The 72,089-nt window shown below is 37.8% G+C and overlaps 3 protein-coding genes across 3 annotated transcripts in view; 1 reads left to right on the top strand and 2 right to left on the bottom strand.

Annotated features, from left to right (window-relative positions):
• Positions 1-6,248: 6,248 nt before the first annotated feature.
• On the top strand, positions 6,249-59,024 carry LOC139719508 (transcription factor IIIB 90 kDa subunit-like). Its single transcript, XM_071630926.1, has 15 exons — positions 6,249-6,331; positions 11,539-11,795; positions 12,655-12,732; positions 13,512-13,685; positions 15,381-15,412; positions 17,286-17,358; positions 42,480-42,629; positions 47,253-47,346; positions 48,034-48,160; positions 53,007-53,109; positions 54,438-54,887; positions 56,452-56,513; positions 57,343-57,424; positions 58,171-58,235; positions 58,656-59,024. Exons 2-15 carry the CDS (start codon positions 11,609-11,611, stop codon positions 59,022-59,024), a joined length of 2,046 nt encoding a protein of 681 aa, XP_071487027.1. The 5' UTR covers positions 6,249-6,331; positions 11,539-11,608.
• On the bottom strand, positions 27,785-33,925 carry LOC139719538 (BTB/POZ domain-containing protein 6-B-like). Its single transcript, XM_071630951.1, has 3 exons — positions 33,873-33,925; positions 32,123-32,818; positions 27,785-31,396 (listed from the first exon to the last, which is right to left on the bottom strand). The coding sequence occupies exons 2-3, from the start codon at positions 32,665-32,667 to the stop codon at positions 30,364-30,366; spliced, it is 1,578 nt and encodes a 525-aa protein (XP_071487052.1). The 5' UTR covers positions 32,668-32,818; positions 33,873-33,925; the 3' UTR covers positions 27,785-30,363.
• Positions 59,025-67,638: 8,614 nt separating the features above from the next.
• Positions 67,639-72,089, bottom strand: part of LOC139719473 (cap-specific mRNA (nucleoside-2'-O-)-methyltransferase 1-like) — a 22,852-nt gene continuing 18,401 nt past the window's right edge. The window contains exons 16-20 of the mRNA XM_071630887.1: positions 72,046-72,089; positions 70,346-70,462; positions 69,388-69,500; positions 68,919-69,027; positions 67,639-67,956 (exon numbers count right to left, since the gene is read on the bottom strand). The exon at positions 72,046-72,089 is cut by the window's right edge and continues 48 nt beyond it. Coding sequence (XP_071486988.1) covers positions 67,818-67,956; positions 68,919-69,027; positions 69,388-69,500; positions 70,346-70,462; positions 72,046-72,089 — 522 coding nt within the window. The 3' untranslated portion in view covers positions 67,639-67,817. The remainder of the gene's footprint in view (positions 67,957-68,918; positions 69,028-69,387; positions 69,501-70,345; positions 70,463-72,045) is intronic.

A 72,089-nucleotide genomic window follows, 5' to 3' on the forward strand; every position in this document is an offset into this window, starting at 1 on the left:
GTGAGTGGCCGGCCAGCTGGCCGGCTGGCTATGCAGTACCTAGATTTAGCGCGCTACGCTGGCGTGGAAGCGACGCGAGGCGAGCTAGCAGTCGACGGTCCTCGCCTCGGCCTCACTCACATGCACGCTCGTGCCGTTACATGCATACTACATCGAGAATTGAATCTACGCCTGACTTGCTGAATAATTAACGTGTGTTTTACAACGCTTTTCAACAGCGATGTTGTGGGGTAAGTTTGATGTCTGACTTCTTGTGATCGACATGCTATTTTTCCGGTTCAAAATGAGTATTTTTTTGCCGTTTAAATAGTATCTCGAAGTTGACATAGTATTTTTCCTCTTTCAAAACATTCCCGTGTTTATAGCTGGCTGCTGACCCATCTAAAAAGAGGATTGATGTGACTTTTTGTTCATCAGGTCGGCAATACTTCGTGCTTTACGCAGATACCAACATCGACGGTGCCCTAGAAGCATAACTTGTTAAAAATTAGGCCTGAAGATTGCATCTTTAGAGGCCAAATAATGTATTCTAGTCCTCCGGAAGGTCACGTGACCGCATCTAGTGCGGAAGGGGACTTTTTCGGACTGTAAATGCACCGTTGTTAACGATCTCTGCGGAGGTGCAGGGTCAGTCCCATATATTGAAATTAGCGTTGTTCATTCGCTCAATTGGAACTTCGTGATATCGTGTGTTGTGTACAGTGAGTCAGTGTAGGCCGGTGGCGGTAGGCCTACAATTGTATGTGGCGATGGCAATTTGTAAATTTGAATTTACAACTTATTCACAAAAATTGTACAGTGTACAATGTGTATGCTGTCTATAATAAACAGGGTCTTAGTCTTCATCTCTTAGTAGTTAATTATTATATGATTTAGGCACCTACTCATCACTTAATACAAACAAGAACAGTATAGATTCAATATTATTATTATTATTAGTTTTTTTCTTTCGCATGGAGAAAGAAGGCACAAGAGCGATTCTAGTATTTGATGTAAACATAATTTTCATGACATGTTTGAGAGTTGACCCGGCTGCAATGTTAACACTAATAGAGTACCAGGCTATTTGAATTTTTCAAGTTGGTATACAGGTTGTCAGTAAATATAGAGATGTATTATTAGTCTTCCGCATCTACAATTTGTAACAATAAAGTTTACGAGGATGTCTGAATGAATGCAATTATTCTCAGAATAATATGAAGAGTTTGTTCGCAAAAACCGATAAGTCCATATTTGCCAAATGGAGATATTTGCGATTAAAGGTCAGGAAAAATAAAGAGAATACTAAGAAAATTTTTGCTTCTTTTGACCATAACTTCAAAAATGCCCTTTTATATGTAGTGACCAATATCTCATTTAAAAGGTGTTATTTTGTACTTTGACAGAGACCGTACTTGAAAATCTTCAAAAATGGACTTATCGGTTTTTGCGAACAGACTCTTCATATGTTTACCATAGTACAGTGCATGTCTGTAGTTTCTCTCTGCTTGAATTGGGGTTTACTCCAACATAATGTTTTCGGACATGTTATTGTGAATAATGGTTTATAATATCATCTATGATTAATTTTCTCTATTTGTGTCACATTGTATGTGTAGGTATCCCCAGTACCTGACATCACACCGATGGAACATGCATATTTAAGGTGATTCTCTTCTCTGTGGCCTCCAGGAAAATCTGCATGACATAAACGAGAAGATCTACACTGTCAGTTCTGTAGTGTATTTTGTTTTCTTGGATGCACACGTACCATTCAATCTCTGACAGATTTTTATCAAGGAGAGCACTGCTGTTTTGCAAGCGCTGAGTGACTTCCTCACAAGAATAGAAACAACTGATTAGTACACCTGTCAACTTTTTCATTTCATTGAAAAACCTAGAGCAGTATGTGATCATGATAACCTACCTCAGAAAGGTGCTAAATATGTGATATGATACAATAGGAAGAATGAAGTTGATATACAATTGTAACATATTACAGTATGTTACTGTATATCAAGTTCATTCATCTTTACGGTAACATTTTTAGTAAAGAGGATGTACATGTATATTCTTTGAAAAGCACGGTTGTTGTAGTAAATGTGAAGTTCGACCATTACAGATACATCAATGTGTGGAACTATGCAAGATAGTATATGTTAAATTATGTGCATTTAAATTACTTTGGAGTTTGTACAGATGGCAGAATTATGAGCCCTGATTAAACTAAATATTATCCTTCATGATATTCTTGATAAATGTTATGGAAGCAAGTACATTGTACAGTATGAAGTAGTATCTGGACGTACATCCATTACTCGACAGGGGCATGTCTTGTTGCTGAAGGTATGAATTTAATTTGTACATCATCACTGAAGCACTATAGGAGGTTTAGTTAGTACATGTATGCATGTTTTATTGCTAATATTTTGGTTGTGACCCATTTCAGAAGAGGTTTCAAAGATGTAAGAATTCTGTTCGATCAGGAAGATACACAAGGTATGTCATCAAAAGGAATTGAACGGTCAAGAAGGGATAAGGAAGATGAAGATTTTGACACAACAGTTAGATAGATGATACATTACATTAGTACTTCCCCCAAATCAACCAAAATTTTGAACATGTTCGCATTGAACGGGCATGCTCTTATTAGATACCTATAAAGAAAAATTGTGGACCTTGTGAAAGGTAAGATGAGCAGATTTTTATAACACCTGGGGGGTTTCATGTTGGCCTGTAGTCTCCCCCAGGGTTGTCGAGTGTTGTTACTGGTAAGGGGTTCGAATACACATTTGTATCATTCACTCAGTCATAACCATGAAGAGAGTGACACACAGATATTTTAAATGTGTATGATACTGCTTGTGTACATGTACTGATACATGTGTATTCAGTTGACAGAGATGTTGGGATGATTAGTTTGCCTTTTGACATTTCAGATAAAATTATATACAGTCAATGCTAAAGTTGGGAATGAAAGATTTCTTCACATAGATGTTTTGCAAGATGCTATAAGGCCAAATCTAATCTGTCTGCTTCAATTTCCAGTAATATTGATGTTTTAAAGTTACTTTAAATTTTTTATCTGTTTAGTTTCCAGTAAGTGTACTTCATACATTGGCGGATCCAGTTAGGACCGCAACTGGTGCACGCCCCCCTTTATTTTTTGTTTAAACAAAAGAAATTAAAAGAAAAAAATGGGGGGAGGGGTGCATGCGCCCCCCTTTAATTTTGTAAACGCGTCCCCTCTTTACGGAATTCCTGGATCCGCCCCTGCTTCATATGTAGTATGTACACTTCTGAATTGTTGATGCAGCTGCCAGTTCATGTGTTTGAAACATTGGCAGTGTGACCAATAGATACATTGTACTTGCCTTCAAAGTATTTAAGGGCATATGTACACCTTCAAAACATTCTCTGCTGTTTGGACTGTCGATGAAGTTTATATATTTTGTACATGTTTCATTTTGTTTCCAGTAAGTACACTTCATATGTATACATGTACACCTTCAAATCGCTCTTGCAGCTGCCAGTTTACTGTCACCCTCTATTCATGTGTGTGAAACCTTGGTGATGTGAATACTATAGTAGATACACGTATGTGTACCTGCCTTCAGAGTACTCAAGGGCATTTGTACACCCTCAAACATTCATGCAGTTTGAACTATTAATGAAGTTATCTCTGTACATGTATCATTTGAGTGAAACCTTGCCAAAAGTGTAGATGGCATGTAATTTACAGAGTATTGCCTCAAAACATTTGTGGTATTCTTGCTTGATTTTATTCACTTACATAACATTCAAGCCATATTCACAACTGTTTCATGTTTGTGCAACATCGGTATCAGTATAGTTTGTTTATTGCCAGTGTCAAAATTTGCCGGCATTTTATTTGTACAGATCTGCTCAATACAATGTAGCTCTGCAATTGTTCAAACTACTTGGTACTTTCATTTGCTCTTGTCTTATTACTGAGCTTCACCAGAAGATTTTTTTGTTGAAATGTTCACTGTACATCACTGTTGTAGTCAAGACAGACTGATCCTACTCGCGTTCCTACATGTACTCACAAGACCGCTGACAGTTGTACCTTTCGCAGGTCTCTTACATGCCACTTGGCTGGAGACTGAGTCCAATACCACCACCAAAAAATAAATTAAAAATGATTAATAAATGGATGAATAAATAAATGAGAGTTATAAATAAAAAAAAATAAAATGATCTAAAACTGCATTTGACTATACTGCTAAAAAAAGTAGATAAAACTGTAGACTGCTTATGCAGCTCTTACTTTAGGTATTATTTTTTTTGTTATGTGTGTGATACATTGTCATGAAGATTGGTGGATACCTTGAAACTTAACTGCAATGTAGTTCTTTCAACACTTACATGTAATAAATAAATGTATATATATATATATATATATATGGAGATGTATATACATTTATAAAGAAAAAAAAACTTGTGGATTGTGCTCCTTTCTCTGTTGTTATTAATGAAAAAAAAAGGTATTTTATTAATTGATGAGAATGGCACGTGCAATAATGTATGTAAATTTCTCTGCCTAGTTAGGTAGGCCTATAGTAATAGAGTGAAGTAATGTAGTGAAGTCCTTGGGATCAACAGCTTTCTTTTGTTATATCAAAATGTTGTTATAACCAAGCATGTAAAAAAAAGTGGATAATGTAAGCGGAATTTCGATATAATGTAACTGTGTTCACTTTAGCGGAGTGAACGGGATAAGTAGTGGTTATACAGTAATGTATTTGAGTGGATGCTTAGGATGCTTTGAATTGAGAGAGAGAGTGATGTGAATGATTGATGGCAGAATGAAACTGAGAATCAAACACTTCCTGTTGACGGAATCAGAAGGGTGGACAAAAGCAAACAAAACAAACATACATTGTATTATGAATAACAAGAACAAGACATATAATCAAAAAAAGAGAGGGAGAGAGAGAGAGAGAGGGAGGCCCAGCAAGAGGCTGTAGACTATTAGTACGTAATGTCTAATGACAAACACAAGTACAGTATATCACAGCTAGACGCTCGAAACTGACCACGTGTATTTACGCTGGGGTCGCTCATACAGTAACACACACGTACAAAGGCATCGAGGACACACGTCAATTTCTATATGTGGGACAGTACAGTACTTCGCGATTTCGTGCCGAGAAAAAAAGGAATGACATCCCTATGATATCAGCTGGCTGCTGACCCATCTACAAATCATCACATTACACTTTTAGGTATCATCTTAAAGCTGAATAAATTTCCTTTTACATGATATAACTTTTGTTGGTGCCCACGATGAAAAAGAAGACTTTTAGGAGAATTTTAGAAGAATATCTGTATCCATTATTTCCGGAACATCTGCAATTAGTTAGCCACGAAGTTGATAATCTTTCATGTCGTTCTTGGAAAAATCAACAAGATAGCATCCAAGTTTTAACCTTTACCTATCAAATAAAAGAAAAATCATGTGAAAACGTAATTCAGTGACCAAGATATGAGCATTTCAAAACGATTCTCCAATCGCGCTCTCTATGACTTGCGGGGTCAACTCGCGTGCGAGGACTTGGATATTCTAGACGGGTTTTTTCGGTCTTGCCGACTGACTGGCTACTCAGTAAATCTAGGTACTGCATGCATAGCCAGCCGGCCAGCTGGCCGGCTACTCACCTCAGCTCAGTGCTAACAAAGTGCCATGGCACTGTAACTCCTCTCAGACTGGCGCCACCTTTTGGCCGGGAAAAAAGAGGAACGTATTTTTTTGTATCAGAGTGAAATGGTTTTATCAGAGTGAAATGGTTTTATCAGAGTGAAATGGTTTTAGCGCAGTGAAATGGTTTCGTCTGAGTGATATGGTACGCCAAAGTGAAATGTATTTTTGTGAAGAATGAAATGAATTTGTATCTAAAAGTGAAATGTATTTTTATGAAAAGTGAAATGAATCTTTATGTAAAAGTGAAATGTATTTTTGTGAAAAGTGAAATGAATTTTAATTCAAAAGTGAAATGTATTTTTGTGAAAAGTGAGATGAAGTTTAATGTAAAAGTGAAATGTATTTTTGTGAAAAGTGAAATGAATTTTAATTTAAAAGTGAAATGTATTATTGTGAAAAGTGAAATGTATTTTTATAAAAAGTAAAATCAATGTTTGTGAGAGAAATGTATTTGTTAAAAGTGAAATGAATATTGGCTGGAGTGAAATGAATTTTGTATTGTTTCCTTAATGGCGTTCCATAAAGCACCGCAAACAAGATAGGCCTACAGTTTGTGTGTATTCCAAAGATGACCGTTTCAAATCACTAGCCTTTGACGGTGTATATTCTATTGACCCTCTTCATTAGGTATGTATTACCTTGATCTTGGAGTTTATGCAACGTAAAAATAGCCTCGGAATGTACAGGGCACCTCTCTTTTCAGTATTTCACGTAAACTTACAATATTTTTAGGCGATGTGCCAGTTGGTATTGGTGTTTAGTCCCATTCGTTCATATTTGTGCAGTAGGCCTATGGCTATGTAAACAGTATTGGTAGCTAAATCGAAATGCTCTCTGACGCTTGACGAAAGGCAACAAGTGTAGAATATACATGTACATTTGTTACATAATATTACTAGTTCTCAATATGTCGGGATACACTTGGAATACAGTGCACACTTGAAATACAGTGCACATTCAGAGGAAAATGCAAGCTACATTGTATATTAGTCGTGCAAAAATATCCACTTTTACAGTATGACCTGCCACAACAAAAGTAATTGACCTGCCACAACAAAAGGTTCAGAAAGTCGCTGCTGATGGCTGAGGCGAGAAAATTGAGTTTGAAGTTGAAATCAGATCATAAAAATTGGTCAAAACCATTGAATTTCTGTTGTTGGCATGATGTTGTAGTGTAATGTTTCATTTATCATCTGCTGAATTTTCGCAGCTAAATGATGAAAGGAAAGGCAAGAAATTAGCATTTTTCTGGGCCATGATTTTCTGACTTTCAACGGAACAGAAACATGTTCAAAGATTTAGATTTAGGGCCTCAGCAGATAGACTTTGCTCTTAGCAACGAGGGAGTGATCCTATTGGTCAGTGGGTGGCATCCTGGTTACTGATTGGTCGTGCGTAGACTGCTGGCACTAAGCTTGAATGAATATTGCGGAGGTTGCTATAAGTGGACCTATTGTCAGGAGGTGAAACTGTCTTACCTCACCTTGATCACGATTGGGTTGGAAAGAGAACTTTGAAGGCGGTTCTCTTGAAATGCTGATTTCTTAGACCACTCAACATGGTCTCATAACATCATCAATATCTCAGCAACCAAGTACCGGTACTTTTATGAGTCGTGTTATACTGTAAAAGTGGATATTTTTGTGCGACTAATTTTTCGTGCTCAGCTGGGCAAGAAGTGTTTTGCGTATTTTTAATTTTTAATCAAGACATCACCTCCTGGAACATACGTCAAACTAAAATATTTGTGTGCTTTTATTTTCACGCTACTTTCTGGTTGCGTGAAATATGCAAAAATTTCAACACCGCGAAAATTTCCACTTTTACAGTATATTAAATTTAAGTGAAATAGTAAGGGAATAATGTCATGCCATTTTCAGAAAAATGACTTCCCTCGACTTTCGGATCCTTTTGTTGTAACGGGTCACATAAGTTTGTATGTACATGCAAGTTAATTAAAAAAATAAAAAATTAGTAGTGCGTCTGCCTCTTACCCAAGCGACCCGTGTTTGAATCCAAGTCTGGACTGAGCAATGCTGTGCGTAATCATACCATTTCCTCTAGCAAGAGGCAAAACACTCTGTCCCTACAAGTAGGATAGGACATAAAATGGAGGTCCTGTGTGTGAGAGAGTCACAACTCATGCACGTAAAAGATCCCGCTTCATTCATTCATCGCAAAGAGCAGGGTGTTCAACCCAGTGAAGCGGTTCTGCCTCACATCCAACTGGACCCCATGGAAGACCAGCTTAGCATAGCTGAATATGGGCTATCCAGCCATCTTCGCAGATGGAAAATGAACAAACAAACAAACAAAGTTAGTAGTCCATGCCCTACAATGTTTGAGATGGGATTAGGGTTGGATTTGGGGGTTTATCAATAGTAAAAGTGATTCCAAGTTCTATGGTTGGGATAGGGTTAAGGTTAAGATGTTGCCTAAAACAAAAATTTTTATATTCTGATTAGACCTTCAATTTGCTATTTATTGTATCTTCATTGAGAATATTGGAATGTGTTTTGAAAAAGTCAGTTTGAGTAATGTAGCGCTGCATTGCTCATGGTGTATGCTAAGTAAACAAAACATGTAAGAACAGATAAATGAGAAAGGAAGATGCAATATTTACTTAATAACAACTCACATTCATGTAAAACTTCAGTGTATTTTATCAAGATTATTTTTCTTTTGTTGACAAAATGAAGTACTATGTTTCAAAGGTTTTCAAAGAATGATCCATGCACATGTGTTTTGCCATTGTCATGGAATGGGATTTTTTCCCCCTGAAATTATGATCATCATTATTGTGTAGAATATATAACCTGATAACTTCATAAACTTTTCATTAAAAGCATAGTAACTGCAACACAGTATCAACTTAAAAAAATGCATTATTAATTCATTTTTTTTTTTTTTTTATATCAAGTACTTACATATTCTCGATATAAAGTCTGTTGAGGCTGAAAATAAAGCAGTTTTGTGGTTGGTTGTACACCACTGTGATTTATTGACATTGCACTCATAATCACAGATGATTTATAAATACTGGCACATTGAATGTAGTTGTAGTTTCTGTTCAATAAGTTCATATAAGGCACTTAGATCATAGAAAGATCTACCATTATGTCTTATGCAAATGCTACATGGTGTCACCACTCTCCTCTAGTTATTCACTAAGTGAACTCCTAAACTGTTTATCTCACAACATCCACATTTGTGGAGCTGTTTATACAGAGTTTGGAATTGGTGACCAGTAAAGATTACTGAAATATGTGACTTTGAAATTCACTCATATCAATCTCCACCAGCGTTAACTTGTGGCAAATAATGTAGGCACTACCTGTGTTGCTGAAGGTGACAAAGAGAGCCATTACTGCTTTGACGCAATCACATGTCATGTTTCCATTGAAGGCAATATAATAGTGTACGTATATCCACGGGTCACGGGAATTGTTGCTCCTTGAAATGATAATGCCTCTAGCAAAACGCAGACATAACTAGAAGCATTCAAAGAGTGCAGACCTCTGCCAAGCAGCACATTTCCCCCAATATACACTTATGCTGAAAATAGCCCTGTTGCCCAATTGTAAAGAGGCCTTTCTAGTGTCTCTGCGTTAGCTTTCTGCTGCACCTCAAGTGTGCTCAGTCTGCATATGCGCACCTCAAATATGCACAGAATAACTTTTCTGGCATTGTTATGATTCAGGTCATAGATGGTAGAAGACAGAGTGTTGAGGTTAATCATATTGTGTCCAAGGAGTTTGAGATACTGTGGGGTGTACTCCAAGGCTCCTGCTCGAGTCCCCTTCTTTTTACTTTGAATGGGAATACATGTAGGCTGTTCACCGAATTCAACATGTGTCATACCTCCATGTACTCGGATGATACCATGAAATACACAACCGTCTATCCTCTTCACCTATTGTAGCAGATAAGAATCATTCTATGGCCATTATAGAGCAGTGTATTCTTCATCTTCACAATGAGTGTTATCCAACAATCTATCACTTCAAGATAAGAAAACTGAATTTCTGATATGTTGTAGTCCAGAGCAAGTTTCAAAATTGTGTACCAAAAACATCAAAGTGATTAATGCTCACTTTTTTATACCCCCGCCAAACAAAGTTTGAAGGGGGTATATAGGAATCAGCGGACGGTCGGGCGGTCGGGCGGTCGGGCGGTCGGTCGGGCGGTCGGTCGGGCGGTCGGGCGGTCGGGCGGTCGGTCCGTTGCAAATCTTGCGTCGCGAACTACTTCCTCAGTTTTCAACCGATTCCCATAAAACTTGGCACAGATGTGTGCCTTGGGTTGTAGATGTGCAAGACGTATTTTTTGACAGTACCCAAAAGTACGTTGCCATGGTAACGGCATATTATGGGCAAAAATGGGTACAAATCTTGCGTCGCGAACTCCTCCCACAGTTTTTGATCAATTTTTATGAAATTAGGTACAGATGTTCGTCTGAATATGTTAATGTGCAAGACACATATTTCCGCAGTGGCAAAAAGTGCGTTGCCATGGTAACGGCATGTTATTGGTAAAATATAGGGCAAAATGCTTCATGGCAAAACTGCTTCATCAGTGTTCTTCCAATTCTCATGGAATTCGTATTGAATGTTTGTCTTAGGATATAGGTCACCATGACACATTTCTTGACAGTGACAAAAAGTATGTTGCCATGGTAACAGCTCACATATTATGAGCCAAAATGATGGAAAATTTTGTGTTGCAAACTACTTCCTCAGTTTTTGCCCAATTTCCATGAAACTTGGTACAGATGTGTGCCTTTGGTTGTAGATGTGCAAGACGCATTTTTTGACAGTACCCGAAAGTACGTTGCCATGGTAACGGCATATTAATGGCAGAAGATCAAGGAAAGATCTTGCGGATTTAACTACTTCCTCAGTTTTTTGACCAAAGCTTATGAAATGTGGCACACACCTTGATCTTGGTGGGAAGATGTGGAAGACATATTTTTCGGACGTGTCGGAAGCTGCGTTGCCATGGTAACGGCATATAAATGGCAGAAGATCAAGGAAAGATCTTGCGGATTGAACTACTTCCTCTGTATTCGACTGAAGCTCATGAAATGTGGCACACACATTGGTCTTGGTGGGAAGATGTGCAAGACATATTTTTTGGACGTGTCGGAAGCTGCGTTGCCATGGTAACGGCATATTAATGGTGGAAGGTCAAGGAAAGATCTTGTGGATTGAACTACTTCCTCAGTTTTTGACAAAAGCTTATGAAATGTGGCACACACAATAGTCTTGGTGGGAAGATGTGCAAGATATATTTTTCGGACGTGTCGGAAGCTGCGTTGCCATGGTAACGGCATTTAAATGGCAGAAGATCAAGGAAAGATCATTCCTTGGGTAAGACTGTCGTCACGGGGCGGGGGTATTAATCACCTTAAGTGATATTTCTAGTTTTCTGTTGATTCTGCAAGGAGCGCGGAATTACTTTGTCTCACACCTAAATTTTGACAGACATAGTTATCTCTTATGTAGGTAAGAATTAATTTGGCTATTTACGTAACATTACACATACATTCCTCCACTGAGGTCTCAGGAACTTAGAAAAGAAATATTGTGCAAGAAAATTCCTGGCTCTCATACTGTAAGAATATCTGTAATCTATCTGAAAAGTATTTTCAGATATATATAATCTGCATGAAGTTTCATGCAGATTTTGATTGTCTCTAAAATTTTAATACCATCTTTTAGGGGCATATACATTGTACGTGGAGATGACCATGCCAATCAGATGTAAAGGTGTTCAGAATCCTAAATCTCTTGTAAAATGTGTGTGTGTGTGTGTTTTGTTTTTTTTAAATCCAGATCTCGTCACTCCAGGGAGAGTGACTCCTCAGATGTGGACAGCTGATATCACTGTGTGAAGAAGAGGAGGATGTCCAAGGCTAGCGTCTGTAGTAATTGTGGAGGGAGTGACATAGACACAGATCAGGCCAGGGGCAACGCGGTCTGCGTAACATGTGGAGCGGTCATCGAGGACAACTTCATCGTCTCTGAAGTCAGCTTTGCAGAGAATACTCTTGGAGGGTCATCCGTGATAGGCCAGTTTGTGTCTTCTGAAGGTACCCATTTACACATATTTTTCCTTTAACAGTAATTTAAAGTAAGGTTGTTTAAAGCACATCAAATGGTCACCATCGTGTAGGCTTTATGAATTTATTTGTCACTCCACAGTTGATCTCTTACTGGTAATAATGATTATGTGGGGTGATGTGACCCTGAAGCAATTTATATCACAGATCCATCACAATTTATGCTGTGCAATCAATTGCTTAAGGAAATTGCTGCATAAATGGTACTGAAATATCAGTGGCATAGTGCTAATTAACTCTCAGTATGAATGTTTGTTTAATATACAGTTTGCTTTGGCAGTGTTCCTCTCTGTGGGATGTTGTCTTGTGTGTTCCTTTGTATTTCTCATTTCATACATTTCAGAACTTTTAAAGTACATGGTGACTTTGGTATTTTTGACAGATTTGCTGAAAATTCAATATGAGACAATGAATCCTTATGTCATGTTCTATTGTCATCATGCAAATGCATTGAGAAATAGAAAGAATCGTGACTAAAAAATTGGAAGAAATATTCATGCAGTCTGTGTATTTCAGACTTCTCCCATGCTTTAAATGGAAGTTTGCAATGTATCACCCATAGCCGTATAGACACTAAACAGAAGATTCTTGTTGTAGAACAATTTCTTGTTCTGTTCAGTGCATTCAGTTTATCAATACTTTTGAATCCTTGACTTCCTGAGCACATATTACACAAACAGAAATTCCTGTTATCATTGCAGTCAAATTTATTCAGTAATCAAGAACCCTGCTGTGCATCTAAAAGTACATTATCAACAACAACAACAACAACAAACACAAAGTTTTCATGTACTAAACACTTGATTTTGTCATTATTGTGACTTTGCAGGTGACAAGGCTAATACTCTGGGCAACAACTTCCGGCATGGCTTTGGAAAGGAATCACGAACAGTCACATTGCAAGCAGGTATGACAGATTTTTTTTTGTTCTAAAGTTCATATTTATCTCTCATATAAGATGCCTTATTTTGGCAAATATATACAGTATGTCGACAGTGTGACATGGAAAGCTTATGATATTGCTGGAATCATTGTCAACATACATTCTCTTTCTCCAAATGTCATTATAGAAGAGAGAAAGAAAGAAAGAAAAAATGAAATGGCAGTTTAGCATAGTCTCTCATGAGGCCATACCCTCAGGTTTCATGTTTACTAAAACTACATTCAGAAATACAAACTTACACGTACATTTAAATTGTATTACTAGCTGTGGTATTGATCAAATTGTTTGCACAAGTTCAATGCAGAATCTTAATCCCTAAAATTGATGAGTTCAATGGTTGTTCAAATTATTCAGGAGAGAACCGCAATCAACTCTGCATTATTATGACCCACTTCTGAACTTTGAGGATTTTTGAGGAATTCATCTCAATCAGCAGTTGAAGTTACTAATACTCTTATTGAGATTGGGGAAAGAAGGCATGAGCAAAGTAAACACATAAGTGGTCATTTGTTATTGCTATGTTTATTTTGAGAACAGGGTGGTGTAGCAAAAAGTCCTGTGGACTCCTTAACAAGACTCAGCTAGTTCAACCTATCCTTAGCGGGTCCATCCGTAGGCAGGGTGTTTTCCTGTTTTAATAGATGGGGTGAGAATGACAGCAAGCTCCACCGTGGGGGCAGTGATTAGGCTACCATGGTTAAATGGACTCTGATATCATTATCTTTCTCACGATACATTTATAGGAAAGAGGAACATTCTCCATCTTGGGGGGCAGCTGAAACTGAACCAGCAGCGCACCGACATGGCATACAACTTTTTCAAGATGGCGGTGCAGAAGAAGCTAACCCGTGGCAGGAAGACCATGCACATAGTCGCAGCATGCCTCTACCTTGTCTGCCGAGTGGAAGGCACTCCTCGTATCCTTGCCTTCGATATATCAGTCGCTAAGTTTCGTCTTAATTATTTTTCTTTCAGACATCTTTTAGTCACTGCCTCTTTGGGTACATATCATGTACAATATGAAAAAAAGTATGTGTCAAAGGTCAATGTCGGGTTCTATTTTGGGAGCAAAAGTAGTACACTTAGGAATTATATAGATTTATTTGATTGTGTAAGGTGAAGTATGATAGGGCAAGTACTTTATCAAATATGGGTCAAAAATCTGTTGCGGTCAAAAGGTCAGAGTTGAGAATCATTTTAGTTTTTTAGACTCGTCATCAAAATTTTATATATAAAATGTGGAACTAACATTACAGAGTACTTCAATAGTGCTACTTATGGGACAACTTTGTCAGCAGTTTTAGTTACAATTTAATATAAAAATTACAATTGTACGATCTTATTTCAAAATTCATGAAATACAGCTGCAGTGTTGAAGGGTTGAAGGGCATGAACAGTGTAGATATACTGTAAGCAAAGCTTACAGGCATAAACTGATGGGGAGTGTACACTGTGTTTTAGTCTCAAGCACAAAATTTGTAAGACAGGCCTGCTTTGTAGACCTATTTACTAATGTATCGTTGGAGTGTATGAACATGAGTGAATAAAAGTAGAGACCTGGGGTGGTATTCTGAAAATCTTCCTAAGTTTCTTCCCAAGTTTCTTCCTAAGTCAGAAACTTGGGAAGTGCCAGGGAAAGACAGAATTGCTATTCTTAAATTTCTTCCTAGGAACTTCTTAATGCAAATTAGGCCATCCTTATCCCCGCCCACATCTTTTTGAACTACGGCAATACGAACTGCCGTATCATAAGGAACCAACCAATGACAATCGCATATTACTATGACATAGGGTTTCGCGCATCAAAGTACATGTGCGCGCAGTGAATGACAAGCGTGCCTATCATGATGTTTGCAGCTTGCTATTCTTAACAACGTACTTAGGACAGGGGTGGAGCTTTCCTAAATATCTTCCTAGAATTTTTTCCTAAGTGCATTCTAGAATACCAACTTCTTCCTAAGTCAGAAATTTGCATACTCCTGCCCCCTTCCTAAGTTTCTTTCTAAGTTTAGGAAAAAAAACCCTTAGGAACAGACTTAGGAAGACATTTCTTCCTAGGAAGGATTTCAGAATACCAGCCCTGCTTTGTAGTCCTGATCATAATGTATTGTGAAGGTTTTATGACTTGAAAAGGTGAAATAAGAAGTCTTTCAAATTAAATTTGAAAGATCTATTATTCAGCATATTGTAGTGTTTTGTGTGAATTCATTATCTTCTCAATTTACTGTAGTTACAGTAAAAAATCACTGCAACATAGGTGTGCATCATCTCTAGGAGGAAATAGGGATTTGCATAGTGTTCTAAATTAATTCATTTGAAATGCAGTGTAAATGCAGCACAAACAGAAAAAGGTAATACAGCCAAATGTCTTTTTTCGCAGACGAAAATTACTGTTAGTTCTTTGCCACGCAGCTCACATCCCATTTTTCATTTCCTTATCATGTGGAGATGTCAACACACTTTCCAGCAGTGGTTTCGCTATGATAAATCATCTCAGAAATTGATTGGAAAAAAAAAGAGAAAATGCCGTTAATTCATAAACCATCATTAATATTCATGTGACTGTTATGTATATATGTTGATTATTTTCCTTAGACAGTAAATCAATGCAGACATGTTGCTTGATCTTAGTGACTTGTTGCAGGTAAGCTATGTTCTGACTTTTTATGATAAAAATGTTCGTAATGTCATTTGCAGAACCCCAGGGTCAATTACTTGGACAAATGTCACATTCATTTCATTGATTCTATTAAGGTACTCAGAGCCTAAAAATGTCAATACTGTATGTATGTACATGCCTAGCTTCCATTCATCAAGCAAATATTTTATCCACAAATCAATGAATGACTGCGCCATGGCACTGCTGAGAATATTTCATGACTCTGTTTTCTGCACAGAAACAAGTACATAGTACTAGTGTGTTGTATCCCATAGTTCTATCCACACTGTGCATTTTAGAGTTGTGTCATATGTACATTATTCAAAGTATTGATTCGGTGTAAAAGGTTCCAATCATTTTGTCAATTGTACTAAGCTAATTTATTTTATGAATTACCTTGCTTTGTATAATAAAGATCTAGTGATCAAGATTGCCATGCAATTTCATATGCAGTTCACACATTTGATTGAATATTGTATGGTCTAATATGAGCTTCTACTTTTTGTCATGATTTTCATACCATTTGAAGAGAACTTTATGTATTAATTGTTCCAGTTACTCTGATGAGAAAACATTGCTCATACTTATCCAAATTGACAGCTATTTGTATTTATGATTTCTACTTTCGTCATCTGAAATTATTTTGTACCTTTCTTATGATTTTCATCATTTTTTTAAAATCACATGATGTAGACTTCAATTAATGTCATGTGATTGTGTAGTGGAAAACAATCAATGGTCAGATTTGTAATCCAGTCTAAAGCAGTGGAGACAAAAGCTAAACCACATCCAGTGAAACCAAGCAGCTGAAAAAGGGACATTCAGTAGACATGAAGAGAGTGTTGAATGTGACTGTCAAGTATTCAGTATTTCAGTTTCTCAAAGTGTATGTCTGTGAGGGAGCAGCATAAAACAGTGTTGAATACCACAGCGCTGTTCTGCAACCTGCCCAACAATGCATTCCATTGATTTAGGGGATATATAAATCCCATTATGTAGAACTGCTGCCGTACTCCCTGCCAATTACATGAGATGAGTTTGACCTTTCAGTTTATCTTGGGACTTATATGAAACCCAGCTTGTTTGTGTTTCCAATTTAGACGTCATGACGCAATGTGAAGTGAATGTCATGGTTAGCTCAATCATTGGCAAATACTGGCTGGTAAAGTAGCAAGAGACTTAGCACTTTGGCTTGTAGTTTTAAAGATGAGCAATCAACTGCTTTGCTTTATCAATTAAGTGCCTAATTTTTAAAAAGGCCTAATCAATTTAGACTTAAAAATTTAGTTTGAAATGGAATTGACGTCAGGATCTGGAATTATCAAATGCTTTCAGATCTGTTCACCTGGTTGTACAGGGCTGGCTGGCTGTGTATATAAGGCATAAGATCAGCATCAAGGGCTTAGTCAGGTTTTATCATTTAAATTTTTTATTCTGTTGGAGTTAATGAATAGTGTAGATTGATTTCACATCTTCACAAAATGAGGTGAATATTTACGATAACAGGCAACTTTGTTAGTTGTTACAAAGACGCTGATTTATAAATTCCCGTTAAGAAATTAAAGTTATCCCCATATGTAGTTTCTGTACTTCTTTAGGGTTGTGTATTCAAACAATAGAATTGACATTTCCATTTACAAATTACTCATTTTTACTTCAATCCTTGTATCTTATTGACAATCATATCACATTCCTTTAAAGTTGGTATTTATGCGAAAACACAAGAAAAGTAACATTTGCAATTGGGATTTTGTGCTTTGAACTGGGCTCTTTAATTATTGTCACTGATCATTTTGCCTGGTTGAACTGGCCTTAGTAATTGTAGTCACTGATCATTTTGCCCTTATTATATTGTCAGGTGAATGTATATGTCCTGGGTAAGACCTACCTCAAGCTGTGCCAAGAACTTCTCATCAATGTTCCCGCTATTGGTAAGTTTTCATTTAATTTTTTTTCTGTAAAAGTCCTGCTTTGCAACTTTCCCATAACAAAATACACATGTGAACTTATTCAATTACCCGGTATACTATTATGTTTGTGGAATATTACAAAAAAAAAAAACACACCGTGATGTGTTGGCAACAACAACAACAACAACAACAACAACAACAACAACAACAACAACAACAACAACAACAACAACAACAACAACAACAACAACAACAAAAATGTTCAGTTGACTACTTACTCTCTTTTTCATTCAGATGATAATCTACTAAAACAAAATGAAAATGCGAATCCACTGATACGTGACATCTTTCAGGTGTGAAAGACAGGTGTGCGGGTGTTGCATAATTTGATTTAAATGACAGTGAATGATTGCAGTTATATTGCAGTAAAAGAAATGAAATATGCCACCAATAACTGCCAGCTGTTCCTATTTCTATATTTCTTGGAAAGGGAAACCTTTATATCAAACTTTCTGTTCCTATTTTTATGACAATAAATTAACAGAGAAGTGAAGTATGGGAGATTGATGAAAATTCCTAAATTCACAAATTTTACTTACATTTGTCTTTATCATGTTGAGCTACAGTGTTACCAGGAATTTTTATTGTGTTACATTTTATTTACATAATGAAATGAAAATTGATGTGTGATGCTGGCAGAATTGAATTAGAGGCGCAAGTATATTGATGGCAAGAATGCACTTGTGCAATCTGACCATACATAACATACCAATATTTTGACCATATAGCTATGAGAGGGGGCTTTAGAAAAGAAAGAGATAATGGTGGGCAGTTCTTTTTACCCCAGGTCTCGTTTGGGTGCCAGGTTTGAGTTCCTTGATTTACATGCCCTGTAAAGCACAATTCAACACGATGTTCAAGTTTGCTTTAAAGCAATTTAGTTAACCTGTTGGAAGCCGAGTCTCGAGTATACTCAGGCTGGTGTTTTTGGGAAATGCGTGTTAAGTCCTTAAGTAATGGGTTAACTCAAACAAAGAGAATGGAGATTTCATCAAAAATGGATCTGAAATGAGAAAGGGTTATAGAATTTGATATGTTTCACATATTTTTTTTTTTTTAATACTGATTTATTGGTAGCAACCACATCAGCAAGTAGATTTTGTTAGATAAGTTTAAGGATTGATGTCATGGTTTCGCATTAACCTACACTCAAATTTTAATAAAAATGTCCTTTTTGACAATGTATATCCTTGACGTAATTGTGTGTGTGTTTGTGTGTGCTGCAATAACTTTGCAATGATGACTTTCAGGGTGGTTGATAAATCATTGACCAAAAACACTACATCTGTGGTATTTTTGTGCATAAAGCAATAGGAGAGTTAGCAAGTTGATGACATCGACACCATAGCTAATTGCCCTATGTGGTTTCAAACAAGATCAGTATTCAGCAAAACTTTATGAACTTTAAAATGCCATAAGTTTCTTATGTCAGGTCCAAGTTGGAGACTCCTACCATTCTGCTTATCTGCTGTCTAATTGTCACTTAACCCGTTGAGGATGAATCCCGAGTATACTCGGGCAGGTGTCTATGGGAAATGCGTGTTGTAGCAAAATCAGTCCATCCTCAACGGGGTAACACTTACTGTGCTCTGGTCACTGATTGGCACGCACACGTTGGAGTGCTTTCTTCACCAATTGGCTTATGTCTAAAATTGAATTGTTATTGTATAGAGATTACTTAATCCCCTTAATCCCTATCTGGTCACAATGGCCTTCCTGTAGGACTGAGGCAGGCTACTACACCTGAATTGGTATGCTAACCTTACAGCTAGGTCAAATTTTGAGGGATTACTGAATGCTCTTGAAAGCTTAACACATGGAGCTGAGTGTCTTGGCACATAAAGGGTTGAAGTCATCGAATTTAATCCCAGTGTTCAATTTTACTTTGTTGTTTGCTAAGAAAATTGATAAATAGATAAATTTGATTAATGCTGATTGAGAATCATGACACATTACAGAGACTCCAACCCAAAGCACCTTCTGATCTGGAGATTCTCCTGCCTGAAACCCCTAGCAAACGGGAGATTCCAAGTTGATGTGTGCAAAGTGCGAAATTCCCAGGGTTCTAGATGCTCTCTGGTGCTATCTAAGGTTGTTTTTTTTCAACATACGATAGCAATAAGTAAGAAATCCTTTCCAACGGGAGACACAGAGCCAGGGCGGGAGAAATTAAATCATAAGCGGGAGAACGGGAGATTTTGCAAAAAATGGGTTTTCGGCGGGAGATCTCCCGTCGAAAACAGGAGAGCTGGAGTCTCTGACATTATGCTAAATGAATGTATACTTGTCGCACATTGATTTTGCTGTGTATGTTGTGAAGTGAGAGATTGCATAATTGCTATCAGTCTGTGAGTGCTTCTGAAGACCCTGCATTGCAACCATAAATGTATGATGCATGTCTAACTATAAACCCGACTAAGACCATATATTTGGTTGACAGACATGCTTGCTTCGGTTTATCAAAAATGCCTGGCAAAGTTCCAAGTTTTACATTGAAATTAGTTCATAGACCCTTCAGTAACATATTTTCCATAACTTAGATTAATATTACACTGCCATAAAAAACCAAAAACCAAAAACCAAAAAAAGAAAAAAAAATTAAAATATTTTTCAGTAAGAACCATGAAATCAAGAGTTGTCACCACTGACAACTTGTCAGTGTCTTCCAAAGCTAAGAGGCAATGTACTGGTAGTAAGGAAATCACTACTGCTGTCAATGGAGCTGAACCTCAGACCTCAAGTCTGTAGTCCTTTCCACTCAGTCCCAATGGCTTGTCACTATTTGTTTGTTATTATTATTGTTATATATTTTTTAATTGTTATTATTATCATTATTATTATCATCATCATTTTTATTATTATCATTATTATTATTATTATTATTATTATTATTATTGTTATTATTATTATTATTATTATTGTTGTTATTATTATTATTATTTTACAGGTGATTATGCATTGATTTACAAGGCTGAGAACTTATCAAAAATGTTTACCGTCAACAACCAATGTTAGCGTTTTGAAAAATATTCAATTGGATCATTATGAAATTCACAAGTATTCCAAAGGGGAAAACCTACTAATAAATATGACTGCATCAGTAAACTGGCTTATTAAAGGACAAGTTCACCCTCATAAACATTAAGATTGAGAGAATGCAGCAATATTAGTAGATCACATCAGTGAAAGTTTGAAGAAAATCTGACAATCCGTTCAAAAGTTATGAATATTTTAAGTATCTGCGCAGTCACTGCTGGATGAGAAGACTACTACAGTGTATGATGTCACATGCGTACAACTTTATAAGGAAAATAAAAAGAGAATTTCACAAAACTTTACTTTCTGAATAAAGTGCACATTTCTTCGACTTACTACTGACGTATGTTAAGGGTAATATTATTCCCCCTGCCTTCTGAAAGAGAGAAGTCGAGTGTTCTTTTGTCATGCGAGAAAAATGGAAATATGTTGAATTTTCTTTATTCTTTCTTTATATCGTTGTACTCATGTGACATCACAAGCTTACTTAGTCTTTTCATCCAGCCATGACTGAGCAGAAACTTCAAAAATTCATAACTTTTGAACGGATTGTCCGATTTTGCTCAAACTCTCACTGATGTGTTCTACTAATATTGCTGCATTCACTCAACCCACATGTCTATGAAGGTGAACTTGTCCTTTAAATATTATCAATACTGTTCTACCAGAAAATTGAATAATGGAAAACAGTAATCAGTAAACTGGCTTATTATTATCAATGCTGTTCTACCAGAAAATTGAATAATGGAAAACAGTAAAATGACAATTCGTACCCCATTTCCTCAGGGTGCACAACATGGAGATGAGAATTGCAAATGATGGGTTGTAGTCCCTTAAGGAAAAATTGTTGTATGTAAATTCAATAACTTGCATAATAGGGTTACTTTCCTTGGTTCTAATTTTTTCACCAGGAGCAGTGCTATGTATGCCGTAAGTGAAGGAGGGGGTGGGGGAAGTTGATACAAATCAGCCACTATATTCCAAAAATTTGGCTTATTTTGAATATATGGCATAATATGATAATATCATGGTTGTATGACATAGTTGCTTTATTCTAAGCCATTCTTTAAGCACTTTAACATTATTTTAAACAAAAGTGTAAGATACTTGTAGAATATGTCCATTTCCTTTTTATAATGCCAGATACTGTTTGATCCTACTTTGTTACATGTTACACTGAATGCTGTAGGGTTTGTAAAAGAGGACTATAACTAAAACCACATTGATGGTTTTGATGAGTTATTAATGATGAGTTTAAGAATGAACTTCATTGAAGAAACATGATTTCAAGGTCTTCGTAACCTCTCTCACTTTAGTACATGTTATAGAAATACAGCAATAAGATGAAATAAAATGTACCATGACGTGTTTGGCAAGGACTTAATCTGATTTTCATGTATTATGTGATTTTGTCAAATTTCAGTATTTCATGAAAATATGAAATTTTATGTAAAGTGCAGTGATATTGAAATTGCTAGCATTTTGTTTGTTTGATTATTAAAGTGAACTTGAACATGAAATTGCTTTTTACTTTAGATGTTAACTCAACCAATTCAACAAAGCTCGAACATCAAAATAATTCTGCTGTTCCCAAAGTCTGCAAATTACATACACTGTAGGAAACTACTGCATGCTATTTGAGAGCAGTGAAGCAGACGGAATGTTAACTTGTGAACATAGTGAACATTCATTGTTATGAATGAATGAAACATTCTCGGTGCTGAGAAAAGAAACGCCGATAATTATGGACGCAATTGTACTGCTGGCTATTTACTGACACGTACCTGATGAATATAGCAGTGTTGTGGTTTAGCACACAATCATGGGGAAAAATTGTACCTCTGATGTGTGAGCTTTTCAAAGCTGTATTCTAATTGCCCTTTATGTGGTACCAGGAATCTAGTAGCCATTGCGCCCTCTGTTGTCAAGAAACTAGTCACATTGCCTTTGTGAGTGTGGTTGATCTATTCATCATATAGGTTTTAATCATCATCCAGGGGCATCCCTAAGTTGCTCTTATTTGTCATGGCCACTCGTGGTATGCCCCTTCGGTCTTGATTTTTATTATTATTATCATTATTATTATTATTATTATTATTATTATTATCATTATCATCATCATTTTATTCATGTAAGTTTTGATGAATAAGTTGCAAACAGGACTCAAGTCCCTCTGTGTCTTTGGAGAGAAAACTTTTGATTGAGGACCATTTTTGTACCGTAAAACAATATCACAGCCAAATAAGCTATCTCACAATACCCTAATAAGCCAATTTAAATGGCTTGTTGACCTTCAAATGAATGTACATTGTCATAAATTTGTCCAATGTCATTCGACAAAGGCGTAATTCTGTTGCTACTGTTGCATATACTGCTGCTGGTATAAACATCCCCCCCCCCCAAAAAAAAAAAAAAAAAAAAAAAAAAAATTGGTCAAAAAAAAGGTAATTGGTGGTCACCTTCTTTCTTTGTATTCAACAATGAAGTTGTATTTGAGTACAGTAAGCATACTCTTTTGTTTATGAACCCATGACTCATGTATTTGCAAGTCTCTGGCCTGTTCTTTCATGAAGCATACACTGTTTTGTTTGTATATAGATAGATCTAGATCTGTTGACCACAGACACCACAGGGAGGGATAGGAGCATTTCCAAAAAGAGAGTGATGCAGATTTCCAAAACGTGGCGCATGATGCAAACCTCTCTGATGATAACCTCTCTGATGATAGGATCTTGCCCAGCCACTTCTACTTTCATTGCAAAAGGCACATGACTCAGAAACCACACCATCACATCACCAGACTGTGTTTCACAGGCATATATCTAATGTTATCACTTTTTACTCTCTCCAGGGATTTTTTCCCCTTTTTTTTTCTTCTTCAGACTCAATTTTGTCAAATTCTAATGAAAAATGAGATTTTTATTGGCTTGGTGAACACCCAATAGAAGATGACAAAGGGATAGCTCTGCTGTAGACGCATGTTCGCCAGTCATTGGTGCTCGCAACACAAAGGGATGTCATAAACTTTAAAGGTCCAGTTCACTATGCCACATCTGTGATAGTCATGCCCATCTTCATTTTTTAGTTTTATGTGATGCCTGCAACAAGCATGACAAGAGATGAAAATTTTGTTCCTTTTCTTTTTCCAAAGTCTCAATGAAATTACACATAAGCTTCAGTCACTCTCTCCTAAATCCTGGTTCTGTTGCATAGGTGATATAATTCCTCTTGATCCTCGTCTTGTCACGTAAATGATATGATGAGCTGGGTGTGAAAGTGCTCTCACACTCAGGTCATTCTGCCAATTGAGGAGAGTTTGCTAGCTTCATGATCATTAATCCTGGCCATTAAATTTACCATGCTGAGCACACCAGACCTTTGTCAGTGCCGATCACTGGAGAAGGGACAGCCGCAGGGGCACTGCAGTCTATACTCTTACAGACTTTTCCCCAACTGTCTGAATAAAGAGACAATATTAGTTGACAAAAGACAGCTTTGTTACAGGCGTTTATGTTCTACATTGTACGATGTAGGCTGGTTGGGAAATTAAGTGGATAGTTAATGCATATTTTCGTTTCGCGATACAGCACATAACGGGAACAAAGACTGCACTACACATGCAACTGCAGCTGTTTAGAGCAGATGGGGGAATATAGTCAAAGGGTCTGGATGAGTAGACTAGCTATATTGGTTGCACAAACAGCAATGGGGTCTCGCCCCCCCAAGCTGTAGGTATGACTCATTCTGACTCCACACACCAAACCTCCCAATTCTTTCCTTCATTCCTCCACGCTCCCCATGGAAACGAGAGGATGTAGGTTGTATAACTGCCATGCATATCGTCTCTGTGAGGGGTCAATATTTTGACAGATCTATGAATCTTGGTTTGCATGGCGTCACTTTTTGAGAGCTGGCTGCAGAGGGATGGGCTTGATTTTGAAAGGGCTCTGTATTCCAGCGAGCAGGGCTATGATTCACTTCAGGCATGTGAATTTGGATCAGGTTTCACGATGGAGAAGGGACATGATGCACAAAAGGATTTATTGCATTCAGTTTCATATCAAGTTGAAGAAGAATGCATCCACTCCAGAATCACTTTCTGATTACTCAATACATGGCTATTGTATGCCAACCCTTGGATAGATATCAAAACTACACTCTACACAACCAGTTATCAAAGATAAGATTACAACCTTGTCAGTCACAATCAGTGTCTGGTGCTACTGACTGAAATGTAGTTTGTATGGTTTCTCAATTGCATTACTGAAACACAAAGGATACCACAGTGAAGCAAGATGAAAATAAACTGCATTGTATTGTTTATCTGTAAATTAGTTCATTCTCACAATATTGTGAAAAAATATAGAAGTAACTTGAACATGTCTTCAGCAGAATGAAAAAACTAGATATATCGCTACGGCTACTGATATGCCTCCGCCATAATGCATGGTTCTCCTAATAGGTCTATAGTACAATGTCTTGACAATGTGTGATGACAGTTTCACACAATTGGCAAAATATTAAAATGACAGGTTTGACACAAATGTGCTGAATGTTCACTTTCCTAGAACTAGGTTCAATTGGATGAATGATTAAAATGTCAGAGTGCAGGTATTTGGGGAACTGATGATTTTTACTTGACTTTTGACCCTTTTATAAGTCTATGCATTGAGTAATTTTGAATGTATTGAGAAAAAGTATAATTTCAGTATCAAATGGGAAAATAGCATTATCTAAACCTGGCCTTTGACCTTTGACCTCACAGATCCAAAGAGAATCACTGTTAGGTTGAACATGCATAAATATGTAAGTTTCATGATGATACCTTGAGTTACTTTCAAGATATGGAGGAAAAAGTGCAATTTAGCATTTCCACTTGACCTTTTACCTTTTGACCTTTGACCTTTTGGCAAGAAACTTCCCCCAAAATATATATTGGGTAATACATGCCATACATCAAGTTAAAAAAACAAAACAAAAAACCTTCAGGCATATTGCATTTTAAGGAAAGTGGTGATATTTTGAGGAGCTGACCTTGACCTTTGACCCCTGACCTTTGACCCCTGACCTTTGACCCATGACCCCCAACTTCCCTAGATAATCACTGCCCATCGGTACAAGCATATATGTGACCCTGCACCTCAAAACAAACAAAAAGTCGCCAGACATGAATTTTTAGTTAAGACCATATTCTGAAAGAGCAGACTTTAAGCTTTAAAATGATGTATAACTCAAATCAAATGGACTCTTTTAACCTATCTAAATATTGGAAAGAAAACACACACTCAGGAAAAGTGTGAACTGAGAAAAGAGGCTCTGAAGTACAGTGTCTATTCAAGCGCTTAATCTTTACAAACCGTGCTGGCTGTGCGATGAATGGGACAAAAAAAACAGGAAGTAAACCACTAGAGTGACAACAATGAAGGGATTATTAGATTAAACTGAAATTAAGCATGCCTCATCAACACATTCTGTCCATAATTAACGCCAACTTTCAAAGCAGTAGCACTATCTTTTCAAAAGTTATTAGAGTTGAAAGTGAAGAGTGTGGACAAAGTTTTTCAGAAATGAAAAAGGGATTCTAAAGACACACCTAATCACACTATTCTACCAAAAATGTTCGAGACAAACTGCTAAAAAACACACTTTCCTGCCCGTTTTACATTACAAAATTTTAGCATAATGTAAAAGAAGGCCCGCTCTTTCAGAAAGTATGGAAAAGTCAAGTTCGGCTAGGTTGACCCTATTCACTTATTTTCAGTCCTCACGCAAAATCAGTGTGTGCGACTTTATGTTCGTTTTGAGGTGCACGGTCACATATACTAAGTTCCATGAAGATACCTTGAACCATTTGTAAGATATGGAGAAAAACATGAAATTTCAATTTTCTTTTTCACAAAATAACCTGTGACCTTTGACCTTTGACCCTGTGACCCTAAAATCCACACAAAGTATTATCCCCTAAGGATATACCCTCATACCAAGTTTGATGTAAAACCACCACATGGTTCTTGAGATATCGACAAAAACAAAACGGGACGGACGGACGTACGGACGGACGACCCGAAAACATAATGCCTCCGGCCACTTCGTTGCGGAGGCATAAAAAAGTTCTCCATTGGAAAACAGGAGCACGTTAACATGGCAGATACTGGGTAAGATGTTTTGAAATGCAAATGTCCATCAGTTGTAGTTCCTAGAGAGCTCTTCAGTGGTAGAAAAATATGTCACTTTTAGTATGAATAGAGTGGGTACTAATGTGTGTGCAATATGAACCACCTAATGACCAAATGAAGCGCAAGAAATAGTGAAATGAAATGATGATGGGTTTAGTTTTTTATTTAGTGTAAATGTTATCCACAGTCCAATGTAAACCTGTTAGGATGTGTGATCAATCTTTCTGAATCAGGTATAGAAGTCATGAGAAATTTATGTTGTCAGTTTCCTTTCATTAAAATGATCGACTTTAATGCAAAGGATTGATGGGGGGGGGGGCATTATGGGGTGACCATGTTGAAAATTCACAAGGAGTGGCTCTGTAATCACACACACACACACACACACACACACACACTGATTCAAGCTTGCAACAGCATATAATGCACACATGACAATACTACTACTTTGTATACTAAAATTTCAGTGGGTTAAGTCTTTCTGCGTTTATGAATTAATTCCAATGTAACAAAGTGTATTGGAACAAATGCCTGTCTTTTATACACAGATGTTTGGCTCAGTTCATAAACAACCAAAGCTGTGGTGTGGTTCTCTTAAAATCTCACTGCACTTTGAGACATAGCCCAAGGTCATGAAACAGTCTGACAAACTTCCTAGAAAGGTTTAGCATTATACAGTACACTGTATATGTTTGTCCAGGGAAGTTGGAGATATACCTCCTCCCTGGTCAGTAGGCTTACGTTGGAAACGAATTAAGTTGATGCTTGCTCAGAGATGGAAGGAAATCAAGCTAACAAAGTCTAATTGAAAGTAGAAGTCAGGAGAATAATGTGATGTACTCTCTTTATCCCAGTTGATTCGAAGTCAAAGTTCATAAAATATATTGCAGTTGGACTACTAGTGTATACTTTTCTTGAGATCAAAGGCTGTCTGTGACAGTGTGCTATACCATGTACATGTAAGTATGGATGTTTATTATGAGTCCATCCATTCTTCATGACAAGATCGCAAAGTGCACTAAACAACAGCAACAACAAAACAATCCCTTCATTGGCTTTGATAGATTGAAGTGTATCAGGTATATTAAAGGTGAGATTTGAATGTACAGCTGTATGTCCTCTGCATTTAAGAGAAGGTTAATACCAAATTTTCCGGGAGTCTAGTACATGTATTACATGTATACATACAAAACAACAGAGGGCTGTCTCCTCTGCTTTGTATGAGTTTATTTACCGGTAGACGTTTGGGTTTGTAATCAGTGATCACTGAAATATTCTCTAGAGTTTTCTTGACTTCAAAGTGAAATGGCAACATTACAATACTGCACGATTTCAACAAGGTTTGACAACAAGGTTTAACCATCTAGGCACATCTTGTATTCATTCAGTGCTTATCAGTATTCAGTTCCTTTCACAATTACTAAAAATAAACTTGCTTATAAGGTGTACATGTATGCAGGGCATTAAAAAAAGATCCATACTTTATTCCTGAACAGACTGTTCCTAATGCCTCATTACTCCCAACATCTGGACTGTGAATCATGATACTTTAAATGCATGCTTCATGAGAGAAAGAGTTTGGCATGTGGTAACTACAGTTTGATGGTATTTCAAGATGCTAATATACAGCCTGTCCATATTGAAGTCCTCAAAATATCTTCAACATGCAACTTCCTCCTCCTGGGTAAGGTGGTGCAATAAACATCCGTGGTGTAATATCTCCAATGCACTGCAGGGAAACCTGCAATCATGTGTTATCTAGCTTACCCGGCAAACTGGCTCTCCTTGACAAGCCATGATATCCAAGATATTGGAAAGGGGCTATAAATATAAATAGCCCTGCTGTCTGATGCAAACCATAACCAAATCTGCAAAGAAATGCAATATACCAATAGTGCTGGACAGGTCCCTGCTTGCTACATATATGATGTACAAAATGCACACTGGTAGCGCTTAAGGCTCCTGGATTTTGAGGATACCTCAAAAATTGTGTATAACTGAACACTATTAGTAATCCTTTGATACATTCATACAAATTGTATCTCCCTATAGAAGCATTCTCAGCTTTAGTTCACATTAATGGCGCATATTCTGCGCTGAAATTAGATTTGTATAGACACTCTAAATGAAATGTTTTTTCTCCACTTCAAATGTGCCACAATATCTGTGTATTTTGAAGATAAGTGACTAAATACATTATGTAACTCATCAATGAAATCATTTTGACATTTGATGCAATACTAGGAATAAATTCATTTCAGAATTCATTACTCCTTCTACAATCAGATTTTTTAAGAGGGTGTCAGAATGATTCTTCCTCTTTTCAAAAAATGGATGGAATAATGCATTCGTGGTGTTATAAATACAACAGAATCATCCAAGACAAAAACTTATTTGGAATGAAAGAGCTACTAGGTAAGTTGCATAGGTCAAATCACTATCAGACATATAGAAAGGAAGGACATGTGGTTAAAACATCCAGAAGTCAGTAGGTCTCTTATCACAGTGCCTTGCAAGCCATACCAATTACAAGTCTGTAGATGTTTCTAGGATGTATGTTACTCTGAGTCTCTCTTCTCCTGTGCTTCTCTTTTGGCTTGTATTCAAGCCAACCAATTTATTTGTAAACATGTGTCCTGATTTTGTATTCTGGAAATATTGATTTCATTCCCATAAAAATGTACTGGTAACTGGTATGTATTTCAAACTGATTTCCTGTATGCCGATATACTGTAGTGCAGTGACAGATCAGTGCATTCTTCCATCAAAATGGTGAAATAAGTGACAACACCACTTGAAACAGTTGAGGAGTACACTGTACAATGCAAGCAAAGTCACATTTGAATGATTTCCAAAAATTACTTGAAATTCTGACATTAAATGGTTTACCATACTTATATTAGCCTTATTTTGCCTCAATTCCAGCAGTTGCTACCATTGTAGATGCGCTACTTTCATTCCAAATAAATTTCTTTTTGGAGCAAATTCCCTCTAATAAGAGCATCTACATCTTGATAAAAAGTTTTATTGCCTTTATTTCTATATAAATACATGGTAGTACACTTGAAAGCTCAATTTAAAAAGTGACATAGATACTGTGTGTGCACTTGCTATCACATGCTTTCATCTCAATAGTGGAAGTATGAGGTAAGGCATCATCTGCTTTAACACTGCTCACAAAACATACAGTAACAGAATATTAATATCCACGTAAGGGAAAATAAGGTTACAATACTGACTCATTTCATATGATCTACAGATACTTGTCATAATACAAAGTGAACTTAGGGTGCCAAATTTAGACTTAAAGGTAAGGGGGAAAGTGTTCTGTTCAGAATCAATTTTAAGAGTAGATACATGTAATCAGGGAAAAAAAATGATATTGATCTAGGAGCGATCACACAAAATGATGCTATGTAAGCTGTGAGATGTAATACTCCTAAAAAATGATGAAATCAATTGCCTTGGAGTATTTCATAATAACACAAAAACTCTGGGAAGTTTTAACCAACAGCAAGTTTGTAGAAGACATCTGTTATCATCAGTCCTTAGAAGCATCTATCACCTGCACCTAATTCAGTAACCTGTAGTCATATATAAGTCCATATACAAGATCAACTATAAGTTCTAGTTTCACTGAGACTCCAGGTCTACATGATGTGAATGATACACGGTAAATTAGATACAGCAAATAGTAACTGGTCTGAAGCAAACTTTATCAACCACACAGTCTGTCAGCTACTCAAGTGATATGTTAAGCATAGAATATGAGTTCTGGAATTTGGCCTCCCTGCACTCCTGTTCCATTGGTGCTTTCTGGAGAACACTGAAACTGAAATGTCACATCATTACTGGTGCTCTCTGTGAGCCCTTCCTGTCCAAAGAAACTCAGCTCACCACCAATGAGCGTGGCACTGGCTGTATAGTACACATGTGGCTCAACCTGGACAGGATGTGGGAAGGTGACCGCAAACGTTTTACTGGATCCATCAGAGAAGAATTTAGTGTGGTTCTCTGCAAGGCATTTGCCAGCTCTCTTCAACTCAATCTTGACCTTGTACTCTGCTCCACCTGAACTTGACCCGTAAAGCCCAAAACCTGCGATAAAGATCCGACGGTCCACTGCAAATTGGATGCTGTCACACCTGCCCCTGTATCGCCACTGATTACTCCGGTATGCAGATGACTGAAAGCGATGAACAGTGCAAGTGCGTAATCCTGTACGTTGTTTGCATGGGAAGCTGAGCTGCGGCTTGCAGTCTGCAGTATAGTGCAGAAAAATGTCTGTAGTTTCTTCTAAGGTGATAACACCACTGCGAGCCACATTATTTGCAAATTCCTTAAGAGGCATGGTGGGTATACGTATGAGATAGAGGGCTTGTCCCAACACCTTTCGGAAATTGTCTGGACTTGCCATAAGTCCCTTCCTTCGACATTCTGCTTCTGCCCATTGCATGGCTGCATGGAAAAGCACAAGTTCTTTCACATTGAGTGTCTCCCTTTTAAGGATACACTCCAGGGTTTTCTGGTCCACATCCACAAAGCTTTCAGAGCTTAGAGCTACTTCAGCTTGGGCATCAATTACTTCCCAGCAGCGCTGCATCAAGTCGGGCTCCTCAAATAGATGGCTCTGGCTCAACAGAACACAAGCATTGCGAGCACTAAGACTACGCTCCAAGTACTCCACACAAGACCGAGCCAAGTGAGGAACCAAATACTTCTTGGCTGCATATAGTGTGTCAAGGACATTGTCTGGAGTCAAGTCTATTTCATCACAGTACATGTACCTGAAGGAAAACAAAAGGAACAAATAACACATTTGAAAGGCTTATGCTGGTACACTGTGCAATGATATAGTGTATTTTCCTTACTGAATATTTGCTTATCCTTCATGCTTATCAAAAGAGACAAATCTTAAAGTTTAAGCCAATGGCAAACGAATGCTTATGATACTATTCTTGGCAAATTGTGAAAGCAAAAACACTTAAATTTCGCTTATGCCTTTTCTCATGACAGTGCACTTGTACAGCACTATGCTCTCAACCCCTTTCAATCATATGGCATGTAATCAAAGTGATTGTTGACATATTAGCACAAATTTCAGTTAAGCTTCTTTGAAGAGTGCAAGAGTCCAAAGGTCAACAAGCATACATGTACATGTATACATATTCTTTTGAGTATGGGATTATGAAATTGACATTGTGATACCGGGTCACGCAATGTGACCATCGGTCCATAACTATCACCAATCTGATCTTACAAAGTTAAGCTGCACACAAATCATTCAAACACATTCACAACTTCACCATTCAAAAGGCATGGTCAAATGAAATTCCAGGTGAAAGATCTAAGTTCCCACATACATGTATGTGGGAATGTTGATATGACAACAGGCACTGAAAGTCTCTGATTAACATGTTTTCCAGCAATAGTATAAATACATGGACATACAGTGTACATTCAAAGGGACACAATATGAACAGCAATGCTATAAAGAGAGAAGTGCTACTTACTTCAAGAGGGTCAAGAAAGCTTCTGGTTCCACATCAGGAGTCACAATCTCTGAGGTATTTTCAGCCAACTCTCCATAAAACATGGCGAAGAAAACAGAGCTTCCAGTTGCCAGCACATACTTGTGAGCTGGTATCCTCTGTGCTGCATTCTTGGGTCCAACAAGGAAAGTCACATCGCTCATCAGCTCATTGTTGAACATTACAGCGTTTCGATCACGGACCGTGGCACCACGATGCCAGTTGTCACATGACCAAAGAGAAGATGAGGTAGTGAGTGTGGGGCTGTCTGGCTGAATGATGTCCACAGTCTCACTGTTCATTGGACTACTGACTCTGCCATCCTGCATATTCTGACACAGCTCCACTGAGTTGGAGACTTGATTGGTGAGGAAGCTTGATCTCCTGCAGGTGCGTTGGTCTACATCATGCTTCTCCGCACCAGGGTTTTGATTGTTCATTTCCATTTTCTTGATAACTTTTTGTTTCAGTCGTGACAAACTACTAAGGCAGAGCTTCAAACTCTTTTTCTTGATAAACCTTGGCATTTATGCACTTAATCACACTAATTTCAGCACATGGTGCAGCAGTTTGTAACTTATTGGCACCTATTTGTCACACTTGGCTCTGTGTAGGATATGCCAACATTGGTTTTGATCATCATTATCCAGCAAATGTGTGGAAGATCACGCAGGTCTCCTACAGGCAAAGAGAAAAGAAAGAACATAATGAGCCACATTTTATCACTCAACATTGTACGGATCTTCAATATTGCAATTATGTCACATGTACTACGTGGGATTTTCATTTTTATTTTAGTAGGGATGCTTCTCTGTAGTCACATGTATAGTTACCTATCACCCTATCTTAATTTTGAAACCATGTAGCCATGGCAATTGACAAAAGCTAGAAAAAGAGACAAACTTTGCCATCTTTACATTCTACTTTTAAAAACATTGGGGTACTGATTATGAACAATGTATGCTGAACCCTCCATAAATTCACCTTTCGAAATGCTGATAACAATTACCGGTATGCCTTTCATCACTGTTCATTGTGGAACCTTGCACAATATTGACCAGTGGCAGTGTTAACAAAGGTCACAGTAGAAATTTGAATTGAACTTGCCACTCATGGGCAGTGACTGACATGAAGACCTCACACTGTTTCATGAAACTTGTCAGCCCCGACAAGTTGTCAGTTTCTGACAATTTAATACCATAGTATGTACGTATTAGTATTAACAGTCAGTGACCAGAGCTTCTCAGCCAACAAAAACCAAGGATTTTAATGAAATTGTCTGAGACTGACAATTTGTCAGAGGTGACAACTTTCATGAAACAGTGCCATGGACAAGGTGAAGTACTAATTGGTACATTATATGTATCTGGGTAGACGTAAACTTACACATGTACCTCGATTAGACGGATTAGACCATCTCTATCTTCTGCAGATTACAATACCACTACCATTACCAGGTTATACTCGGCGAATCCAGGAAACTTAATTAACCAGTAAAATTTGCCATTGTCTCAACTCCCGCAATTTTTCCTGGGTGTGATGATTGTGACTAGCTCAGACATGCATACATATTCTGTTAGATTTTCATGTAGGCCTACCTTAATACTTGTACAAAAAAAAAAAAATGCACAGATTGCAGTTAGAAATGCTAGAAATGATCCCTGTAACAAAGTTCGTATTTTTGTGTGTACAATTATAAAATTTACTAAAATAGCATGAGTGCTACGCTTACCAGTATGATCACGGAGATACAGGTCCGAGATAGCTTGTCTAGAAAAATGTAACGTTACACAGCCACCCGCGGCATCCGATCCAGTTCAATGAGTTCAGTTCCGCTTCTTGGCCATCATGACGTTGAAATCAGTAAATAAACACAGAGAAGTTAGACGCTGATAGAGTGATAATGGAGTTGTGTGCACTACCTCTGACTGTTATTTATGTTTACCACCGAGTGCGGATGAGAGAATTTCTGAGTGTCTGTTGTTGTTGACAGCAGCATTTATTGCCGAGGTTCTCCTGCTGATAATACCGTGCAGCGAAGCGTAGACTAGATGATATGTCACATAATAGTCACCTTTTTTTAGGTTTCTTCATTCACCATCACAACGCAAGGCAATGGATCCAGGGAGGCATCACCGCACCGATATAAGAATATCAATCCAGGCTAGGTGGTCTGTATGAATGATAACCAGTCAGTCTGTGTGTCTGAGTGACTATACCAATATGGCAATAAGGCAAATACTGGCAATAGGATGGTGTCAGCAGCCGCTGCGGCAGAGCAGGTGGAAATCTTTTGTAGTCCCTTCGCCTCGATTTTATCAATCATACAGACTGATAATATTTCAACAGAAAACATGTACAATCTGCAAGACCCTCCTACAAGGCAACATTCCTGATACAGCTCATTCATACACCACCAAACTTTAGTACCACACTTCAGTACAGCACAGTAAAACTGCAGTGTGTATAGTGTGATGTACTGTATGTGCGGCGCGATCGTACCGGTACGGACCGTGTCATGTGTTGAGTAGTACCGCGCGACGCGCGGGCTGTATCCCCTGCTGCTGTTGTATGTGCGCAATGTAGAATGGGCCTATGCAATACACTGCTGTACACAAACATAGGGTCTTGCACACACTGGACGGTGTAATGGAAGCCGCTCGGTCGCGGTACCGCTTGAGGTGAGCTTAGGAAAACAACACAGCTGTGAGCGCAATCAACAAGAGGCAAGCTTCGCTGCTCTTAGGCTCGAGTGAACAAAGCGCGAAGCCCTGGGACGCGAGTGACCGAGAATGAATGACTCAGAGAAGATCCCCAAAAGAGGAGTTTTGACTCCTTTAATCTGATATTGAAAAACGGTCTTTGTCGGTGAGCCACTGAAACATATTACTGAAAGTTTGAGCGAAAGTGACAGTATCACGCTCTTCTTCTCCCCTCCCACGGAACGGAAAGATGAAGATTTACGGATGGGTTTGATACAATAGTCATAACATTTAGTTTATATTTCGTGAAGTGGAAGCGGATCGACAACACTCGATAGTTAACAATTATTATAAACACGTCAAAACCCTGCTCATGAGCAGTACAGATGTACTAACCAAGATGGGGAACTATGTCGTAAGATTATTTCATAGTTCTGGCTTTGCATAATCGAGAAACGTTACAATTGGTTGTCAATCAAAAACTATGTTTTTGTTTTTGTTCTTCTTCTGATTAAGTCTGCCTCCTTCAATAGACTGAAGATTCTTGCAGACTGGTGCTATTTACATTATGATACAATTTATTTACAGATATTTACAAGCACATAGAAAATATGACGAAAATAACTAGCCACTGTGATCAACCGTTAGACAGTTTCGAAATGATCCCACAGATGGCACTGAAACAATTTCTGACGACAGGGAATTCCAGTTCCTTACAGTTCTTGGGAAGAACGAATGGCGATGCGATTCAGTTCTCGATCGAATGGTACCTGATAGGAGTGTGGTTGCGAGGCTCTCGTCAACTGAGTAGCCTGTTTGATAATATAGTCCTGTGCTGAAAAAGGTGTAAGATTATTGTGTATTTTGTACATCATAATTAGCCTGTCATTTTCTCTGCGCTGTTCCAGAGTGGTCCAATTAAGTTCTTGTAGCATTTTGGTGACACTCGAGGTGTTATGATAGCGATTTAAAGTGAATCGCGCAGCTCAGTCTTCTCTGGACCATTTCCACTTGGTGGATTAGGTTCTTGGTAGATGGATCCCAAACTGTGGAAGCATACTCAACAATTGGTCGAACCAACGTTTTGTAAGCTGTGGCTTTAACATCAGAAGATTTTATGCGAAGATTGCGTCTTAGAAATGCAAGCACGTTATTGGCTTTATTGACAGTATTGTTGATGTGTTGGGTCCACTTCAAATCAGAAGTGATGGTTACACCCAAGTACTTCACGGATTCAACAGATTCAAGAGGGGCGTTATTTAGATGATACACGTGTTGCACCTTTCTTCTTTTCCTGGATATTGTCAAAACCTTATGCTTATCTGTGTTCAAATCCATCATCCATTTTTTCGCCCAGTCACCAATTTTGTTTAAGTCCTCTTGAAGATTTTGCGTATGATGTTGATTGTCGAAGGTCAGAAATTGCATCATCGGCAAAAAGGCGAACCTTTGACGCCAGACCATCAGGCAAGTCATTGATGTAAAGCAGAAAGAGGCAAGGCCCAAGAACCGACCCTTGAGGCACTCCAGATCCCACCGCTATTGGAGAAGATTTAACACCATCCAAAACGACCCTCTGACTTCTTGTTTACTCAGTGAGATTTTGTTCCACTCAAAGCCGTAGTCCCTGTTCCACAAAAAAAAAAAAAGGAGAAAAGAATTATATACAGATGTTGTATATCGATAAATATCATTTTAGCGGTAACGACAGATATCGTATACTTACAAAAATTGAAACATCTTCTTTTTCATTAAACTCTCCATTAATTGCTGAGCAACATTGTTTATATTTTTATGTATTTTGGACAAATTTTATACTATATTCGTATTTCATTCTCCGCCATCACTCCCATTCTTGAAGCATCTCCTTATTTTGGATAAGAGAGGAGGTGCAAATAATTGTAGTGGTAAATTCTGTATGCAACAAACTTACGTACTGCAAGTAATGTATCACTTAGAGAAGGAAATAGAAAATGATTAGCGTTGAATAGGCATACATAATACAGGTGCCTGCATATATATCTTTGTATAGTCCACTTCCGTAATGCTATTTTTAACTTCGACACATCACACTACAAGTGACCCTCCTGGTGCTGTATTATAATGTGCTAACATTCCCATCAGGCGCGCGAACTGCATCCGTCACATGCAGATTCCTCGAAGTATAGGTTCCTCAACCTTTATAGGCCTACTTTTTCGCGGAGGAGTGCCCTTTCGAACCAGTTCACAAAGTTTATTTTTATCCATCGATTATGTTTAGATATTTCTTATACTGTCTTACAATTCAAATCTAAGATATAATACACACATATATTACTGTTCGATTCGATTCGATTTTATGAATGCGCAGTGACTAAAGACGGCGTTTTCCTATACCTCACTTCGCGTCAACGCAGTATAAAACCTTATAGCGTATTTGAAATAAACATCTGCCACCATTCGTTTATAGTCGTCCAGAACGTGGGCCCGCTATTATTTAGCCAATGGTGATTTCAAATTTTTTTGGTCGTCATAGAGAGACAAAAATCTCCCATATAAAAGCCGATTCAGATCTGATAATGACAGAATGGAGAAAATAATACAGTGTATTCTTCCATGATGTATACTGATTTTATCAACCTTCTCACCAATAATACCGCACCCACTCTCCAGGACGTGTAATAACCAGTTCTTGTACCGCCAGTCAGCTCGCGTTGCTGTGTAAAATTTCAAGAAAGCAAAAATGAAATAATGGCGAGTATAGTTGCAGTATAATTGATTTGCCGTCATACCTGAGATGGAAAGTTTTTGAGAGAGAATTGTATTAAGTCAACAGATAGTTTGCGAGCAAGGATTCAAGAGCGAGAGGTCAGTTTCTAACAACGTCCCGCGGTGTGAATGTTGGCTATAATTATTGTCTTCCAAAATGGCATCTTGCATATTTGAGACCTTAACGTAATTATACGCTATAGGAAATCTTTGTAAACGTCCTGGCATTGAGTCTTTCGTTGAGAATGGACACAGGATTACGAGTGAATTAACGTCTCAAAACAAAACAAACGAACACGAAATGAACTAGTGGAATTCTGCTAGTTATGAACGAATAATATTGCATCATATCATTTAGATAATTACATACATAAACACCAGCGTCCAAGTCTTTGAGATGATCCGGGATATTGCAGTACAGTGCATGGGTCCATAGAAGTTCATATTCTCATACAGTAAGCCTGTTGGGCAAAATTGATGTAATATATACATTTTGGGCAACTTATATACTTCGGAGTTAAAGGACACAGTGTGTGTAATGGGGCGGAGGGGGGGGGGGGTCTAGATCAACCACACATGCGACTAAACTGTCTGGATTCGAACAGAGTTCCCTTGTCCTATTCAAAGTCAAACAGTCAATCTTGCAAAGATGACTAACCTTGAAATATCTCAACCCATCCCATGACCGCAGATATGTTATGATGGGATATGCTATGATGCATGCATGATTTATTGTTACGTGTTGAGGAATGTCCTGGACATCATCCGAGCGAAGAAACTTGACAACCAGCGCATCGAGACGTTGTAAGGACGTTGGCTATTGTCCCGAGAGAAGAGAGTTGCATGGTAGTCTTTAATAGAATAAGATGAAAGAATATTGTAATCCTATCAGTCAATGCCGTGTTGATCTGTTTATTGGAAAACAATACCCCGTGTATAAGTATAGAGTCCCCTTTACCCGGAGAACCGAATGGAGAACCTCTGGAGGATCAAGTCGACTGCTGTCATGAACATGCATGAACGCAATCAACAAACGCAACAATAGTTTACTGTCATGTGGGCAAAGCAAGGCGGTTCTACGCACATTCGATCACAGTCACTGTCTTTATACCAAGACAATTAGGGCGTAACTCCTAACGTATTATTCCTATCAGTTATACAATGTACTCTCTAAAAAAAAAATCGAGTGAAAATTTTCACTCTTGAAGGAGTAAATACAAAAAAGAGTGAATTTAGAGTGAAATTGGAGTAAATTTTGAGTGAAAATGTTCATTTTCACTCATTTTGGAATGACCTCAGGGATCACTCGAAGATTTTGAAGTGATCCCTTACGTCACTCTAAAACAATTCACTCCAATTTCACTCTAAATTCACTCTTTTTTTGTATTCACTCCTTCAAGAGTGAAAATTTTCACTCGATTTTTTTTAGAGAGTACGATAAGTTGCCCTCTGCTCGCTATGTTTGTGACTTACTGACATTCAGAATCTTATTTCATTTTTGTATAAACTAACCATCGGCAGAACGAACCTTGTTTCATTTTCGAATCGGAGAATCTTCGGGATGACGAACCTTCGGCAAGAACCTTCGGAGTAACGAACCTATTTCATTTTCGGATTCACGAATTTTCGGAATTACGAACCTCGACATGCTCGACAAGAACCTTCGGAAAAGCGAATCTGCGGAATAAGGATGTGTAACTGAATTATTCATTCTTTGAATCGTAAACATAAATAATTGCATGTATATGGCTACCTCCTGTTTAAAAATGCTTTAAAAATGAAAAAGACAATGTCCATGACATCGAAAAGGCTGTATTTAATAATGTCATATATAGATTTATTTTGTTTTGTATTTTGTTTCTTTGTATAAGTCCGTTTTAGGACCCCTATCCATGTTTCATCTAACAGTTTTCGCGATTCACCCACTACAGGTTGATTCATTCTCGTCATGATTAAATTGTAAACCTTAAATTTCGACATACGATAACTATATTATTTTCGTCAGACTATCGTGCGCCCGAGGCATCGTTCAGTGCTTTTTATCCATGCGCCTCACTCTTATACATGCGCCCGCATTCTTACCTTCTTCTTTTTCTTTAATCTTCAAAGGGCTATTTAGCTTATCACGAAATATCAATAAAACTGTTCATGTAATTTGTTGTGTATTCATACAGTGATTTTAGAAAAATGTGAAAATTACCGAATCAAGAATCAAAATTAATTCATACACAATTATCGCGTTATCAAGACATATTACATTGTATTTTTATATACAAGGGTGCGCTAAAACGAGGAAAAATGACTTGCGAATAAATATATATATGGCCCTTCATTGAACCATAGCAAGACCCTTTCCGTATATACTATAACGGAATGTCAGGAGCGTTTCTCACGTCACAAGTGGTGACTTTTTACGCATAATAGTCATTCACTCTTTGTGTCCCCTTTTTATCTGAGGGTCTATAGCTATATAGTTCTCTGATGATCGGGGTCTAGTGATGTTTAGATCAGGAAGGTGCATTCGCCCTTTTGAGTGACTGTGAATCCAAGTAAACATCAGGATGATTCTCACCCATTGTACTGGACTTGAAACAACAACAAAAAGAAAACAAAATAGCGGCTGTGCATGATAATTTCATCCCCATCTCCCTCCCGACACAGATCCGTTGTTGTACAATGACATCGTAATTTTCTCCCTTGAACGTCACGCTCCCTCCCATCATTTCCGTTTCCACCTGTCGTGGGTCAGTGTCAAGTGCCTCTAAAAACCTTGGGAGTATACTCTAACGTCGTGTCCAGCCCTGCTCGCCGCTTAGGAGCGAGGGGTCGGACGACGCAAATCTCAGATGATCTCTGATCTTATTGGCAATTGTCACGATTGTCTCGCGCATTTTTTAAGACCATTATTCGTCCTCTAAAGGAAGAGTATTGCGGTTTACAAGTACAAAAGCCTGACGATTTGGGGGATAGAATATTAGGAGAAAACCGTCTTTAAGCAGCTTTCATGAGTGTATCGTGCAAGCTAACCCTGGCACGAAAGAGTATAGCCCTTGCAGCTTTGATTGAAGGTTCAAAGAAGCTGTTTGTAACATATTCAGCGATGCGAAACAAAATCCACTCAATACGAAAATCCGTTTGTCGTCGGCTGAAAAACAAGTTTAAACCATGTGTTAACGGCGGTGATTTCTGTTGACACGCTACAATTCTACATTGGAAAGGTGAATAGGCCTCACATTTGTGTAAAATGTAATATCGTTCGTTACCGTTGCGAGTGATTATTGTGATTATTTTGAAAACCATTCGTTTTTCCGAGTGTCTTTCTAGGTACAGCATACTTCAAGACTGAACATCCAGCAAATATTTTTCCCACTTGCGCTGTTGAAACCATGCAGTTGTCTGCCGTCCACATGAGTATAAATTGACACAACTCCAAAAGAAAGGAAATGAAAAAGAAATCTACCCAATCATTGCTGCACCTAGGTTTAACCTCCCTGGTTTTAACTGTACACGATGTGTGTTTCGTGCATATAGACTGACATCCGGCGTGCTGTCATGAGAAAAATACGATTTTTAATTGGAGGGCAACAGACCCTACATCCTTCCGCCTGAAATGAGATAGACATGCCGTCATCAAAAACACGAACTATGGGTCGTAGAAAATTAGTTGAACCCAAAATGCTGCAAATCATAACACGGCAAGGGAGGACAGAGATCCAGACGTGAGAGGTGCAGACTGTTCATAGCTCGGCGATTAAAATCACGATACGAACGTGTTCGTAATCAGACGGTAATTACCGATGGTGCATTTTGCCTCGGGATGAAAAATGCTTCTCAGAGTGCGAATGAATCGCGTTAATCATTTCGTGGAAGAATGTATTCATGGAAGATTTCCCCATCCTTGACGTAATTGGTAGGCCTGTGTTCAACAATGCCTATTACACAGTGAAACACATTAAAACAATGTAAAACCGTGGTGTAAAGAAAATAATTCAGATTAGTTGATTATTCAGCGAAGCCTTAATTGTTACTTTTCTCAAAAATATATCGAAATCATCTTTTCAAATTATATAAGAGGAATAAAGTCTGACACGACAGGGAAAGCCCTTTAGAATTGTACAAAGAATAATGAATGTTATGAAATCTTTCTTTCTCATGTTCATCTTTCTTTCACGACATGATAATTGGTGGCTGTCATTTTTATGCAAAACAGAACTTACAGATAAGTCAGTGGCGTTATCTGACCACTCTACTCTCACTTTAGTGTTAACGCAAACAGAAGAATCAGTTTTCTATCCTGATAACCACAAAGTCGCACAACTTTAGAATGGTATGATGTATCTGTGTGCACGTCATTGAGAGACTGTAGTGATGTAATTTTCACTTAATTTGCATGTGTAAAATTACCGATATCACCGTTCTGTTGCATTAAACATATGACATTTTTTCATTCCAACTCTTAATGTTTTTTTGTTAATCTGCTTGTAATAAAATTGTAAATGTTGTATTGGTTTTCACTTTTTTCATTCAAGTTGACCAACATGTCATTGAAGTTTTTAAGCACTTTTCTTGTTTCTGGTTTAATTCTTCTAGGATAAGCAACAATATGCCAGATTTCTTCATATTTTTTAAAAGAAATTGTAGATCAGTTTTGTAATGACTTAATGAATGCATATAGATGAATATTTTGTTGATAGTCTTGATAAAATTCTAATGGTTGAACATAAATAACAGAGATTAGTATTTTGCATGTCTGTGGAACCAAACTCAAAAGTTCTTTCTTTACTCTGGGTACTCTTGATTTTATGATGGTAAAATGTGAAAAAATGCTCCTGTGTGATAGCAATGAAAATATCACCATTTTCCTTCTGTATTATTATTTTTTGTTTCAGATCCATGTCTGTTCATCCAGAGGTTTGCTCACAAGTTGGAGTTTGAGGAGAAGACGGATGAGGTGTGCTCCACCGCTCTGCGTCTGGTATCCAGGATGAAGAGAGACTGGATGCACACTGGGAGAAGACCCTCTGGTCTCTGTGGAGCAGGTGAGACATCTCAGCATCTCCCATCAGTCTCCGGGGATGACTTGTTATGCACCTGCCTGTTCTATTCATGTTATGACATTTTATTGATTTTGAGTCTTTGTGTTCATATGTGTGCATGTTGGTATGACTGTGTGTTACTGTTTATCTGATGAGCTGTTTTGATTCTTTTTTTTTTCTTTGTGAGGTGCTTTTATGTGAATTCTCTACTCACATTTGTTTGAGATGCACTGTCTATGTGTTGCTTTGGCTGATTGTGATATGAAACTGCAGAGAGGGAGGGAGAGCGTGTGTGTGTGTTTGATTAATTGATAAGTGTGATGAAGTGTGTATGTTTGTTGATGTTCTGTGTGTGTGTGTGTGTGTGTGTGTGTGTGTGTGTGTGTGCTTGCAACACAATATTGACTGAAGTTTCCTTCAGGGTAAACTCTATTCCGTGGGAAAATTATTAAAAGAGATCAGCAGAAAATTGAGCATTATTGTGCAGTGCTGAGAGAGAGAGAGAAAGAGGTGGAGGGGTTGACCATGAATGTCAGTAAGTCAGCAAAGTGGTGATAAGTGTTCACATCACAATAGTTTTGTTGGTCATATGACTTACATCACACTTTCAGTTCATTTTCTTCATGGAATTAAAAGTGGTATTTTTTCAATTATTTCCCAGAATGGAAGAATTGATAACTTAGAAAAGAGTAAATAAATTATCATTTATTTTTTTTATACAAAGCAAATAACTGGATTGCAACCTTGATGACATGGGGTTACTTGAAGACAGAAGTTAATTGTCCCACAAGGTGCAACTCAAAGCATCAGATTTTTTTTTCTCTCTTTGTGTGGCTCAAACTTTTCATTGATCTGTTGTGTCTTGTAACCAACCTTTTTGGGAAAATCTGCACTGAAGGCGATATTTCCTTCAAATTTTCAAGCAATTTTTGTAAAGGAATAAAAAACAAAATAAACATGGTTCTGTCAAATATTGCCAAAATCGTCTCTATTAACATGCTTTACCTCATGTAATGGGATAATATCTGTCTTTTGAAGGAAATGCATCCTGCATTCATTCCCGCTTTTGTACAAAACAATTTAAGTGAGACAAAATCTCTGCCAGATTGCATGGTTGGAAGTTTTGAAATATAAATGACATTTCAAAAGGAGAATTACCCATGTCCTTGAGTCAAAGTTGGAAGAGAGAAATCACTGCCATAATGAGTTAGGATGAAATCAAAATACTGTACTATTGGGGTCAAACACTTCAATTCACACAGTTATCACAACATATTCATCCTTGCCTCCATTACCGTAAAACGAGGAATTTTCGCGTGCATTTTACTTTCGCGAATTTCGCGAGCGCCAAAATTTGCGAAATTAAAATGCACGCGAAAGCTTTTGTCTACACTACATACATTGAATGCCAGTAGCAATTCGCGAAAATTTCATGCCGCGAATATATCATGTTTTACAGTATGCATTTTGTCCTTTTCTTCAATACTTCCCGTCATCATGGTTGTTTTTTGTTTTTGTTTTTGTTTGTTTTTGTTTTTGTTTTGTGTGTGTGTGTGTGTTTTAATCTAATGGTAGTATTGCATTATATTTTCTCATTGATTACTTGAAACTATGACCAAAGAAAAATAAAGCCAACACAGAACAGAGAACGGCAGGGTGGTCCACAAGGGGTTTATGCATGTCGCTGCGACATGTTTGCACGACATCCTTGAACACGTGCGACATTCCCCTCAGTCACCCTCATGAACACGAGACACATTAGCACTTTTTTTTTCTTCTTCTTCTTCATTTTTCTTTTCTTTTTATTTCATTTTTTACCACACCACACAGCATGCATTCACCCCATCACATACTCCCTGAACACAACCAGGTGGTCACTCTCAGTCATAAATTTCTCCGGACACCCCCGTTATTCCAGGACTATGATTAAAAAACAACAACAACAACAAAAACCACGCTTAATAGGGCGGTTGGCATTGGATGTTGAAATATGGCATATTCTGGACAGCAGAATGAGTTATTAAAAACAGCAGGGCTGCCAACATTGGAAACTACATGTAGTTGAGAGTGAGACTCCCATAGGCCAATGCTATAATTTAGGAGTCAAAATGAGTGAGATCAATAGAAATGCATACAAATGAAATAAAGTTTTAGAGTGAGAAAGGACCAAAATGAGTGAGTCTCACTCTCAATGAGTGAGAGTTAGCAGCCCTGAAACAGTCAGTGTACTGTACTGTAGTACAAGTTCAAGATGTCCTTGTCATTTTTCATAGCATCCCCATTGAGGAGTATATCATATTAAAAATATATTCAAAAGGTATTAGGAGTAAGGATGATATATTAACATTTCAAGAACAATTTGAAATTTTATGTCATAATCAACCATAATAATTTTTCATATATATCAATGATTTTTATCCTGGCATTGCAGAGTGATCGTGGTGATCAAAGTGTTCAAAATAAGGCTAAGATAGCACCAGAGAGCATCTAGAACCCTAGAGCTTCCCTGGATCCCGGCCGCAAGGGACTTCCCCCTCGTGATGTGTGCTTTGCGCACACGTACTTTCACGCACAAGATCACTTTTTTTTCCCTGCAACATGCTAAAATTTCAAGTTGTGGACCACCCTGGAACCCTGTATTAAACTATTATCCATCTCTTTCAGTTACTTGTTTTGTGATGATTTATTATTTTCCACTACAGGTTTTTTTTTTTTTTCATTACTTGAGGAGAATAAAAGTGCCCTATATTCACTCAGTAAAAACTAGAAAAGCAGCACATCCTTTTCATAACATCATGTGGCTTTGAGAGTATAGTGTGACAATCACATGATATTTTTCTTATTTTAATTATTTCTGTGCTTTACAGAGCTTAATGGCGCTTACACTAATTTCACAATGACCTTTGGACCACACAGAGAATGTCCTCCTTACTGCTAATTCAAGTGTCTCTCTGCCTCAATAAGTGTTTGTTTGGTTTGAATACACCCTCCCTTTCCGTCTTGTCTTCTCTGATTCATGAAATCAGCTTATGATAATGGTATCTTATGGAGCTTCTCACTGGCCCCAGTTTAAGCAGTTCATGTGGTTTCAGACATCTTACATGCCAGTGACTCAGTGTAATCCATCAGACCAATGTGTAGAGATTGATGTTTGCCATTTACCTTGAGGTTTTAGCATTTTTTTTTTTTTGGTGCATTTTCTCTATTCATAATGGTCTTTGTTGAGTAGGTAGTAGGGCATATAGCCAAACATTCTGTGAATGCCTTGATTCAGAGAATCCAACCACAAGCATCTCGTAACCCAATTGAGGATGAGCTGATTTTGCTATCGGAACATACTTTTCCCATTGGCACCTGCCCTAGTTATCTAGGAGTACCCGAGATTCTCCTGCCTGGACCCCCTAGCACACTGGAGACTGAACATGCACACAATATCATGTGCGTGTAGCACAAATCACAAGGATGAAGCACAATGTCCCCTTTTTTTTGGGGGGGGGGGGGGGGATGGGGGAGGGGAGAGGGAGGGGGTATCAGGGCGTATTGAAAAGGTTATACTAGTAGATTCTCTTTGGTGTTGTCTTTGTCTTTGTTGTTGTTGTTGTTGTTGAATACATACATGACAAAACTGAAGTTGGATGGGAAAAGGCTGAATTTCAAGCGGGAGACACACAACCAGAGTGGGAGAAATTCAAATTAAACCAGGATAGCAGGAGATTTTGAAAAAAATGGCCTCAAAGCGGGAGATCTCCTATGGAACGTAGGAGAGTTGGAGTCTCTGTTGATTGCTTGGTGCTGCTTAGTATTCCACCTCTTACTGCCCATGGCCTTTTATTTCCATGATATATGAGCATAATTGCACTAGGTGAGAATGTGTCCAAGGGCGCAGGGGGTGAATTAGGTCTAAGTTGTTAAATTGGGTGGAAAATTCAGTGCTGTAATGATTGGTGACATACTGTGAAACCTGAAACATAAGCGGCATGAAACTTTCGCAAATTGGAGCCGACAGCCTTTTGCATGGCATGAAACTTTCTTGAACTGCCACAGGCATTCAACGCATCGTGTAGACAAAAAACTTTCAAATGCATTTTACTTTTGCGAATCTTGGCTCCTCGCTAAATGCACTAAAGTTTCATGCCAGCAAAAACTTCTGGTTTTACAGTACTTATCACAAACAATGTGAAAGTCATGCTGAGTGTATAAACTTGCTCTCTGTAAAAAGGTAGCCTTCCTAATATATCTGATTTATGCTGCTGTTCCATTACAATTAAGTTAATTGCTGTTATAAATCCAGGAGAAACTGTCCACCTCTGAATTTTGTGACTGATTTCATGATTAACTTTTGTGGGAGGGGGTGTCCTCCAGTGCTACATCATTCTTTGCAGATTATTTGAATTGAATGAAAATCATGTTCAGTATAAAGTTCTAGGAGGTCCATGCATCTTGCATTAAATAAGGCAACAAAGAAGAGTAGACATTTAAATCTCATACATTTACATCTCGTTCAACACTGCTGCTAGATATCACCATCATTTCACTACATAACGACATGATAAAATCAACCTCTTTCAGATTGTTATGCCTCAGTCTTAGTTGACTTCCTTTGCGTTGTTGTTGTTGTTGTTGTAGCCCTGCTGGTGGCAGCCAGACTGCATAACTTCAGCAGGACACAGAAAGATGTCATTAAAGTTGTGAAGGTGTGCGATGCAACGCTCAGGAAGAGGTAAGCAACTCAAGCATGGGCACACATGTGTAACTGTTGAAATTAAGATCATATTTCTATATTTCAAATGAAACCCTCCATAGATAAATACTTGACCTTTGAAGAGAACTGGGTATCTCTAGTGTAGTATTAGGCATTCTGTCATTGTGCCAGAAGCCATGACTCTTTCTTCATTCCAATATCTTATTCAATTCAAAAAGCCATGAAAGCTATTCTGGTTAGTTCCCAGGGGCATTGTTATTCAGTTCTTTATTTTTTTCATTGACAGTCATCAGCCACTAGGATGTTTAATCATGTAGGAAATGTCTGTTCACCTTGGGGTCAACTGTATTGACTAGGTATAAGTGCTGTTGACATTCATGAGAAGTAGAACCAATTTGATAAATTTGAAAATTGGAGAATTGGATCAGAACAATGGTCATGAATAAATGAGCATTAAATTGGTTCTCGTGGGAATATTACCCATAACTTGAAAAAGAGCCAAAATCTCTCAATGTCTGCATTGATTGTACTCCACCCCAGCGTATATTGATGTCTTTTATTGGCAATGTGAACAAAACACAGGCTGTAATATTATTGTCTCTATTTATAGCCATCTCAATTGTGACCCTTACTCATGGGGGCGAATCGCAGACATAGACAATGTGGGACGAATCTCTCTGTCTAATTCTGTGGTATTGACAACAGATTGACAGAGTTTGAAGAGACGCCGTCCGGTAAACTGACCATCGATGAGTTCCACAAGATTGATCTGGAAGAAGAGCAAGACCCGCCCTCCTTCACCAAAGGGCGGAGAAAGGCCAAACTGGCTCAGGTTAGTTAGCCTGACGGTCACTGACACACAACCAGAGACTACAATGAGTTTTTCCTGTTCTTAAAGGGATGGTATATAGTATTGGCTGGGGTTAGAATTTCAGCCTGTAACCTGCAAGATACTTAGAAATGACTTTATGAAATGTTAAAGAGCATACATTTCTCAGAGGAATCTTAAGTTTATTTGATGAAAATCGGTTTTGAAGTGGCTGAGATATCCAGAAACAAAGTAAAACAAAGCGATCCTAGGAGTAGGTGGGTCACGCCTTTTATTAGGATTGCTTTGTTTTGGATGTCTCAGCCATTTCAAAATCAATTTTCATCAAATAAACTTTGAATTCCTCTTAGAATTATATGCTCTTTAACATTTCACAAAGTCATTTCTAAGTATCTTGCAAAAAGTTACAGGCTTATATTCTCACCTCAGCCATTTATACCATCCCTTTAAGCACAGGAAAAACTCATTGTGGTTTCATAAGAGGTTTCTCCTTATCTCAGAAAATCATCATAAAAAAACGATGGGAAACCTGTAGCCCCATATCTCAACCGAAAATGTCCATCCCTTTAAACAGATTGTCTCCTCCATGGGATTACACACATGCATTACTGGTAAAGAGCTGCCTCTCTGATACAGTGAAAGATACAGAGACTTATGATCAGTGTGTTCAATCAGTTTGCAGGAATGCCTTGAGGAAATATCATCTTACGTGTGTGGATTGCACCACTGTTGTTCTTGTTAATTTGAGTAAAGATACCATTTTCATGATTATGTATTCTCATTACTGCAGGTATATCACACGTGCATTAGAGTGTGAAAAGAAATGTGCTTGTAATTTCTACTCAAAGACATATGTCAGGTCATATTCAAACTAGATGTAGCATGATTTAGTTCTCCATACATGTCCAAAATTCAATACAGAGGGGAAAATGTGTTTCCTTGAAATTACTCTATACCATACAGGCAAAATTGTACGTACAATAATGTATATTGCAAGGAACCAGACAAGCAAAAAAATGATTTTCTGATATTGTGAGCACGTTGTTATCATTTCAGCAGATTAAGTTAACATTTTACAATGAATTTGTAGGCATAATATTGTAACATATCCCTTTCACACCTCCCAACCATTCTAAATTTGGAGGAAAGAATCTGAATTTTGACCAGTTTCCTATTTTCCTTGATGATTTTACTACACACTCCTATGGGATCTGCTCTTTCTTTCCTGCCTTTGAGCCAAATAATACCTGTTTTTTCAATCAGAAAGGTTGGGAAGTCTGCCCTTTAAACAGATGCCTTGTGCGATGATTGTGCATATGTACAGAGCCTACAGTGTGAAGTTTGAAGTCAGTCATATGGAGCGAAATCTTGTCAACTGTGAGCCCTATTAGACAACAATGAAAACTGTAACAAAGAGATCTTTTCATCAGAAGTCTCTCGCCACCTCACGACAAGAATTGTTCATCTGTAAATATACCTCCCTGGGATTGCAGCAGATGTTGGGGGTATTGTTGGATCTGGGGCGACACATTATTATCTCTTTGAACGCATACAAACGAAATGAATAGCCCACAATCAAACTGCGGCAGGGAGTCAACTCCATGCGGCTGGGATTTACAGGTTGATATGACGTGAGGGCAGTATTTTTGTTTGTGGCCTTGATCTCCCGCTTTGAGGGATACACCCGTGTGAGAAGAGGTCACTGCACTCAGTGCGAGCCAGTGCCGGGATCTTTTAGAGGAAGTACTTTTTTAGGGGCAGACATGACTGTAGTTGAGCAGATGAGTGTATCTTAGTTTCAGTATGAGGTAGGGATAGGCAGTAGTGAAAGGAAATTGTGCTGTGAGAATTTTAAAGACAAAATCAGTTACCCAGAGGTCTCGAAAAATAATTGCAAAGTCCTTTTGAATGATATTGATATGACAGATGTGTATATATGTTATATATGATATAAGTTATTCAGTCAGTAAGAATATATTGCTTGAGTAATTATATCATTGTGAGCCAATGATCCTTCTGGTATTGCTTTCACTTCAGACATTTCCATGGAGATAGAGCACTTTAATTCTACTTTATTGTGTTACTTGCATAAGAAACTTGTGAGATGAATTCTCAGAAGAGATATTCAAACTTAAAGGAGGATTAGCAATTGAAGTCCCTTTCAGTTGTTGACCATAGAAACCACTATCCAAGTGTCTTTATTTTTTTATGTTTTTAAATTTTACGTCTATGAGATCATGTCAAGGTTAGCAGACATACTATGTATTTTCCTAGCAGACAGTCTGACATTCCTTGTAGAACCCATCTTTGATATATACCATATGTCCCAAAAAAAATTACAACGTGACCCTCCGCAATGATAACTTTAAAAATAGTGAATCAATCCAAATACAATTTCAGGGTACGAAACTATAACTCATTGCCCACATCTTACAGAAAACCCCATTCGATTTGCTTCAGTGGTCAAAGAGAAATGAGGAATTTTGTAGAGCATGTCAGGAATCTCTTTCCTCCAAGTTCTGTCTATTGTGTTCATACACAAGAGCATCCAAGTGCTAAACTTGGAAGAATCAGACTCATTACATGCTTTACAGCAATCCTCATTTCTCTGTGACCGCTCAACCAAATTGAATGGGTTTTTCTGCAAAATAGAGCTAAGATGTTATATTTTAAGACCCTGAAGTAGCATTTAGACAATTTAATCATATTGGGTGTTATCAATGTAAAAATCTGATTGTAATTTTTTTTGGGACATACTGTATGAGAGAAACCACTAAACTGCACTTTAATTTAAGAAACAATTCATCGGTAAATCAGTTTAGTGTACAGAATCAGGGACAATTTCATATGCTGTGTTCCAAATGGCCGATGATCAAATTCCCCTGCACATTACATCACCTTGACATGCTTAATCAAAAACTTTTTAAAGATTCTACATGCCACCGAGTTGCCTGTATTGGGATGGCAATATGAGAGAGTGGAAAACATTTGTTGTGTTTGCATTTTTTACTTATTGAGGAGAATGTTAAATTAACATCATTGATCATCAGAATGCTGGACCTGGCTCATTTTGAAGGATGTCTCCTTTCATATGATTATGAAAGAACTAAAAAAACTCTTGGCATTTTTTTTTTCTGATCACTAAAGCTGGGCTTTAGCTTTAAAGTAGAAATAGTTTTCCCTTTGTCACACTCAAGACCACAGCATGTATATTTGGAGCTCTATCCACAGTCAACTAATACAGAAAGTGTACTTAAGGTTGAATTTGCACGTCCTGTTCAAAGGGAGCTATTTATCATTATTATTATTATTGTTGTCATTATAATTATTATTATTATTATTATTGTAAGAATGAATTCTATTAAATTGACAGCTGCCAGGATGACTCTTTAATTTCATGCATGATGAGGCGACATCATCTTTTCCCTGCCCTGCAGGGCAAAGTTTACAAAGTAGCTCCTCAAGTGCCTAGGTATGAAAATATTATGCTTTGCGGTGGTTATGTTTTTGCCTCTTGCCAAGTTTTCATTTCCCCAGGCAAAGGGGCATATTTGTTTGTGTTAATCTGTGATGTCAACAATACATTCATAAAGTTGCATGTCCTTGTCTGCTTATCATATTGAATGTAGGAAGTTGCACTCGATGGCAAATCCAAGAAGTTCCCATGAAGTTCATATCCTCTGATATACTTGTTGATACTAGGTCATATTCTGATACAGACACTAAACTTGAACTGAAATAAAAAGCAAACAAACTGCCTCTCAGTTTCATTTCCTACTTTCTAATCATTCATATCACTGCTTGAATACTTTAAAATTGCAACACATCAATTACAAAACACTCATAAATTTTAATGCCATGGCACTGAATCATGTGATGTCATTTCTTTTTGTAGTGTTTGTCACATAAAATATCAAGCCATTTCCTTAAAGGCAGCAAAATAATAGATAATGCCATTTGATGTATTTTAATCCAGAAGCAAAGTGGCAAACTAGAGAACAGCAGAGAACAGTAAAGTTTTGTTGTGATTACCGGAATAGTAAACTAAAGTTATTTTCATCCCAGCCTTGAAAACAAAAACAAAAAACTAGGCCCCCCTGGCAACTGGCTATAATGTGTACTCAGGCACAAAAGTAGGTGTCACAAATACATCACCGTAGTCAATGATATGGTGTATACTTCCTGATGATATGAAACAAGGCTCATTCCATGATATCTATCAGTGACATCTAAACTAGTCTGAAAGCTTAATGCCATACTCTCTGCCTCTTCTTTACAGTCCTTAATGATAGATATGTGAGATAGAGTATATGAAACTATACTTTATATCTGTGTCTAGATGTCATTATCTTCTCTATCTCTCTGTCTGTTTATCTACACTATCTTTCTTTCTCTCTCTCTATCTATATATTTAGCTATTTACTATATACGGCATATATTTGGCGAGTCTAATTTTTTGCAAATCGGGACTTCCTGGCAATTTTGCTTAAATTCATGGTTGTGGAGTGCAGTACTGAATAGAGAAATGCTTGTGTGCAAGTCACATTCTTGTCGTGATCAGTTAATATTTTCTCTTGTTTTTTAATGGCACCTGACTCGCGAAATTCATGAAAATAAAAACCTTGCAAAATATTTGGCATAATACAGTATCTGTTTATCTGTCCATTTAATTTATCATCAATTTATGTATGGATGGATGTATCTATCTATCTCTCTATCTATCTGTCTATCTATCTACCCATTTACCTATTCATCTACCCATCTACTTATTTATCTACCCATCTACCTATTTATCTGTGTATATATCTGTGCATCTTTCTCTCTGTCTCTGCTTCTCCCTGCAACATAGCTGGAGGAGTTGAGTAAGAAGGAGGTGCAAGAGCTTGAAGGAGAGATTTTGACAGTCCAGCAGGAGATAGAAATGGCTCTAAGCCGGAAACGGGGCGTAGCAGGTGAGCAGCTGTGTTGTCATGGTAACTACCCTGATACATTGTCATCATAGGCATAAACATGCTGGTGTTGTGTATGTGGCAGTCAACAAATTGCATGATGTAGAACCTCTCTATGATATTATTATTATAGAACTTTCTTGTTTTAGGAAGGGTAGGCTTCCTGCATACACTCTTAATTATCTAGATTTGGCCATGAAATGGCCATGAAATAAATGAAATAAAATGAAATAATCCTATTTCTTGTGCATTAGAAAAAGAAAAGAAAAAAGAGAAGTATATATCAGTCAGAGACGTTGCTTGTGGTTTATCACACGACAGACTGCCAAATAATTGTGTAGACTGCCGTTGTTATTGTAAATTCATTAATCAGTGCAATCGGCACTTGATCCCAACTACAAGTCATGGGTCAGAAATCTGCTCCATTTCGGGACACAATGGATTGCCATGGTCACTATAAAGTCAAAGACCTTGCCCAGTCTCTACTGCAAGTGATGAGTGGGTGCTATGGTTGATTTCACATTTCACATCATTAATAAAATCATGAATCTAAATAAAGCTGTTGTCAGATGCATCTAGGTTTTGTTCTTCAGTGAAGTACTCTGTACTTTCATTATCTCTTCAGATCAGGTATGGGCCTCCACTGTAAGTGGACTATTCAAAAGGAAGGAAGTATGGAAGAAGAAGAAGGAAGCGTAATCATTATAAAACCATCTGTAGTCTGTTCCATCCTTGCTAGGCATGCCTGAAATGAATGTAAAGATTTTATATCAAAACAGAATGAATGATTCTAACAAATGTATCTATTTTTTCCTCATATGTATAGAGTCATTTAGTGTAGGTTTTCTTTTCTGTACTCTTGCATGGTATTGCTAGAGCTTCAAACAGTTCAAAGAATCGTGTAAAGTTTCATGACCGGGATGTGAAGTTTGATCAAATGATATTTCAGATTGGAAAGTTTCTGTGTAATTAGTGGTATGTTCCATAATGTGTCATATTGCCCCATGTGTTATAGATGCACTCTGTTCCTTCTACCTTGTTAGTTAGGCATGTATGAAATGAACTGTGAAAATGTCATATCAAAACAGGTGGATTAACCCTCACAAAATCTCACATATAAAGAGCCATTAAATGTAGGATTTCTTTATCTGTACCCGTGCATGGTATTGCAAGAGCTTTAAACAGTCAAAAGAATCGTGTAAGGTTTGGAGACCAGAGAGTATATCTGCGTCCTATGTGAGGTTCGATCAATTAAGGTTTCAAGTTGGAAAGTTTCCGTGTATGAATTAACGGTATGTTCCATAACCATCACATTGCCCCATGTGTTTTAGATGATGTCCCAGCTGCTGGGAGTTCACTCAAACACAGCAAGGAAAAAGTCAAGGAGAAGGACAGTGGTGATGGGAGTAAGTCAGATGACCCAACTTCCATAGTCCATCAGCTGCATAATGAAAGTGTAAGGACGCTCATTGATGAAGAGATCAATCCAGCTCACAGACAATCAGACAAGCAAGAAGGGCAGCCTTGCGGAGAGACTAGTAAATCGGCAGAGCCCTCGTCAAAAATTGAAGAAAATGACAGTGTTGTTGAGAAGGAAGAGAAATTGTCGATGGATGCTAAGTCAGCATCATCATCGTTGACAGCATCGTCCGACGTGATCGACACATTGATTGGACCGCGGGTATGGGAAGATGGAGTAAAGGAGGGAGGAATGAGACCGTCCGCCCTGTCCCTGGGACTGGAGAAGATCATTGAGGAGGCTGCCATTCCAGAAGAGAAGAGTAAGAACCTGACATAACCAGCAATAAATTCTCTTTGTTTCTATTTTGCCACAGATTAATCCATATCTTTATTTTTTTCTACTGTTTTAAATACTAATTTTGAAAATTACCCAAATGAATTGATGACTTCTAATCAGAGGACACACTATTGCATTTGTTGATTTCACCAGCTACTGTCAATATCAAATCGATTTGGATTGTTGGATAAATTGTGGCTGTTCCTGTGTCAGGCAAGCCTTATGCAAAGCCGTAACCAGTTGTAGAGCGTTATTGATTAAGTGTGCATGAAATGCAAGTACTCTGATAGGTAAGGGGTATTTTTTTACCCTTACAAAAAACAAACAAACGAAGAAGTTGAATTCAGAAAGAATGCCGAATAAGGTATGTGGCGTTTTCAATTTATAAAGAGATGAATCAGAGGAAAACACCAGTTTTTCTTTAATAGTGTTGTTTTCAATTTGCCAAAAGAGTTACATATGACACCACATTAGGTAAGTGGTCTTTTCAATTTATGAAAATAGATAAGGCCCTGAGGATTCTTCAAAACCCCTTTATGTGTTCAGTCTGCATTTAGTCAGCCATGGTATTATTCAGCACTACATGTAAGAGCTGGTGTTGTGAGTGCATAATTAGACTTTGCCAAGATGCATTATTATACAAATAGTGAATGGTCACGAGTGCGATGGTACAAGATTTCGCACGAGGTGATAGGTAGAGGCGCTCTATTCAACGAGGCTTGGCCTCGTTGAATAGTGGGCCTCATCTTTCACCAAGTGCAAAATCTTGTTCCATTGCACGAGTAAAGACCAGACCGTACACTATTTGTTTTATACAACACCTCAAACATCAACAGATGTGGTCCACACAGATTCTTGAATTTAGCACAGAAATGCAATCATTTTCTGTGAAAGACGAATGAATAACCGCACAGCACAGTCACCATGTGCGTACGTACGCGAAGCTGATTGGTTGAAGTTGTTTACAAAAATGAGTGACAAAAGTATGCGCTTAAGCACACTTGTAATTGTTGAGTGCGCATGGCAAATGTTTGTAAATTGTGACATCAGAGCCGTGTTATGGAACAAAAACTTGGGGGTCAATCGTGAGTTTGACACGGGATTGAATGGAAATGGGTGATGTCAGTTATGCGCTATCCATTTTTGCTCAAACAAAATTGCACGGCTGACAGCCGCACTGTGCGATGGAATTTTTCACTAAATATCACTTAACAATCGACCAATCGGACAGCTACATTCTAACTAGGTGTTGTATAATTCACGATAAATCCTTCTCAAAGCTGACTAATACAAGATGAAATTATAAAGAAATATATCACATTGTTCATGATCTGACATGTTTCATATTTGATAATGTAAATATTTAAGTAACATAATTCACATCATTATCACAGACAAGATATATGTTAAAAGGAAGGGCAGTTTTGTATGACATTATTTCATTCTATATCACCAGGTATTTGTATTCAAGAGTGGACCGTGAATGATTTAAAAACAGAACAAAAATAAGAATTATGACACTCTTTTGATGATGTGATATTCCTTAGATCCAGACAACAAGAATGGGGAGCTTGACTTGACAGGAATAGATGACAGAGAAATTGATGCGGTAAGAGACTTTCTGACAGTAACACAAAAATGTATGTCTCATGAGAAAACTAATTCACATGTAAATACATTTTGCTTAATACATGTATAATGCATAACAGAAGTCGAGACCTGTACCATGAATAATGGGAAGTGCATGGCTTCATTTGAATTGTTCGTACCAAGTTATGATTTTATAGGTTCATATATTTTGACTAATGTCTCCTCTGTCCTATTGTGGTAAGGTGTATATATCAACTCTTCCAATGTCACTGTTCAATGAGGGACAATCAAAGGAGGAGAATTGATTATTGGATCATATCCACAATCACTGATGCTGATTTCAAATTCATCAGTTTCCCACAGCTTCTGTTCAAATGCTTCTCTATTGACTTATGGATCTTAAACCCAAATGATTGAAAACAAGCTTATGTCTGCTGAAACAAAATGAAGAATCTACATACTACTAGTTTGTATAATCAACTCTGTCACCTACATTACTCAATTACTTAATATAATGCATTTAAAAGTTATTGAACAGAACATGAAATACATTACAAATTCATGAGAGATGAGCAAGCATGTACAAATAGATATGTTCAAAATATCTGAACTTATTTGGCGATATGCTAGGAAAATTGGAAGCTTGGAAACAATAAGTGGAATGTAGTCAAGGACTGGAACTGATATCAGATGATGTGAGAAGCAGGTATTCCCAGCACATGTGTGGCCAAGCAAGGGGTACAAACATGATTTCATGAAATGCGATGAGAACACCTCTGTCAACCAAAGTTGATGTTAACTCTTGTCTTTTAGTGATTCATGCTCTTTTTTCACCTTTTATGGTGCAGTTTATTCTGAGTGAGAAGGAAGTGATGATCAAAACCAACCTGTGGATGAAGGAGAATGGAGAATACATGAAGTACCTGGAAGGTGAGTCATGATGATGATGATGGTGGTGATGACGATGGTGGTGATGGTGGTGATGGTGGTGATGATGATGATGGTGGTGATGATGATGATGGTGGTGATGATGGTGATGATGATGATAATGATGGTGATGATGGTGATGATGATGGTGATGATGATGGTGATGATGACATTAGTGATGATGATGGTGGTGATAGTGATGGTGACGATGGTGATGATGATGGTGATGGTGGTGATGATGATGATGGTGGTGATGACGATGGTGGTGATGGTGGTGATGGTGGTGATGATGATGATGGTAATGGTGATAGTGTTTTATGATCGCTGTCATCTTTGATGACATTGTAAAATTTCTCATTAACCCGTTGAAGATGAGTCCCCAGTATGCTCGGGCTGGTGTCTATGGGAAATATGTGTTGCAGCAAAATCAGCCTGCCGTCAATAGGTTAATACCATTTGTTCATATCATGTTTGCTGTTAGTATTGCAAATATGTGGGTTATTCTAAACTTTACCAGAAGTCTCGTCTCCAGGTATTGTACCAATGATGCATTGTGTTGCATTGATACTGATGTGAAAGAAGAGATCATGCAGTCACTACATAATGGAAAATGTCTAAAGTAATCAGGTATGATCTTAGAAGTCATATAATATGCATTGCATGTGCTATAACTGTAGAGAAAAAAATGTGACAAATCACACAGCTCAGGGGTATTTTATTTTTACAATTTTCTTCTCCAATGCTTGCAGAGAGAGAACAGAGGCTGCAGAAGGAGAGAGAAGAACAAGGTCTAAAACCAGACCAACCGAAGAAGGTATGACAATTGTTATTTCAACTTATTTTGTGGTATTACTTCATTGAATGTCATAACAATATTTACACTGCACTATTGTCGGTGTTATAGTATTGTTAGTTATTGACCAGTTTGATATACTCATGTGCCCTATCAGCATTGAAAGACTCTAAATAAAGTAGTGCAATGATATTTTTAGATTTAAAAAAAACAATCCAAGACGATTTATTGACAAAGTATTACTAAGAACAACTTTTGAAATATATAAGTGCCAGGCATTGCAAAATTGTTGTTGGTCTGAAGTACTTCAGATAGCCTTGGACTTGTAAAATTCTATCTGAAAAATCGAATTATCTGAAGATTCTGAATATTCACAGATTTCATGCATGCCACAAAATCTGATGAGGAAACTGAAATTTGTATCTCTTATTCCTCCCAAAGAAAAGGAAAATTCCCAAGAGGGCCCCAATTCAGGCAAACACTGCAGGCGAGGCCATTGAGAAGTTAATTGTTGAGAAGAAAATCTCGAGTAAAATCAACTATGAAGTACTGCGGGACCTTACACAACCCTCTGCTGCCAAGAGGCCTTCTATACCACCACCACCAGAGACCCCACCCCCTGTCAACATGGGAACACCTTTCAGGGTGGGGTCTGGTGGACAGGGATCCTCTCTCACAAGGGCCGTTGGTCTTGGGGGCCTGAAGAGGGGCAGACAGCCCGTAGTGCCTGCAAGACCAGCTGCCAGTGAGGTATGGAAAACCATTAACAGTGTCATGACAACCGCATCAGAAGAAACTGACTGTAGATGATGATGATGATGATGATGATGATGATGATGATGATAATGATAATGATGATGATGATGATGATAATTAGGAATTCTAGTTCTTAGATGTCATGCATTGAATAACAATGTTACATATCATTCTTATTTACAGTTAGAATGAAATGGTCAACAAAATAATCATTTGTTTGCACATTGTGCACATGGTCTGCTCTTGTTTCATTGGAATTGTATGCATATGAATCTCCTTAATGATCAACATGATGAAATGTAAAAATGACTTGTTGCATCTTACACCAGTTACAAGAAATATAGTGTACAACCTCTGTGTATTATGCTCTGTTTCAAGTGCATAATTTCTAAGGAACTGCTTTGTTCATTGTATTCAGTGTATGTCTAAATAGCAATCACTTTCCAAATTCGAACATTTTTAACTAGAAAAGCACTCCGAGAGCACAGACCTCCGCCAAGCAGTTACTTTCCATTAATGATCTTGCTCTTCCATAGAGATAAGTGATTTTCACCCACTGAATTTCCCCAATATAGAAGCCTTTGTTACGTCAGAAACCCTCAGATGTGCGGCGCGCCTCTCCCCAGCATGCAGAAACTAGAGCACGCACTTTAGTGCGCGCATGCAAACCTCAAATACGTGCTGCCTGAACTTCCAAGTTCATTGACCCTACCTGCCAAAATATCAAAATCCTTCATAAATTTCCCAAAAATTCTCGGATCACTACCAAAAGTTAATCGTTTGTTACTCGTGACATTCTCAACCTTTCCTGCAAGTTTCATCCCAATCCGTCAACTACGAGACTTTTTGAGTTATTTTGCATACGGACAAACGAACAAACTAACTAATGAACAAACCAACGGTAACGAAAACATAACCTCCTCCCTTGGCGGAGGTAATAACGTGAGGAAGTGTTGGTGTGCATTGACTTGAAATGAAATCAAAGTTTGACAGCCTGGTGTGGATTTCTTGTCATGTGCTTCTTCAGGAGCCAGAAAAGAAAACGGCCAAAGTGGAATCCAAGAAGGCTGAAGAAGCTGCCAACCCCTTCACCGTCCCTCAACCTACCCTCCCCTCTGATGATGTGGTGGTAGAGTCTGGGCCAGTGGAGTATGCAGCAGAGGATGGACTCAACCAAGAGGAAGACGGGGATGATGAGTACTATGATGATGAGGATGAAGATAATCTTCAGAGTGCTGCTCAGCTTATAGGGCACAGGAGTGAGTTGACCTTTGAATTTGTGAGAGGCCTTGTTTCTTTTTTTTTAATGCATTAAAGGGATCATATAGTTTTGGTTGAGACCAAACTTCAGGTTTCTTCTATTTTTTGGTGAAATAATGGGAAACCTCTTATGAAATTTGAAAGAGCATGTAATTTCAAGAAGAATTCAATGTTTGTTTGATGAAAATTGGTTTTTAAATGGCCAAGATATCCATAACAGAGCGATTGTAATAAAAGCTGGGACCCACCTTTTATTATGATCGCTTTGTTTTAATTTGTTTTTGGTTATCTCAGCCATTCCAACACCAATTTTCATAAAACAAACTTTGAATTCCTCTTAGAATGGTATGCTCTGCACTATTTCATAAGTGGTTTCTTGGTATCTCGCAAAAAGTTAAAATCCCAATCCTCATCTCCACCTGTACTATACCATCCCTTTAATTACTTACCAAGTCTGAGAGGAAATCTGCAGCAGGAATTATCAGCTTACTATCATTAAAATGCACTCGATATCATACACTGGACTGGACTGGATTGGATTAGACGGAACTGGCTAAATTCATCAAATTCACACCAAATCAGAGAGTAATTTGAGAGAGAAACAGGAGTTTTAATCCTCTGTAATACATTACCAATTATAGAATTGATTTCAAATTTAGCAATAAATGGGTTTTGAAAATTCAACCAAAATAAGCAATAGAGAGCCCAAATGAAAACTTATAGAAAAAAAAAATAGCCTCCGCCTGACCAAATGGTAATGATAGATATCAAAAATAAAATGAAGAGAAACATAACCCACAACATAAATGTGGATTTAGTGACAGGATGGGTGAAAGATTTGCAGACAGACGGTAGAATAAGTATTATTCAGTGATAATCTCAGAAATTTCCAGCAGAAATAAACATGGTGGATTTTGCTTTACCTTGACTACCATTTCAATCTTCACTGCTTGTTTCCAACATTCAAGTTACAATTCTTAACTCTTTATGTGCCATGGTGGAAACCCCCTGTGTGCCACGTTATTCTGAGACACGAAGGTAGTCATGCTTTGAGAAAGAATTCTGTTTTTCTAATTTGTATAACTTCTACAAATTTTTGTTAAGGTGGACATACTAGTGAGCAAAGTTAAAGAGGAATGCCAAACTTTGCTTCAATAATTATAAATTGTATGACAAATCTATTTTCAATATTTCTTTTGAATGACCAGTTACATCATCACTGTAAAGGCATGACTTTTGCACATAAAACCGTGATAGAAACTTACAATGTACATGCAAATCTTGCAGGGAGCACCGCTTGATAGTCAATCACCACGTAGAACGCAAGCCGTAGGTGAGAGAAACAAAAGCACAAGAAACGCTTTCATTGTACCGCAGGATTAGCAATTTATCGATCGGTTTTGGCGGCTTTGTTTGTTGAGCAGAATATGTGAAGTTGGCACGCCGTCGACTGAGTCGGAAGTGCGAACGTGGCACATAAAGAGTTAAACTCCATACTACACTACCTACTTTCAACGTACCGAGCATCATCACAAATATAAAACAATTGTATTGGTAAGCAGATCCTGGCTACAACCCAATGAACATTTCAAATTCTTCAGATAAACATGAAATCTTGGAAGATATGAAATGTGTGTGAATATCTTCAAACCAGCAGTATGATACTTCCCTGTGTCTACTGAAAGGAATTTACATTGCTGACTGTAAGGTGGTGTACAAACCGTTATACACATCTATACTGGTTCTGTTAGAAGTGTATTCTCAGTTGATCTCAATTATGTGCTGTTTTGTAATTAAAGCGCCTTACATTCGTCTGAACTTATTATTACACCAAAAGAAGAGATGCAAGTGTAGTTCTGTATTAGGAAGCAATCCATGATGCTGTTGCCAATTATCAAGTCATTGTTAAATGTCACTTATCACAAGTGGTGAAAGATAAAGCATAAATTCCATGTTTGCAATCCTCTGTTTTTCAATATTTGGATGAATAGATGATGATGACTACCACGATGGATATGATGACGACCTTGAATGACCTTCCACATCGATCTCTGCAAAGATCTGCATCACACTGCATTGCTCTCCGCCTTGGCCCACTGATGATGTGTGAATGGGCCGATTCATGGACGCAGTATAACAATGATTCCACTCTTGATGTGCTGATGGTCTCAGAGATGACATTGAGTAGCCAAATTTCTTGGCCAGCGACACAGTGGAAGATGTCTGGATCGTGGCATCCGTTCAAGCCAAAAGGGTCTTGGTGCTCTACTCTCCGTTATCTGATCCCCCCCCCCCCCCCTGCCCATAATAACTTCAATGATGTTCCAGGAGTTACATAAATCATGCAATGTAGATGGCCCAGAAATTAAGAGATTGTGATACATTTACAATATGGATAATCATTCCAAGTTATGGTAATATTCGTTTTTGTAAAAAAAAGAAGAAGATTGAATTCCTTGTATTTTGAATATTAATTCACAGTGGTGACCGTCCTGTGTGAGATACATGCATGTGTTTTCTATCATGCGTGGTCAATTGCAAGGGGTGTTGGGGAATTGCATGGTAGCCAAGCATGACATGATGTTCATTCCTATGCAAAGTCATTCGTCTGTGGTGGAGGAGAAATAAACTATTCATTTGATTCTGTGACATAAGACATCACTGGACTCAATTTTAGTCATGACAGCTTCATCTGCTGAAGTAGTTTATTTGCATCTTTCTCTAAAGACAAAACCCATCACAAATGGCATCACCAGAATACATGATACAAAATTTGATGCAAAAAGCAAAATTTTATGCTGGCATTTCAGTTTTGACACATGGAGACAGGAAAAATAAAAGGAAAACCACCCTGAATTTTCTGAAGGGAAAACACAAGTTAAAATAGTAAAAGATACATCCACCTATGCAAACAGCTGAACAAGCTCATGACACAGTTGAGTAAACTTGGCAAATTGCTTATATGAAACAATATGCTCACACATGATTGTGTAAAGGCAAAGAAATTAACCAATCCATGTAAATCAAAGTCAAATGGCTAAACTATGCATCATATGATAACTGACTGGGATGTCCACAGGGATATTTACGTTCTTGATTGTCATAATTCATTTACAGTAAACATCACTTAAGTCAACATAGCAGAAGACAACGCTAAAACAGTCCAATTTTTTTCTTCATTCAATCTGTTAAAATTTGTTGTATAGTCAACATGAAGAAGTCCCCAAATTGCCAATTTCAACATAATTTAATGGTCCCAATTGATAAATTAACGTTACTTGCCTCGTATAAGTCAACATGTTTTTGCTGGGATAAAAATCAGAGGACATGGTGACAAGAATGTGGTAAGAATTAGATCTTCTGTGCTGACCTAAAGGCTGAACTAACCCTTCACCTGTCTGTTGTGAATAAGAGTTTAAATATTTGAAGATTATGTATTCATGTGTTTATACAACTAAAGATGACTAAAGCTACACTGTCATACTAACTCCATGTGAACATGTTACTGTAAAAGTGGTTTCTTTCGCGGTGGTTTTATTTTCGCGCTTTGAGGTTGAACCGCGAATTTAACATCACGCGAAAATGTTTTGAACTCGTAGCTTCTACAACGCTATTATTACAAACCGCGAATTTAAACACACGCGAAAAAGTCCGCACCGATGGAAACCGCGAAAGTTTCTGTACGCGAAAGAAACCACTTTTACAGTAGTCCACATTCACTCCAGTCTCATGTTTGTTGACTTACGCAAGGATTACAATAGATGGAGTCAAAATTAATCCAAGGGGCCTGAGCTTTCGATCCTAGCAGAATCTTTGTCAGAGGCAAAATAACCATTTTGCCTCTGACAAAGATTCTGCTTGGATCAAAAGCTCAGGCCCCATTTGACCCCATTTGACTACATTGGCTTACCACTATTGGATAAGAAGTTTTCAGCAGCTTTTTTCCCCCCTTTTTTTCCTACAAGGAACACAATACAAACATAATCACATAATAATGTATTGGCGTGGTGAACATGTGAGATACAGCTCTGAATAAGCACAAGACAAGACCCATCCCTTTTTCACTTGTTACGAAAGACTTTGAAACAAAAAACACCAAACCCCACAAATCGCACAATGCTGTGAATTTCCCTATCTCTGGTTAATTGATATACAAAATGTACCATATAAAGGAATCACTTTGGTTCAATGAATACATTATCTGCACCTATGCACTAAATTCCGTCAAAAGAGCTCTGTAATTTCTATTGCATTCTGCAGGCTGATGCTAGGAGTTGTAAAGTATGTACAGGGAAACCCTGTTAAAATGAGGTCGCTAGGACTGCCGATTTAACTTGTTTTGACCGGTATCTAGTTGTAAAGGTACTAAAAAAGACAAGCTAAGTAAATACAGTACAGTGTACTCCCATTTTATAAAAATTCTTGTTACAACATAGTTAAAATTCAAGTCCCCAAATTATCATGTATCTTTATACACTTTGCTGTTCAGTTATAATGAAACTTTGATATAATTAAAGAAAACTGCCAGTCCCAAGCACTTCATTATAATGGAAGTTGCACATACTGGTCCCAAGGACTTTGTCATAATGGGAGATGCACATGAAGGAAAACCAGGACTGCCGAATTCCCCTCACTGAAAGTGTAATCTTATAAGCGCACTTGTTAAAATGGGAGTTTCCTGGGCCTGTTCAGGTAATATTTTAATCAACTGGTATATACTTTGCTCCCTGCTGTGGTTTCCCTTCTATCCCTGACATTTGTCTGTCCATATTGAACAGGTGGAAGCAGGAGGACAAGTGATGAGTAGAGAATTGTGAAATCAATGTGTTTTTCCTGTGACAGCAAGCCATGGCAATGACATGAAAAAACATATACAAGGAAAACCTGTCGTAACGAGGTAACCGCGAATGCAGATTTACCCCGTTATAAACAGTACCTTGTTGTAAATGCACCAAAAAGAGACCAGCCAAATACATGTACAGTATTGCAAAAGTGGGAAAATTTGAATTGAATTCTCTTTGTTAAAAGCAGTACCTCATCGTAAGCAAGCTCACTTTAACAGAGTTTCCCTGTAGAAGACAAAAAACAAAAAACAAAAAACAAACAAAAAAAAACAACATAAAACAGGGTTTGTTCTCTTTGACATTAGATATCCTTCAAATGAACCTGGCATTTCTGTGCATATATTGTGATGGATTCCTAGCTTTGATAAATGAATGTATTCAAGACACATGCAGGATTCATGCACATTATGAATTCCTGATTATTGCCCCTTTCTATTATTTTTATTCAGTCAAAAATTCACATATTTCCTCCATTCAACTAATAAGATCTTATTGTGGATAAAATGTGTATTTATTTCATTGTTCCGCAATGACTTTTCTGTAAAATGGGCTCAGACAGGTTTCTTGAATATACCACAGCCAAAAATGAGATAATAGTTTTCATGACTTCTGTATTCCACCTTAAGTTCAGAATCTGAAGTAACTGATAACAGAGTGATTAATTCAGTACCATCCATTCAACTTGCTTGTTTGTCTCATAAATAGAGAAATGGAATTATTGCATAAATCTTTTTCAAGAACTCTTATAGCAATGTTTTGTGCTAATGCTGTTATTTCATTAATGCTACATGTATTTGTGAGTCAGCTCATTAATTGAGCAAGCAATTCTTTTCTGAATGGAAAAGATGATTATGCACATGTAGCATAAAAGCTCAGTGTTGACACTTGGATGTAAATATGATTCACTAACCTCAACAAATGAACTCGGGAAATCTCTGGCATCATTATTGACAGCTCCACAGCATGTGATGGAGTATACGTGTACTATTGTATATTTTGTATATATTTATTTTTGTTTGTAATGTACAAAGTATAGAAAATAAAGACACAATGACAGGAATGGCATCATCCCTTGCTGCGTTATGAATATTTTGCGTTCTTCATGGAACAGAATATTCTCCAAGAATTTTTGATGCTGGGCTGCACTTATTACTGTGTGGAAGAACATAAGATATTTTGAGTATGATAAGTGTTCATCCACATTTGCATCAACTGTGCCATTATTCGATTTGTCAAAGTAATGAGAGAACAGCGAAGCTATCTACTGTCAATATGCTAAGCATACACATGAAGTACACCGAAGATCATTGAAAAAAAAACCAAATATCCCCAAATCCCTTTATTTATCCACATGCTGTCGCTATGAACAACATTTACCCCTTTCATATCATACCATGCATATTCACATATTACTGTAAAACAAGAAACATTCGCAGCATGAAACTTTCGCAAATTGGAGCCGACGCCCTTTTTCGTGACATGAAACTTTTGTGAATTGCCACTGGCATTCAGTGTATTGCGTAGACGAGAACTTTCGGATGCATTTGTGACCCGCTACAACAAAATGGTCCTAAAGTCGCGCACAGTCGAAGCCGCGAAAATCGAGTTTGAAGTCAGAGCATCAAAATTGGTCAAAACTTACGATTTTCTGAATTTGACATATTATTAGAGTCTGACATGTCTTCTATCATCTGTCGAAATTTTGAAGCAAAATGATGGAAGGAAAGACTTAAAAACAGCGTTTTCTGGGCCATGTTTTTTTGGCGTTTCAACGAAGCAGAAACTGGTTCGAACATTTGGATTGAGCGCCACACATAGGCTCCGCCCCTAACAATGACCAGAGTGATCTCATTGGTCAGTTTGCTGCTTGCCGCTAACCGAAGCGTGATGCTCGCACACTGCCCAGTCGACTGGTGCGTGCTGGCGGGGTGCGCTATGCCCAGCCACTTCTCCTGGCCTCATGGTCACTGATTGGTCAGTGAGGAGACCGTCGACGCTGTGTTTGAATGAACATTTCGGGGGTTGCTAGGGCTTACCTTCTATTGTCCGGAGGTGAATACTGACTTGCGTGTCCCTTGATCGTGATTGCGTCGCAAGGAGAACTTTTAGGGCGCTTTTCTCCAAACAGTGATTTCCCAGACGTCTCGACATGCTCTTTTTTAAACATTGATATCTCCGCAGCCGATTATTTTCGTAAGATGTGTTATATATCAATTTAAAGCAGAAAGATTAGGGAATTGTGTCATGCAATTTTCAAATAATCGACCTCGCCCGACTTTAGGATCATTTTGTTGTAGCGGGTCACATTTTACCTTCGCAAAATCTTGGCTCCTCGTGAAATTTGCGAAAATTTCATGCACACAAAAATTTCTGCTTTTACAGCAATGAAGCTGCTAACCCTTGACATCTGACTGGTTCCACTTCCTTCATCCTCCAACACGGCTGGAGAATCCGGCACTCTTCTTCTGCACTATTCCACTGGTTACATTTCCTTATAATCATTCTTTCGATCTAAGTAATCCACTTTTCAATCCATGCACCTGGTTTGATTCTGTGATCTGCAGCTTTTGTGACGTTTTCCCTGCTGCGTCACCATTTAATCTCGACGTTGCTCTCGTCCGTCCGGTCTCCATCCTGGCAAGGATTTGACTTCTCCCCCTCACTGCAGATTCTCTCCTCCCTGGGTCCTTTCCTTCCTTCCTCTGCACCTGCCTATATGTCTGGCAGGGACAGCCCGCGACGATCACACCACTCTTTGCCTCGTGATGTGGGCGAGAACCTCCTCCTTGGACAATTTCTCCGGATCCTCCCTCATATCCTGCTCGTCATGAACTTTGACCCCATCCTCCCACGCCCACAGGAGTCGATTGCTTCGACAGGCCCTGCAATAGAGATCAGATCCCGGTAGTGAGGATGTTGGCAGACCTCTGACATTTCATGTGTACACAACTGATCAGAAAATATTAATTGCAATGAACAGATTGTTCAAGGTTATCAACTCATTCTGTCAATCGTATAAAAAAAGAAAATAACTCACTTCTTCTCATATTATGTGTAGGTTTTTGCCCATACACTCATAAATGTTTACTCACCACTCTAAAAGAGAATGAGCAATATAAACATTTCCATTACTTTTGATGTTCCTTAATTTATAGAGAACTGATTAATGTTAGCTCCAGTTTCCACGCAGTAATCCCTGTGGATTTAGCTATTTCACATGATCACAGAATTTGAAACATGTTCATATATCATCTCCCTGAGGTGAATTCTTTACACTGGGTACCAAATTAAATCTATGCACATGAATAGTAACAGGTGTGCAAAGTAAAACTAGACACCATGTTATGGTACATCACATTTCGAGAGAAGTTACGAAACTGAATATGTCTACACTGACAGTAGATATGTGTACTCGTTTTAACGTGACACTAAACTAAATGCAGCTGGGTAGCTACACAAACATGAAATCACCTTTAGACACTAACTTGTACCTGGGCAAAATATCATAAGAACTGTATGAAGTTGGAGAAATACTGAGATGTGCTGAACACAGTCACAGCATAGAAGTCAGGCTAGGCTGTATATTCATTTCGCCTATCACAAGGACACAAAACTTCAACCACACTCTTGGGATAGTTGCAGTAGATATACGTTGGTATGACATAAAAAGGAATGACTGTATCGTATATCTACGTGAAAAAATTTAGAACCAGTATGACTTCACTTTCTCACTGAAAGAGGGTTCATCAGCTGTAGTCCCAGCATGGAGTTCAGTCATATTTTTCTACATCAGTTTCTCATAACTTATTTCTGACATTAATTCAAACAGTCTTAAGAATCTTACTTGAATGAAGAGATGCAATCTGGTGGACAGTCAAAGGTAGAAGTGCCATTATCTAGGTTGTAGTAGTAGAGCTTCTGATTGGATCTACTCCACTGCACTGTCCAGGGAGCTAAACACACACAAAAATGCCAAATAAAAAATTAAATCTGATGGACATCACAGAAATGTAAAAGTTTTTAGTTTAAATGGGTTTCTCATAACTGTCATGCCCAGAAATGAAATCAAAATAAAGAAAAATAAGGCGGCTACGAAAGCAGATGTATGAATGCCAGATTTTAAGAGATTCAAGAGAAGTTAATGTTTTTGGAATTGTGTGCAAAGGAGATGGAGGGTAAAGCATTATGTCAAAAGTCATGCGACCAAAACTGGGTACTTTGATATCTTCACAGGAGATCATATGGCTGCTGCTTTATCAACATTTAGACTCTCGAAACTCACAACTACAATATTCACACCGAATAATTCTTACCATTATATATCTTGATGAAGAAGACACCAGTGGGAACGAAATGTCTGTTGTTGGCGGCTCGGTAGCAAAGTCTCCGGTGTCTACCCCCTCCCTTTCCCTGCAACATGGTGAGTCTATGAAAGGACCACACACATAATTTAGACATCATGATGACTTTGTATGGGATAGGTGAGAAGAGTGACCCTGCTAAAAATATATTCCATGAAACTTGTGATCAGTGACAGCCAGAATATGGTTTGGCATTCACAGACACATCTCACATTCAAATTTTGAAGAAAAATTTGATACCTTGGAAATATGTTGTTACAAGCATTCCAGCTGTCAATCATATTTTAGGTTTACAATCTTTGAACAGTCTTTAATATGTAGTCTTATATTACATTGTATTGTGACTGTGTAGTGTTGTGGAATGGCACCTTTTGCAAAGTACATGATAACGACCATACTACATGAATACCTGAACACATTTTCCTCTCGTAATAATTGGACTTTGAGATTTTTTTTTAAAAACCTATTTTTTAGAGCACATATTGAAGTAGAAGATTGAAATATATGAAAATGTAAAATACTGTACATCCAATTACAAATTGATTTGATGTAATTGGGTATGCAAATTTGCAATTTCTCAGTAATAGATTAAAATATGATTTAGAACTCTGTTTTATACACGCAACTCCTGTCATAATGAGTGTGCAAGACTGGCAGTTTTCTTTCATTTTATCAAAATTTTGTTCTATCCGAATAAGTAAAGTATAAAAGATGTACAGACGTAATTTTGGGACCTAAATTTTTACTTCATTGAAGGATCCAAAATTTTGTAATGTCTGTGTTCATTTTAACGCGAAAAGCACTGCACAAACTTTATACTTTATTTTCACTTGATGCTATTGTATATAATATGAGTCGTACCTATTGAAAGTTAAATTTTCCTGACAGACCATATACCCCCGTGCCATACCTATCAAAGATTTCATGGAAGTCATGACACCTGACGATATCCTTGGACCTGAGTGGGGTCAAGTCCGTCCGGGTGGGTCTGTCCACAGCCTTCACAAACAGACCGATCTTCTGAACTCTGTGGACAGATTGGATAGATGGGTGCAATATTCATATACATACATGAATACCATATACAGTCAAACCTATGTGCAGTGGCCACTCAAAGGGAACTTCAAATGAAGTCATTATAGGCAGGTGGCTGCTGTGAACAGGTTCAGTGGGGCAGTCTGTGTGAGAGATATTGTCCATGTCCTGTATGATTAAATGTACACCACGTTACTACTTTTTGGACTACTACATAGTACAGCATATATTATACAGATACACATAATTACAATTAATTCATCTATGAATTATCATTAATAAATATCTACTTCATTGTTTTCAGAGCCAGATATAAAACAGATTGTGATATAACTACATGATTTCACTGGTCCTGAGGAATTTGTTGTAAACAGTGGTCACTGTTCATTGCACACACACTCACAATGCTCACTTTGAATTTCCTAGGAGCTACAGGGGAAACTCGGTATAACGAACACTGCTATAACGAGATATCGGTTATAACGAGGAAATTTTCCCGGTCCCAAATTTCCTTCCACACAAGTCTATGTAAAATGCTACTCTTATAGCGAGATCGGCTATAACGAGATAAATTTTGTGACTTCCAAACAAAGAAAAACATAGTCAATCAAAGCTGCTATAGCGAGGTAAAGCAAAATGCCTTCGGTAAAGCTTTACTTCGCCTGTGCTATCATCTTCCGAGATTGTAAAGCTTGATGCGCCAAAAACTGTCGTGTACACACATAATCATTTCCTTCAGTGCACTCCAGCTAGCACTGCATGTTGTACGTGTAAGTGTGTGTGTGCGTGCACACTGATACATGCAGAAAATGCGGTGGGACGGCCGTATACATGACATCATCATGACGTTTAGCAGATGTGAGGCAATCTGATGCTGTGATTGGCCTTCTACGTAGGGAATTCCCCATCTTCACACACACGCAGTCATAATAATGTACATACAGAATGTGTCACATACACACACAGCATTGTGCAGACCATAATTTATTATTCAAGCTTTCCACACAACACACACCCATACGATAACCACATACTGGTACCAATCCACACAGACGATCTTGATACAATCGCAAGCTATATAAATTTACAATTTCAAACATCTACAGTTAATAAGAAACACATCCTTGATATTGGATTTCCTTGGCGAAAAACATCTTCTTACCCATAAAGGTGAGTAATTCCCTCACACACAATATCAAGTTATCAGTATTGATTGAAATATGATGGGTAGTCCCACATGTGCAAATTAATGTCTTTATGTTATGCCTTCTTTTATGCCTACTGATATAACGAGATATCGGCTATTACGAGGAAAATGACTCGGTCCCGACCATCTCGTTATATCGAGTTTCCACTGTATATGGAAAGGATTTCATGTGTTCATATAATATTTGATATCCATATAATCAATCATACACGTCACCATGGCATCACCCACTTCTTTGCTTATTTGTCTGCATATTAAAACTACAAATGTAAACATACACCTAAGTGAGAAACCTTTATGAAACAGTATCATAATTATAGAGAATCAAATGAAAGCAGAATTGAGTGATGACTTTGAAAATTTCTAACCTTTCTGAGTAGGGCAAATGTCTGATGTCCTGACCAGCTAACCA

Source organism: Diadema antillarum, unplaced genomic scaffold (genome assembly GCF_040938485.1).
Source record: "Diadema antillarum isolate AM-2024a unplaced genomic scaffold, OU_Dant_1.0 scf00000111, whole genome shotgun sequence".
Lineage (NCBI taxonomy): Eukaryota > Metazoa > Echinodermata > Echinoidea > Diadematoida > Diadematidae > Diadema > Diadema antillarum.

Bases quoted from the DNA above. Each gene is read 5' to 3' on its own strand.
- LOC139719538 (XM_071630951.1), bottom strand. From the start codon at position 32,667: ATGCCAAGGTTTATCAAGAAAAAGAGTTTGAAGCTCTGCCTTAGTAGT. The intron at 31,397-32,122 runs GTAAGTAGCACT...GTTTTCCTTCAG, and splicing joins GCTTTCTTGACCCTCTTGAA to GTACATGTACTGTGATGAAA.
- LOC139719508 (XM_071630926.1), top strand. From the start codon at position 11,609: ATGTCCAAGGCTAGCGTCTGTAGTAATTGTGGAGGGAGTGACATAGAC. The intron at 11,796-12,654 runs GTACCCATTTAC...GTGACTTTGCAG, and splicing joins CCAGTTTGTGTCTTCTGAAG to GTGACAAGGCTAATACTCTG. The intron at 57,425-58,170 runs GTGAGTCATGAT...CAATGCTTGCAG, and splicing joins ATACATGAAGTACCTGGAAG to AGAGAGAACAGAGGCTGCAG.